General features: G+C 32.1%; 2 protein-coding genes across 2 annotated transcripts; both read left to right on the plus strand.

Moving 5' to 3' along the window:
- Positions 1 to 26,607: 26,607 nt before the first annotated feature.
- LOC140440749 (general odorant-binding protein 19a-like) lies at positions 26,608 to 57,032 on the plus strand. The gene is made up of 7 exons (XM_072531122.1): positions 26,608 to 26,762; positions 26,819 to 26,894; positions 32,720 to 32,772; positions 40,911 to 40,946; positions 53,393 to 53,504; positions 56,823 to 56,893; positions 56,949 to 57,032. Exons 1-7 carry the CDS (start codon positions 26,634 to 26,636, stop codon positions 56,964 to 56,966), a joined length of 495 nt encoding a protein of 164 aa, XP_072387223.1. The 5' UTR covers positions 26,608 to 26,633; the 3' UTR covers positions 56,967 to 57,032.
- Positions 43,542 to 46,259, plus strand: LOC140440916 (uncharacterized). Its single transcript, XM_072531276.1, has 4 exons — positions 43,542 to 43,649; positions 43,717 to 43,830; positions 43,932 to 44,213; positions 44,286 to 46,259. The coding sequence occupies exons 1-4, from the start codon at positions 43,542 to 43,544 to the stop codon at positions 46,257 to 46,259; spliced, it is 2,478 nt and encodes an 825-aa protein (XP_072387377.1).
- Positions 57,033 to 72,089: the final 15,057 nt, after the last annotated feature.

The following is a 72,089-nucleotide window of genomic DNA, read 5'->3' on the forward strand; positions in this document are numbered from 1 at the left end:
AAGGTTTTCCAAGGACAAACAACTCTGAGAATTTTACAATGGAACGGAAGGTCCGTTGCATCCAATAAAAATAGTTTAGTTCATTTTTTAACAGCTGAAAACATTGATATAGCGTTGTTAAGTGAAACATGGTTCAAACCAAATCAAAACTATATATTTAAAGGTTATAATATAATCCGCCAGGATAGATACGATGGATATGCCGGTGTAGCAATTTTGATTAAAACTTCTATCTCATTCTGTCAAGTGAATATTACTAAAAATTTCAATGATAAAATTTTAGTTTGTGGCATCTCCGTTAAATTTAACAATTTAAAATTAAATTTCTTGTCTGTGTATAGGCCTCCTAAAGTCCATACTTCTAAAGATGATTGGAAAAATATCTTCTCTCGAGTTACATCACCTTGTATAATTGGAGGGGATATGAATGCTCATAACTCTTTATGGGGCTCACTGCACAATGATGCTGCAGGTCATCAAATCGTCAGCAGTGTCGAGGACCTAGATCTTATTATTTTGAATAATGGGGAACCCACATATCTTTCCAAATATGGTACTCAGAAATCTATGATTGACATTTCTCTCTGTACAGCTAATCTAGCCAGTAAAGTTTCCTGGTCCGTATCTTCAGATACCTTAGGGTCAAATCATTTTGCTATAACCATGAACCTTTCCACAACTAACACATCACATGAAACAATTTATCCAAAAAGCAAATGGAATATCAATAAAGCCAATTGGTCACTTTATACATCCTTAATAGAAAACATGTTTGTCAACTATAGTATCTCTTTAAACACTTACGAAAATTATAATTTTCTTATTAATTGTATTAATGAATCTGCTTCAAAATCTATCCCTCAATATAAAATTCTTAAACTCAAATCAACATAAAATTTATTTGGGTCAAAGCACATATTGGTCTCAAACACAATGAATATGTAGATCACTTGGCTAAAATGAGTGTAACAACTGGCTCTACGTTGAAATATATGCTTAACACATCAGATGTTACTACGATTTTCAAAAAAAATCAGCAACTTAGATGGAAAGAGCAATGGAAACATTACTGTTCTACAAACTCTAAAAGGTATACCTCTTTACAACCAACTCTACCTTAAACAACCTGGTTTCAGAATTTCAAAGCTCCTCGTAAATATATTACTACTATAAATCGAATACGCTTTGGACATGCATGCTACCCATGCCATTTATTTAAAATTAAAGTCATCGATGATGATAGTTGCAAACATTGCGGCAAGCTAGGTGACCTCGATCACATCTTCTTTGAATGTCCTAAATTTATTCAGCATTCAAACTCCCTGTATACAAAATTAACTAAATGCAATACATACGCTCCATATAATATACAGTCTTTGTTAGCCATAGGTTCTGTAACAATATATAATTTAATTATAGAATTTTTGTCAGACACATGCATAGCTTTATAAATCTGGTACTCGTTCATGAAAATTTTCATGAGCGTGTATAGGATTAGACTTGTACCCTTTGTTTATCCTATATGTAACAATACCTTATCCGTGGTCCAGTATTGTTTGTCTGTTAAAATAAATGTCTTGACGGACCCCTAGACGAGAAGCGAGTGTCCTTGTATTTTCCTTCGACGTGTTCTTCTATTAATTATTCGTCTATTTCGTTTTAGGGATATCGCTGTGCATTTGTCTGAGAGAAATAATCTGTACTTATCTGTCTATACTTTTTTAAGGAATATATTATAACCTTTCGAGACTGGCTGAATGACGAAAGTCAATGCCACAAAAAAAAAAAAAAAAAAAAAAAAAAAAAAAAAAAAAAAAACACAGATGATTGAGCATTTCTCCATCTATTTTTATTCCTATATTTTCCCACCCTAGCATTTTAAAGACGTATTCGAGGACCGTTATAAATAATTTAGATGTGAGAGTGTCGCCCTGTTTCACACCTCGCTTGATATGAATTTCTCTGGTGGTATAATGTAGTTTTACACGCATTGTGGCGTTTTGGTATAATGTTTGTACTAGCTTTGTGAGCCGGTAATCTATTCTACTATTGTTCAGAGCAGTTATAATGCTGTCTAATTCCACAGTGTCGAAAGCTTTGTGAAAGTCTACGAAGATAAGTACCAGTGGTCTGTTATATTCTAGCAAATTTTCTATTAAGGTTTTGTTTTTACTGTTTGCAGGTGATCGTTTATTCCGAATTTTGAGCGGAAGCCGGCTTGTTCTCGGGGCTGGTAGAAATCTAAGTTTTTTTTTAGCCTTGTTGTAACTACTCGGGTAAATATTTTATAGATGTGGTTCAATAAGCTAATTGGCCTATAGTTTTCTAGGTGCGCCTTGTCTCCTTTCTTGTGTAGTAAAATTGTTACTGCATTGTTCCATCCTTTGGGTATGCAACAATCTGTTACACAAAGGTTAAACAACATTTTTATTTGGTTGAGAAGGGCACGTCCGCCCATCTTTATAGCTTCTATTACGACCCCATCTTCTCTTTGCTTTGTTGTTTTTCATATTTTTCATTGCGTCCTGAATTTCGCTTAGTGTGATCTCTAGCATGAGCTCTAAACCCTGGTTGATAATTTTGCTTGATGCGGCGGATTCCAAGTTCTTTTGGTCTTCTCTTTGGCTTGTGTATAGTTCTTGATAGAAATCTTCAACTATGTGTAGTAGTTCTTCTCTATTTGATGTGGGGACTCCTTCTTTGTTCTTTAGTTTGTGTATTTCGCATTTTCCATTGTTTATATGTATATATATATATATATATATATATATATATATAAATATATGTGTATATATCTATATACATATATAGCAAAAGCTGGTTGGAGTATCGACCGAAACATAAACAAATAATTTTGTAGTGAATTAACAGGTATACGGTATGTTGTATATTTATAAATAAAACTCCTTTTTTCTTTACATCTCTATATTTCGCTAATTGTTTGTTAGTAAGATATAAATTATTGAACTTCTGAACAGAATACAGAGTATTTTAACATTTTCATGTTCAAAAATATTAACTGGTTTTGTACTTTATTAAAAATATGCAGCATGGCAAAATGTTTTACTGTTTATACATAAAATTAATTTAACTTATTTACTACAACTACAAGCTATTCAGAGCGATACTGGAAATATTTATATTCCAGTATGCATCAATAAATTACCCATATAAATTACCATCATTTTTGTACTCATTTTGTCGAGTAAGGACGATAACAAAATTAAAATACGTAGACGGTTGCGTTTGGATTTAATTTGAGTCTCTTATCATTCTCAAACACTTGTTTCTTGGTCTACCCGTTATCAGAGAGACCTGTAAAAAGACTCAAACCAAATCAAAACGCATTTAAAAACATATCCAATATAGTAACACCAAAAGATATATCCGACTTCCTCTCTCTTGGTCCAAAATTTGCAATACCATCAGTTCTTAGTGACTTAAGGCTAGATATCTTTCTTGCTGGCATGAAAAATATTATTAATGATATCTCAAGTACATCACAAGATCTTATTAGGACCAAAGCCACAAATATAGTAACAAACTTTGTGCATCATTCTAAAAATAACAAACCATTGCACCTAAATATTATGTATAATAAAACTAAAACTTTTCTTCACTTTTATCCTGAACTGCTTATTTTGGAGTATGATAAAGGTAGCTGTACTGTTGCTCTCAACAAGGATGACTATATTAAACCAACGACAGCAAGACAAACTTCATTCAATAACTTAATAAAGCGATTAAAATTTGAAAAACAGCTTACTGATCAACACGCAATAGAACTTACTATCTACAATTCTTCTTTCTTTCAAACCTATGCTGTCTACCAAAAATCCATACAAAAAATTTCCTCTACCTCCCATAACTAGTTCAATAAACTCTGTTACTTATAATTTATCCAAATTTCTATGTAACATTTTACAAAATGCCTTTTTAGATATGACAGATTTTAATGTTAGAGATACGTTTACATTTGTGAATATGATCAGAGGTACAAAATTACCTGATAATTATGTAATAATCTCTCTAGATGCAATTTCACTATTCAGTAATATTCCGGAAGACTTATATTTAATTATACGTCTAAAATGGGAACTAATAACACCCAACACAATCTTAACTAAAGAAAATTTTTTGACATTGCTAAAATTCATTTTTAAAAATACCTACTTTTCATTCAACCATTTTATCGGCAAATCTTTGGAACTCCCATGGGTAGTCCGATAAGTAATATATTGCCACTCATTGTTTTAGATCATCTTATAAAAAACACCATAATCAACCTCCCATTTATTCAAACCTTCCTATACAAATTTATCGATGACATTATCTGTGCTGTAATAAACAATCAGGTCGACACCATATTAAATGCGTTTAACTCTTTTAATGACAAAATACAATTTACTGTTAAATGAGAAACTAACAATAGCGTACCTTTCTTGAACACTAAAGTAATCCGCACGGAAGACAATCAGTTATAAAACTAGATTGGTATCACAAACGTACTGCATCAGGCAGATTTCTAAACTTTTTTTGTTAACCACCCAAAAAACCAGAAATACAGTACAGTTCTTGCTGTGAAAAATAGAGTACTCAATATATGCGACGATAAGTTTTTAAGTAATAGTCAAAGCAAATTACTTGAGATATTTATTAACAACGGTTATCCGAAGACACTCCTTAAACAATTAATTTACAACTTCCACTATTATGATGGACCATTGTATAAAGATGCTAAACAAAATTTTACCTATAAAAGATTGCTCTTTGTTAATCTAACAAATAAGATTAAAGCCCTTTTTAAACCATACAATAACATCAGAATTGGTAGATACGGCGATATTAATAACAAAAGTTTATTTTCTCGAGTCAAAGATAAGACACCAGTACTGTATACCACCAATATAATCTATAAAATACCGTGTTTAGGCTGCGAAGTTAGCTATATTGGACAAACAAGCCAATGGTTAAAACAACGTATTACCCAGCACAAAAGTGACTGCCATAACGGTAAAAACACATGCGCTGTTGTCGAACACTCCATCACCACATAAATTACATAAATCCATAAATTACAAAGCGGATACGAATCAGCTAAGCAGCATCTACAACAATATGCTGCAATTCATTTAAGTCAAAATAAACTCGTCTATTCCACTATACACTTTTTGTTGTTTTATGTATATTTTTAAATAATTTAAAAAATTGTCACTCTAATAATTGTTAAAGTGTAAAACAAATGTTTGTCTTGTCTTTTTTTTGTGAACAGTTCTACTTCTGTATGTAAATTTATGTAATTTTATCTTAATGTTACTTATCTTTTTGTTTTATTAAATTTTTAAAGCACTTCTGATGAGCCAACAATCAGTTGGCGAAATATTAAGTGACTAGCAAATAGAATTGTTTAAATTTCAGACCGATAGAACCTGACACATACTAAAGAAAATTATTTTAAATAATATACGGTCGATACCAAAACAAAAGAATTTATATATATATATATATATATATATATATATATATATATATATATATATATATATATATATATATATACGTATATATATATATATATATATATATATATATATATATATATATATATATATATATATATGGATAGTTCTTCTTCTAATTCTTAGACCTTTTCATCTATAGCCATCGATTGGATCTTGTATGCGGCTAGTAGTAACTGTGTTTATTTGTTCGTATCTATTTTTTCCTGACTTTGTGGTACCGCACATGTAGGAATTGTATTCCTCGGCCTCGGGACACTAATAACACAGCTGCTGACCTGTGTCATGTCCTCAGTTAATCCGCGGGTACTTATACATACCTGTCCTTCATATCTACAGGACGTTCCCTATCAGCCATTGGGACGCGCCGTGTCGGGGTTGAGGACTTCCCCGCCCAGTCTGTCTTGCACAAAGTACTGAAAGACCCCTACTTAGTTCAGCGTCCCTCCTCTACACCTGCGGCTCCACTCTACAGCTGAGACCGGCACGGTCTTTCAGTGCCTTTATAATTTTAAAAGCACGTGCAATTTTCCTCGTACTAATTTGCGGATTCTCAGTGATATTAAGGATTACATTTAAACCACTTCCTTTATTTACAATAGTTTTAGTTCGATCAGATTTTTCGTAATTTACTTGGTCAGTCCGTTAAAACTATTACAATTAGCTTTAAACAGCTTCTGTTCTCGGTTATCGCATATCTAGGAATTGCTCATGATAAATTCTTGTTGTTAGTAGCACATTTTTGTTATACTCTCCTGGTACAATCAATCCATTTCTCCTTAAACATGTTAGTAATATTAACAAAGCACAGGAACTATAAAAATAGTACAACGTTAAATTTTTAGCCAGTGTAGTGTCATAGCCAACTAGGTAGAATATTGTGTTTTTATTTATATTTTAGACGAAACGACTCTAGTAGTACGAAGTACTAAAGTATTTGGCCAACCTGATTAAATTTCACCTTATTTTTGTTGCAATTAATGTTTGGCTCAAAAAATCACCAATAACTCACAAATTAATGCAGTTAGGTATATAGAATGATTAATAATATAAAATAATATTTCATTACAATTCTAAAATACAGTGTGTTCCATTTAACAATTAAAAAAAACGGATGTGGCAGTCCAGTGGCACTGCCGGTGGAAGTTACACTTCTATACACGCATTCGCCGTTACAAATTTATTTGGGAGTCAATCTGCACAATCATTACATAATGTAATGCTATAGTTAAGACATAGCAGAAAGAAAAACAGAATTAATAACAACTTACTAACGATTATTAAACAACTTTTGACCTGTAATAGGAGTATAGCAAATAAAGGATTGAATTAACATTTTGATGACAATATAATATTTTTATTTTCATAAATATATGTATGAAAGGAGTAGAATGCAAAATTTTTTTACACATACTCTGCAGTAAAATTCATTATTTATTTTGTTATTAATATAATAATACAATACAAATTAAAAAGCAATATTCATAAGTATTTAAAAATGACAATAATATACATAAAAAAATACACTACAATACAGTGCAACATAATTCAATATAATAATACAATACAAATTAAAACGCAATATTCATAAGTGTTTAAAAATGACAATAATATACATAACTTTTCTACTTACGCATATATGTTTAATTTACCATGTAATAATATTAATAAAAAAAACCTCCCCGACTGGGAATCGAACTACGGTCTCCCGCGTGACAGGCGAGGATACTGACTACTATACTACCAAGGACATGATACAAACGTATTTCAAAATTGACAGTTCTGGATCATACAGTGATTTATTAAGATTATTATTTTGAAATACAAAAAACTAATATAACTATGAACATTTAATAAATAATACAAAACATATCACATAAAGAATAATATTAATAAATATTTTATTATATATATACATATATATATATATATATATATATATATATATATATATACATATATATATTATATGTATATACATCTTTATATAATATATATATAATATTAAATTATATATACAAAAGGAACATTTTTATATTCGAGAGAGGAAGGGAGAGAAAATATATCTTCTGTCTCTGTCTTACTCATTATCTTACCTATGTAATGATTTCACAGATTCACTCCCATACAAATTTTCAACGTGGAGCGCGCGTATAGAAGTATAACTTCAAAAATTTCTAATTTAAAAAAACATAAATATAGTTTTTGATGTCAAATCTCTACAATTCTACAGGATGTAAAATTCGCTACGAAAATAATAAAAAATAATATAAATTATCTTTTAAACTACTTTGTATAACTCTATTTAAACATTTTATTGAAAAACACCAGAATATCGAGAAGAATTCAAAAATATAAAAATATACAGGGGGTTCCGTTAAAAAAAAGATAAGTTTGTTCCAGCCCATCCACATGGGTGGCCCTGTATATTTAAAAACATTTTGAGACTATGGTCCTTAGTTATGTTCCAACTTTTACCTATATAAATATTTTTTTCCTACCTCTTACAACAAATGAGTAATTGGACTTCTTCCCAATCATGCCGCACACTGTATATTTTAAAAAAATTATATTACTTTCATTATAACTGTTGAACGTTAGTTTTTAAACGGGTGTATTTTGAGATCACTACTGATAATATGTTTCATTGTTAATGATTATATAGACATAAGAAGTCACCTAAAATGTGTCCTCTCAATATTTGTCCGAAAAGGACAATATGATTTGGCGAAGGATCGAAACTAGGGAAGTGAGTGGGCAATCAAAAGCGTATTTGTTTTACACTTCCCTTGGTTCAGCAAAAGACCATCTCAAATATTGACCCCACACTAAAAGATTAACAGAATCAACAATCATCATCTCTTTAGACTTTCAGACAAATGCTGTCTTAAGTCTTTATTTTTATCGAATTTTCCCAAGTTACAAGGGCGTCGTAATAGTACAGTTCAACTTTCTGTTATTTCACATTACGCTTTTTTATGCCAGTAAAATAATATATCACACTGACTTTTCAACTCTAGAAGCGTGACCGTTCCAATTTTGACCCATTTCGAAATTCATCTCTGTGCAGTAAATATGTATTCTATACTCACTATAGCATTAAATTTTTATGATATTTTGTGAATTATCTGGTACAGTACATACACAAAAACTATATATCTACTATGATGATAACTAATTTTTTGTTTTTTTACGAAAATACCTTAAAGCGCGGATGGGTCATTTTTGACCCAGCTATATATTAGTATAAATTATTTACAATTGATACATACTAATTTATATTGAAATTTAGGGGTTTACTACTTATAACTAATGGCAATAGAATGAGAATGTCGAAATTCATAATACCGTCTGAATGGAGGGGATACCATACTTACGTTCGCCAGATCGTCCATCGCATCTCGATCTCACGTCATTCCGTTCAGTCGAGTTTGAACTAGTGAAGTGATAGTACGTCGTTTTTTACTTTAATTGACTACATATACAGTGTCGTGACCATGAATAATCGGCATTAGACTCATCAACAACTTGTTGATGCAATGAATGAGATTTTAGAAAGCGAATCTGAAGGCGAAGTATTATACTCTTCATCTGATGAAGAGTGGCAACAACCAGCCCAAGTTGATTCTACGTCCGATCACGACACGGAACCGATAGTGCCTAAGTCTAAGAGTAACGTTGTTAAAGGTATGTTATATGTTCTTATGTGATAAGATGATGATACTATTTCATACTTTTATGTATTTTGTCGTTCTGATATATAATGTATTTTTTTTTTCAGTGAATAACGACAGCCTATCCGCAGAAAGCAGAGGACGTGGTCGACGAAGCAAAAGTGGAAGTAGACGTGGCCGTAGTCAACCACCGCACCGGTCAAAGCAGAAGGAAGTAATTATAATCTTCTTTCTCAAATTCCTGTTGGCTCAGACATTATAGCTCCTGATAGTATACTTTGGAATATCAAGGCAGTGTATAATGCATCTGCTGGTAAAATAGCACATAAAAACCTGTTCAAAGATATTTCCGGGCCTACACTAGATGCCAAACGTCGTGTCGATGAAACGTGTAACAATGCTTGGCAACTTCTTATTGACGATAAAATTTTAAAACCTATCACCGACTGTACTATTCAAGAAACACGCCGAGTTCATTCAAACACTTGGTCTCTAACAATAGAAGAGTTAGAAGAATTTATAGCTATAATATGTGTACGGGGAGCCATGGGTGCTAAAGGTATATATTTGGATTCGCTGTGGTCCGAGAAGTGGGGCAATGCTTTTGTAAAAGAGGAAATGTCACGTGACAAATTTCGAGAAATAATGAAATATTTAAGATTCGATATCAGGTCTACACGATCGCAAAACTGAAAGACGACAAGTTTGCATTAGTGTCGAAAATTTGGTACAATTTCATTACAAATTCACAGAGCACGTTTCAGGACCATACATCACTGTCAACGAGCAACTGTTTCCATATTTAGGGAAAGACGAACCGAGACCAAATAACGAGCGCCTCGGTGATTATATGGTAAAAAAATTGATGCAACCATATTTAAAAAAAAAGGAAGAAATGTTACGTGTAACAATTTCTTCACGTCACTATCACTGACTGAATTTTTTAAAGCGAATAGTACTAGTCTCCTTGGTACTATTAATACAGCTCGACGTGAAATTCCGGCTTGTGTAAAGTACGCGAAAGAAAATTTATACAGTACAATACTTCTAACGACAGGTGATCTCATTAAGCGTTTATCAGGCCAAATGCAACAAAAAAATGTGGTCATGTTTAGTACAATGCACTCAGATGTACAAATTGCATCCACCGAGAAAAAGAAACCTGATACTATTAAATTTTATAACTAGACAAAATATGGTGTTGATGTAGTGGACCAAATGGCACGCAAGTATTTAGTGAAAGCATCGTCTAGGCGTTGGCCACTTCACACATTTACAATTTACTGGACTTAGCTTGAATAAATGCCTGGATCTTATATAAATCATTGAATAAATCGCAGAAATTATATTCTAAAGCTAGGAAAAGAACTCTCAGAAAATTACGCAGGGACTAGAGCTGCTATCAAACGAACTGCTATTCTAGATGAAATCGATGAACCTCAAAAAAAGCAAACACCTTGTGAAATTAAATCAGAGTGCTCTGGAAACAAATCATTTGTAAAATGCCACGTGTGTAAAAAACAGTAAAAAATGCACTTCCACACAATATTTTGTATGTTCATTATGTAGTTAAGAGCACTATCTAGTATTGTTTTATATGAGATTTTCACTTTGTTTATTACTATTATTAATTATCAAATAAATACATATATGATATTTTGTTTTCAAGTTTCCTTTTACATTTTCGACTTAGATCATACGGGTCAAAAATGACCCGTTTGCGCTTATAGAACTGGCAGAAACGTCAGCGCTTCTAGTGTTATCTCAAAAAATCTTATCTTATTCAACTTCTATTGCCTTAGATCCAAGTAAACCTTTGTATGACAATACCCTAAATGATATGTACATGAACTACTTTAGCAATAGGTCTCGCATACCAAAATCTTACTACGAAAGAATTCGAATGTACTATTCTGGATTAAATATTTAATTTCCAAAAGTTTTCTCAGTAAACTCCCCAGACAACTGGTCTTCATGTGCTATTGGGGAGTCGAAAATCAATGTATTAATAAGCTTAGATATATAGGAGTAAACAAATCCAATAATCTTTAAAGTAGAGCTGAACCAAAGCAGTACAAAACTGGTTTTGACTATTTACCGATACATCAAAAACAGGGCGTTGGTACAGCCATTATTACATCAGACGGTCCTTTAAAATTTGACCATCTTACTTATTTTACTATATACTTATCAGAACTTTTTGCGGTGTTCAAAGCCTTAAGTACCATACATCATTATCAAAAAACATCTCCTATATTGTCATTCTTTACGACTGCCTCACCGCAATTAAAGTCAGGAAAAATCTCTACTCGAAACATTCCATGGTGAAAATGATAAAATTTTAAGTTTAAAAAGCCAAAGAAAAACTGAGAATGGTAAACTTCTTGTGAATACCTTCTTACATTGGTATCGAAGGCAGTGAATTAGCAAATGTAAGTGCTCAGTGCACCTGAATACGAAACTCAGGTTGGTCAATGCCCTTATTTTTCTCATTGCTACATACGCAGCTGAAACATGGACTCTTAAAAAAATCGATAGAAATAGGATCGAAGCCTCTGAAATGTGGGTCTGTAGAAGAATATCCTACGCATGTCCTGGACAGATAATAAAACCAACTTGTCAAATTTTTAAAGAGCTTCATATAAAAGACAGGCTATTAAAAAAAAGAATCCGAGCATACGTAATTTACTTCGGCCACATAACTGGCAGAACAAGGACCATGAAACTATCGGTAGTAGAAGGAAAAGTAGAAGGCCGGAGACCAAAAGAATGATTTCCAACACGAAGGGCAGACGAAATGAAGACACTGGTGGGAAAATCCCTATAAGCCGTCTGTATGACACAGGATTGCAGCCAATGGAGGCAGCAAGCTAATAATATTTATAGTGTCACCACACCCTGATAAGGGCTCACGGAATGAGGAGGATAAGATTTAGATTTAGAATAAAGTACTGTTAATCGCATGTAAATATTCGATAATCGCTATATTCGTTATGTCGCTAATACTCTTCGGGGGATGCGGCTTTTTGTTTAATAAAAACGAAACAGATGCAAGCAATTTTGACAGGACTGTCAAGAAATAGAAAAATATAATAAAATCTAAAACATCAACAAACAGCATAATGATAACTGTGAGTAAAAAATATGAATCAAGCTATATATCAGACCAAACTTTTTTGATTTAAAAATTAGACACAATAACTGCACTATAGATAATTTCCGCAGCCCCAAATACCAACCTAATGAAAACGGAATCAGTTCGAAGACTATGTGCCGATGAGTCAGTTTGATAGAATTTACGGGCCTTCTTAACTGATGACGCGTCCGATGTCTTTCGACGCTTTGCGTTCTCGACGTCAAGACGTCGGGTCACTGAGTAGCCAGCGATCTCTTTTTAGGGGTTAGTTAAGTCCTTTGTTCCCCCATAAAGACAAATGAGGGGATTTGCACTTATTTCTGGAGACGTTACGTGTTCGGAGTAGCGATTCGATATTTCTCCGGCTGGTCCTTTTTTTGTAGAGGCTTTTGTCAACTGTACAGGTGCCGCTAGAAAAAGAAGAAAAGTTTAAATTGGTACTAAAATAGAAGTAAGGAGATTATTTGAAGGTTTTTAGCTGGACCTTTTCTCCTTTTTTAGATGTAAGATACATCTTATTGTATATTTATTTGTAAGTCGTGGTAATTTACTAGGTAACAGTTGAAATATTTTTTGTTGATAATTACGAATTAGATGGAACACATAATTAACAACTCTACATAGAAACTTGTGTCTAAATATCTATTTATTCAATTCTTGCCATAAAAATTGTTTTATCCTTGCATGAAGTAAATATACAAATTCATACATTAATATATAATATTGTACAGGGTGTCTAAAAACTCTCCCCACAAACTAAGACCGAAGATTCCTCAGATAATTTTAAGACAATTTAACCCAAATCATCTGATCCGACAATGCTTCCTAAGGGAGCTGGAGCTCTTTGAATATGCCGCATTGTAAGAAGTGTTTTTTTTTCTAATACCTCCAGAACGCTTCTATTTAGAAAAACGAAAACTGGTATGATTATTTATCCATTAGAGTTGAATCGATTTAATTAATCGCTAATTTGTAGTACCCGAATAGGCCTCCGTTTTGGGTAGGTCAATGGTTATTTTAACGCATAACTTTTTTGTTTTTAACTTTTGATCATTCGTGATACTAGATTATTTTTTGTCCTAGTTAGCTTTAAAACGTCAAAAAAAATATAAACTACGTTTTTCGTTGTCAAATTGTTGTCAGTTCGTACTAACAATTTAGTTTATTGCGAAATGGGGTGTAACGCTTGAGCAACAACGTAGATACGCTGAAAAATTTACCAATTAAGAGAAACAAGTTCAGTGTTCCCAAAAAATTATGAAACAGCGCGACATAATGAGGTAACAGCAACAAATGACAATGTTATTTTAATGAAAGTTAAGGAATATTTTGAAATTAGCTTTTGAAGACTATCTGCCTGCCATGTATCCCACATTTTCAAAATCTTTCACAGGAAATATCTTACACAAAAAAAAAAATGTATATCCTTTTTATTTAACAAAGAAACAAGCACTGCTACAAGGAGATTTTGCTGCTAGTAAATAACTCGCTATATGGTTAAATATAGGGTTAAAAAATCAGAAAAATCAAAATAATGATTTTTTCAGATACATTTTGTTTTGCGACGAAGCTACACTCCCAAAAAATATAATTTTTAATGTACATAATGCACATTGTTATTCGTACGTTGGTAACAGTCCCCACGTTATTTAAGAATTTAAGCATCAGCATAGATTTAGCATAAACGTCGTCTGAATAGGTGTGGTTGACGATTATCTACTTGGACCCGTGACCTGCTCTATTAAATGGTGCAGATTATTTACATTTCTTGCAAAATATTTTACCTGATTTGTTAAATGATGTGCCTTTAAATATTTGGCAAAACTTATAGTTTTTAGATGAAGGCTGTTTAGCCAACTTTAGCAGGAATATACAAGAATTCCTTGATAATAATTAAGAAAGTCACTGGATTAGAAGCGGCGGTGCAGTTCCTTCGCCAGCAAGGTTGTCGGATTTGAATCCTTGTGATTAGTGTATTTAGAGAATATATAAAAGCATTTATTTATTCCATTACGATACAAAATCGTGCACAATTATGACTAACGATATAAGATGCTTGCGACGAATTTATGTATAGAAACTAACGGTCATCACATTGAAAATCTTTTGTTACTATCTACCTTTGACACTTGTTACTCGTAGTTTCGTTTCATCATAATAAATACTTTGTTTATAAAAACTTTTAAATAAAATTTTGTTTCAAATTGCTTTTTTGCTTCTTTTCCAAACTTTTTTTTAATCAGAGAATAATCAGAGGCACTTATGACAAAATGTGGGATTTAAAAACAAACAAAAAAATTTACATGAAAATATTTTTAGTTAAGCGAAAACTGAAAAAAAACTTTGACTTACCTATGGGCTCTTTATGGGTAGACACCAAACTGGAACACCTACGTTAAGTTCAAATTAGATTCAGAGAAGGAGTCAAAACCCCCTTGGATAGTCATAAAACCCTTTCTAGACTTGAGTTTAACAAAGACTAGTAATCGAATTAATGCTTCCTCTATGGTTAATCAATTTTACAGTAAGATTGATGAGTACTATAATTACCAACATATTTATACTGATGCCTCCAAATCGAAAAAAGGAGTGAGATGTGCCCTCATACACAACGACTACACTGTTTCATATAAAATAGGGCAAATTTAAATTTATATAAAATAGGGCAAAATATTCAAATTTTAGGGCAGTATATACAGGAGAACTATTTGCAAACTACAAAGCATTAGAATATGCTCTGAACGCCAACTTAGACAGATGCCTAATAATGACAGATTCATTAAGTTTCATAAGTATCTTAGGCACGATTTACCCAACTCATCCATTGTTGCGATTGATGAAGAATCATTTGTACCAACTTTAGCAAAAGAATGCGATTGTAAAATTTATGTGGATTTTGTCACATATAGGTATACACGGTAATGAAAAAGTAGATGCTTCCGCCAAATCTTCAGTTAACAACGAAAACTTGACAGAACCTACCTCTAAGAAAGATTTTCGTCACTGGATTAACTCGACATTGAAAGAATGGTGGCTTCAAGAATGGAATCAATCTCAACAAAAACTACAAGACATAAAAACAACAATTACAAGATGGAAGAATATGTGTAGCAACAGGAAAGACCAAACTATAATAAAGAGATTGAGATTATTACATACACGCCTAACACATGAATACCATATTACTGGAAGTGTTCATCCAATGTGCGGTAAGTGTTTCAACAGTTTAAGTGTCCAACATTGCTTATTCGAATGCCCTGCATATTCAAATAAGAAGAAAAAGTGTAACCTACCGACAACGCTACGTGAGTGTCTAGAAGAAAACTGTGTCTATTTGTCAGTTTTAAGTTTTCTAAAATCAATAGGAATATACAACCAAACATAAATATCAGTGCGTGGAGTTTTTTCAAGTTGGGTGTTTTAAATAGAAAAAAAAATAAATAAAATATGACAAAAAGATGTTACCTTTATTCTTAATTAATAAACTAATTACTATCGGTGTCTTCGGATGAAAATTCGTCGTCACCTTCATTGACGTCATATAAACATTAATAATAATCAGTGGTTCTAACTGCTGTTCTACATTAAAATCTAGTTCCCACATCTTTTATATGATGCCATCTACATGGTTGATAGAATTTATCCAGGAATCCGATGTAACATTATCCAGTGATTCGCTGAAAAGTAATTTACGCCATTTAATTTATATGTGGTAGTTTTTCTTGCAACTTTACCCTTTACTTGTACCCATACTAGCTCAATGGGGTTTAGCTCGCTAGAGAAGACTCGCTAAGACTTAATAATTTCATATACCACATACTTTTGTTGTATGGGATGACTTTTTACTAGCGTTAGTGACTCAGCTTTGACCATGTCGTCAGTAAATATAATATTTTTTTTGTCGTAACCATTCTTGAATATTAGCTTTTCGCATAGCACTAGGTGGTATGTTTTCATATTTTCTGCTATGGTAGGACGCATTATCTAGGACAATAACTGCCATTTTAGCTAATGTTGGCAAAACCCTTTTTAGCCACTCTTCAAAAAGTTTGGAATTCATGTCTTTACGCTAGTAGCCATTTTTTTGGATTTAAACAGAAGCAGTCCGTGTTAAGATCGGTGGTGAAATTATTAACAACATTAGATACGCCGATGACACCGCAATAATGGCAGAGAGTCTAGAAGATCTTTAAACTCTGTTGAATGCTGTAAACAACGAATGCACTGAAAAGAGCTTAACAATCAACGCAAAAAAAAAACAAAATGGATGGTGGTCGGAAAAATTAATATCGAAGACTCAGTACTAAGATTAGATAACAAAATCCTGGAAAGGGTGGAACATTCTAGATATCTGGGTAGCTGGATTGACTGCAGGGTTGAAAGTGACGAGGAAATTTCGACTAGAATAGAACTCGCACGGAAAAACTTTATTAACTGGCCTTCTGTATTATGCAGTAGAAGTCTGTCGTTGACCACACGTCTAAGAGTACTGAAGTGCTACGTCTGGTCTAGTTTGTTCTATGGATGTGAAACCTGGACAACAAAAATAAAAAATCGTAACAAATTAGAAGCGTTTGAGTTATGGTGTTACCGTCGCATGCTCAGAATCCCCTGGACAGCACACATATCTAACGAACGCGTGCTAGAGATGCACACAGAGCGAGAATTGATCAACATCATCAAAATGAGAAAGGTCCAATACTTCGGTCATATAATGAGAGGACCTAAATATCGCTTACTCCGGTTAATCACTCAGGGCAAAATCGAAGGAAAATGTTGGGTCGGAAGAAAACAACTGTCCTGGCTGCGTAACATTAGACAATTGACAGGTCGAACGGTCGAGGAACTGTTTCATCTAGCTGCCGACCGAGAATCATTTCATCAGCTTGTCAATATGACGATAGCCAACGCTTGAATACATGCACGGCACACAAAGAAGAAGAAGTCGGTTTTCCACAAATTCATTTTTAGATAGGATATGTAAAACAATAAGTCGTTTGCCTTTCCCAAAAGTATGTTTCAATCCTGTAAAAAGGACTTCAACATATGCTTGTCGAGCACTGGTAGTATGATTTTCCTGCATATAATGTCTAATGGATCGCAAGTATCGTCACCTCCATAATATAATTTAATTTTTTTCCTTTAAAACACTATTTCGACATCTTTTCTTAAACCTAAAACAAGAATAAGTCCAGATAAAAGGTTTATTATTAGAGAGATTAGAAAAACAAAAAAATTGGAATATCTCGGACATTTTACACGTGGAGAGAAATACACCTTGCTCCAACTAATCATGCAGGGAAAGATCCAAGGAAAGAGAAGCATAGGGAGGCGTAGAATGTCATGGCTGCGCAACCTGAGAGAGTGGTACGGATGTACATCAAATGAACTTTTCAGAGCAGCCGTCTCAAAAGTTCGAATAGCTATGATGATTGCCGACCTCCGCCGCGGAGATGGCACTTGAAGAAGAAGATTAGAGAGATAATTATACTTTATTGATACTTTGTACCAAAAGGCCATCGACCGAAGTCTTTCAGCCAGTTTATTATTGTTTATATGAGATTTAATATTAGTTAGTTGGTATTAAAATTGTGCTCATCGAATATTAATTAATTTCAAAACTTTTTTCAAAGAAGTTTTCTTTTAATTTTTAATGTTCAGGTTTTCTAAAATTTTTTGCACAATTTTCTGAACCGTTGGGAGCTCATTTAGTAAAAAAAACTGTGAATAATTCGTCGAATCATGCTGTTATGTTCATCGGTAATTTCATCAAGCACTTTTTATATCTTTGGTAAGGTTTTGACGGTTTAAATTCACCAATATTTTGGCGATGTTCTTTTAAAATATTATAAACAGATAATGTTTTAATACCTAAAATTATTTTTATTATTATTATTAATAATAACATAAGAATATTAACAATTTACCTGTAGCTTGAGCAGTGAGTTTAATCCAAATAACCCTGACGTTCTACATATAGGACGCTAATTTCAATAATTTCTGAACGCGGCGCTGGATTAAATTTGATAACGCCATCTATCACAAATTGTTACTCAAGGACGAATTGTCCTCTTATCGTTTAGTTAAAAAACGTAAAATATGGCTGAGTATGGAATCAGATTTGCAAGGTAAGAAATGAATATTATACTTTTGGTAAAATGTACTTTTTTATGATATTATGTATACATAAGTGTTCATTTATCCAAATGGTGAATTAATTTTATCCAAAATGTTTGCCACATAGCTGCCAGATCGTAATAAATTTGACCGTCCTACGTGTAGGCCGTCAGGATTATGCGCTATTATGGCACGAAAATCATAAATTTTAATAAATATAGGCTTTTTTTGTTTATTTTACTTAGTATTTAGCCCAAAAAAATTTGTTGATAGTGTTATGAACATACCACTTTTATTTCTTTAGGGGTTCTTCCTTACATGAGGCTTTGGAAATGTTAGAAGAAGATGAGTTACCCCATTCTTAAGCTGATATAGTTCTGTTACCTCCGGAAGATGCCGCTGAAACAGATGAGGATTCTGATGAAGAAGAAAACGTGTCTCCGGATAATTTGCCTTCAAATATGTTGAGAACTGTAGCTGAAATCCATGTGCCTCGTTCGGTTGACTCCGACTCGGATGGTAATATTCCAGTATCAACTTTGGTCAAACCTTACAAAGTTTTGAAAACTCCACGACAATACCAGTGGTCTGAAATAGCAAACGTCTCAGAGAAAGCAGAAATACTTGATGATTTGTCAAAGGATAATGAGATCTCAATACTGATACGGAAAATACTCTCATAGACTGGTTCAATCAATTGTGTTGATGAAGACATTATTGATTTACTGGTTGTCGAATCCAATAGATACGCAAGTATGAAAAATAAGAAAAGTAAGCCTATATGTATCCAAGAAATTTACGCTCAGTACCCAAGGAAAAAGATGTCTTGGGAAAAGGATAGAGATATTTGTAATTCCCTAGTTTCTGGGGCACTTTCTAGGGGTAGTTTTGATTTTATAATGAGTGTTCTGCATATTGCCGATAATAATAATTTGAACCATTCTGACAAATTCAGTAAAGTTAGACCTCTCTTTGGGTTACTAAATCAATTTTTTTTAACACATGCAGTTTTAGAAGAGAACCATAGCTTTAATGAAGCCATGGTTCCCTATTTCGGGCGTCACGACTACAAAGAGTTTATAAAGGATAAACCGATAAGATGGGGATATATACTTTGGGTTGGGTGTAGCAAAAATGGGTACGTGACGTGGTTTGAACCATATCAGGGAGCATCAATACACGTATGACCTAAATACAAGTACTCCAGTCACTGTGGAGGAAAAGAGGTCAATACCTCTAAATTTTTTATAACTGAATAGATTTTGCTAAAAATTTGGAATTAGGCTTATCTTACCTCCCTCTTCAAAAGTTATATATGCGCTAGGTGAGCTTTTTTATTTTTAAGGGGTGAAATCACCACTTATTGAAAATAATGAAAAAAATTTATATTAAAGCATTTTATGGATTTAAATCGTGTTAAATTAAGTAATTGAAATATTGTCAATTATAATAATGGATATTGTGTACATTCTCAACCCTTAAATAATCTTAAAAACCACCCCTTTTAATAAAAATAATTGTAAAAAATCGTTTAACAGGTTCAAACGCTTTTGTAGTGCATTTATATAATCTACAATGTAATTCTCTGCTTATATAAAATAATTTTGGTTGATTGCAACACTTCAACCCTTAAAAACTACTCCCTATGTCTAAATATATAAAAAATCTTTTTAAACAACTTCAAAAGTTTTTAATGTACATTTATATTCAAAAATTCCTTTCTTATCAATAAAATATTTTTTGATTGGTTGCTTATTTTCAACCTATAAAAATCACCTCTATGCTCACGAAACAAATTCCCCTTTGGTAAATGTCTAAATAAAAAAATTAAGTATACTCATGATGTTTTTATTGTAAAAAATTATGCATGAAAATACTTTACATTAGAAACCATACAAAATATATTTAAAAAACTAAAAATTATTTACAATATATCAAATTATTCATTGTCTGAAACGTCATTCTCGTCGTGTTCTAACTCCACCTCTTCGTTGCAGGACAGTTTTGACAATTGTCGCCAGAGCATGTTCTACACGCAGCATAGACCTAGTCTACGACAGCCACACGCTGAGCCGCAACCCTTTTTGCAACTGCAAAAAATCATTTTCCATAGTTCTTTTGGTGCAGGTGAACTTTTCATTTTTATTGGTTGTAAAATATCATCACTCTTGAACCATCCCCAATCCGTTATATCAATCTCTTTGTTTTCAAGGCATATCTGAGTTTGTAAATAAACTCTTTTGATATGCTCATCCAGGGCACTTACAGTTGGTACAAGAGATGATAATTTAACTGCACCATTTTTAGTTGTGGCTTTAATAAAGGATTTGTATCGCATTTGTTCAAGTAATGATGAATAATCTTCAAACTTATTCATTTTGCTCATGTGGGTGTCTTTGGCAAGGCCATACAGCAAAATTGTACAGTATCTCCCAGCTTCTAAAATGTCTTCGAGATCTGAAGTACTCCTGTCATTGGCACTCATTGACGGCTTGCCCACGCAACTTCAAAGGAGTGTCGCTTCTCTGTGTTCATTAGTTCTCTGAAGCAGATGTTCAGTTTAGAGTTGCTTATAATATATATATATATATATATATATATATATATATATATATATATATATATATATATATATATATATATATATATATATATATATATAATCTACTTGAAAAAAGAATTTATATATACAGAAAATAAGTTGATGCTCCAAAATATAAATAACATGCTCCAATTTTTTTTAGAATAACTCCGTTAATTTTTAAGCTACAGTGCCCATTAAAAAGATATTTTAAAGGTAATTTCAAAAGCTACAAGACTAAGTAGATTAAAATATGTTTAAATTCTTTCTTTTTAAATAGTAAAGGGCCAAAGTGCTGATTACAGGTGTGTCAGCCGCTCTATCTCAAACTTCAATTGGCTATATCTCTATTATTTTTCGAGCTAACAAAAATAAAAAAAAACAAAATTTTTGTTAAGAAATAAACTACATTTTGGTATAGAACCATTTTTCACGTATCTCTTATAGTTTTAGATTTATTTTGAAAAAATATAAATTTTTAAATAATTAAAAAAAAGATTTTTTCATTTAAACATGATTTTTTCAAAAAATACTCATTTTAAACAGGCCAAACTTTTAAAACTTACAAATAACACTAAAAAAAAATAAATTTGAGAAGATATACGTTTAATTTCTATTCTGATCGAAATAGTGTTACTTATACTGCTCGTTTTTTTTTTTAAACGCTAGAGTAATTCAAATTCTTTCCTTCGTATTTCGCTTTGTTTTAATGGAAATGGCTTTTACCATACCTCATTTTAAAGGTATTTTCTAGCTCTTTAAAAAGTGTTGTATGAGTTTTTATCAAAAAAGATGTCCATTTTCCGATATTTGATGTTAAATGCATCGAGTATAGTATCCCAAAAATAAAAAGTCATATTCAAACAATTATAAATCGCTTAGCATTGTACTTATAAAACTTAGTAAAAAAACAATCTCTTTGTTTTTTTATAAGCTTTATTTTTGTTCATTATAGATTTTTCAATAAAACGCTTTGTTTTTGAGTTATTCGTACAAAATCATTGGAAAACATGTTTTATTTTTGCGAAAAGTTTACTTTTTCAAGTGCGTATAACTCAAAAAGTATTGATTTAGCGAAAAAAAATTATATGACATTTTTTGTTTATAATTTAATTCTCTATTAATTCCTGGAGTTATTTTAAGTGTAAAAAGTTCAACCCTCTAGATGGGGTGCCAACCACCCCAGGGGTAGAAGCACACATCGGCACCATATAACTTATGTTTTTTGAGTAATTTACTACCCACTGTAAAAAATTCAGATAAATCGGTGCAGTTATAAAAAATTTAAAGGGAAAATGCCACAGTAACTGGACTAAAGGATTTCGGTGTCGGTGTAGGTGTGGTACTTAGTTATGTGGATATTCTTAAATCAAGGTGGGAGCTAAAAAAATTTTATTTATTTATTAATAATTTTTTCAGTACAATGCCTTTATTTGAAATGCTGGCGGAAAAAAATATCAGAGGAACGGGAAACATAAGAAGTAACAGAATACCAAAAAATCCTCAGAAATCTGCAAAGGAGTTACAAAAAGATAAAAGAGGTTCGTACGATGCTAAGTTTGATGCAAATAAGAAATTGACAATCGTCAGCAGGCACAATAATAGTGTTGTATCGCTGTGCTCGAACGCAGTGGGTGCGAATCCTATTCATCAAGTAAAACGATACTCACGATAAGAAAAAAAAACATACTTGTTTTTCAACCATTTATGGTAAAATTATATAATCAAAATATGGGCGGCGTAGGTCGATGCGATTAAAACGAAGTTTATATAGAACTGGTATTAGACGAAAAAAGTGGTACTCTATTTGTTTACTCACTGTATCGATTTGGCTATACAGAATGCTTGGCAACTACACAGTTGGAACACAAATGGTAATGCTTTCTCCTGACGTCCTAGATGTAGGATGGTAATTTATTTTTGTGTACGTTGCCATCTTTTGAAATAATATTTCAGTAATGTACTCAGCTGTTCCAAATAAAAGATATTAATAACAAAATATTGCAGTTTTAATACAATTTCATATGTCAGGGTTATCTGGGTTAATAACACCTTCGCAGCTCTTCCCTGCATTTAAATCCTCAGATGCTTTTTATACATTTTTATTCAACAGTAAATTTTGTTTTATTTGCCCTTTTTCTTGGAGGCAAAAGAGTATTTCCATTCATATTTAAAACAAACGATAATCTAACACAAACTGATTTTATTTAATACGGTGCGTTGTGTACACGGCTTCTCCCCAACTTTACTTTTTGTTGTTTAATTATTAATCTATAACATAGCCCAAGGATTTATGACCAAAGCCAAAAAAAATAACAAATAGCAATTTTAATACAAATCATATATTTATTTTAGAACACACGAATTGCCTCATAATTATTTTATTTAATTATAGTAATTGAATCTGAAGTTATAATTACAACCATTATTTACTTTGTTGCAAACCTGTTTCAAGTCCCTGTTTTATCCCTTTGTTATTCAGATCCCGTAAGCAAATGTTCGTTTATATGTTAATAATGAAAATTCCAATATCGGTTCCATTACACAAGAGATAACAAGACTTGGAGAGTCTATTATTGACTTTGACAAATACGTACTCCAGGGTGTTGACCGTGCTACATAGGGATGTAAAACATCTTGAAAGCACCGTGACTCTAATACATAATAGATAACGGGACATTTCCCCGGACAATGGCTAGTGCTACTGGACGATTTGCGGGAGAGAATTATAACGCCGTTTTCGGAATATGTGTGCGGGTAGGAGTAAGGGCAATTGCTACTTCGTGCCTAAGGGCAGTATTTTCTCTATATGTTCCGTCAATAGTTCAATAGTGCATTACGGTAACTTATTGATTTAAGCTTCAATTTACTTAGGCACAATGTAGGGACAAATAACTATTTTTCAATTTTAAATTGTATTGTTGTTTGTTTGTGTTTTTATGACTGCGGATACTAAATCCATTCGCCAATCTTACAATTTTTACTAATTTTTTTATTAGTCATTGTTCCGTATACAATCTTATCCTAGATCTATTACTAATATTGATCTCTAATATATAGTCTTTTGTTGAGTAATTTGATTTTAGTTTTTTCTCGGTAAAGTGCTTTTTTAGTTATTTATATATAAAATAGTTGATGAGGTCCTCAGAGTTCCACAGCAAACTCTTCTGCAGCTATCTACTAAATTCAATAGCTACTTTACTATGGACTGTCCAAGTTCCTCATTTTTTCTCTTTTTTTGATTCAATATTTATTTCTTAAATTTTTTATTTTATTTATTTTTTATTTATTTTTTTTTAATTTTCTTCTATTGTTTTTTTTATATTTTTTAACAAATAACAGAGAAATACTTATTCTTTATTTACAATTACAATTTAAGTTTAATACCTAAAACATGTTTATACAATAATCCATATAAAAACTCATTGTTTTCTAATGTTAATAAGTAATTTAAATTAATGGGATGGTGGACATTGGTCAAAGAATCCATCGAATTTAAAAAATTATTTACCTTATTAGATAAGAGAACAGTCCAAAATTTTATGTTTTATATCTGACCACAACTACATTGTGGACTACTACCTAGTTTCATGTTAAACATATAATATGACGGTGTCAGACAGTGGTTAAATCTCATTCTGCGTATAGTTCTTGTCATATCCTTTGTCGACTCCATTTTAGAAAACCAAGATTTATCCGTAATCTGGTTTTTGATTGCCCTGTAATAGTTTTCTGTATTAGGTATTCCTGTTAAAGATAATACTCCTTGTGCCACCGCATTTTTTGCCAATTCATCTACTATTTCATTTCCAGTTATTCCACAGTGGCTTTTAATCCATGCCAACTTAACAGTTTTGCCTTGTTGCTAAAGTTATTTTATTTATTATATACAATTCAATGTAATTTACTTTTAATTTAGGATTTATGGCACTAATTTCACTTAAAGAACTTTTGCTGTCACTGTAAATTATAAACTTTAAATGATTAAATTGGATAAATATTTTAGTGCTTCTACTATCGCTATTAATTCAGCTGTGTATATACTCATGATGGAATTGAGTTTAAAAATTTTACTATTTTTATTATTGTTATCCCACTATGCAAAACTTGTTTCAAAACTATATCGAAACAAAATACATAACTAAAGAGAATCTAACAATTGGTGAACAATGGGAAATGTGTAAAAATTACATTAAAGACGCAGCAAATAACATTCTAAGGCCGCAAAGACCACCACCACGCAATGAGTGGTTCGATGCTGAGTGCTAGGACATTATAAGAAGAAAGAACAATGCATATAAACTGATGCAGCAAATAAGAACCCGAGAAAAAGAACAAAAATATAATCTCAGAGGAGAAGAGAAATACATCCATCGGAGAAAAAAGCGAACTTATGAAAATAGAATATTGGAAGAACTTAAGACATTAAAAAAGGAAAATTAAACAAGAAAATTCTATAAAAATCTAAATGAAGCAATAAAAGAATTTAAACCAAGGATCGGACTATGTAAGGATAAGGAGGGGCATATACTCAATACAAAAAAAAAAAAGAAGTATGTTGCAGTTTGTTGCAATACAGCTGCAGTTTGTTCGTAATATATATTGTTTATTATACGGCAATCTTTGCTGTCTACACCAATTGAATTTAATATTTTCATCAGTTCATCATGTTTTATTCTATCGAACGCTTTCTGGTAATCAACAAAACATACATATATATCACAAGTCACGTCTCTACATCTTTGAAAGAGAACTTGTATTGCGAAAAGTGCCTCTCGAGTACCCAATGCATCCCTGAAGCCGAATTGTGTGTTTGTCATGTCATCATAATTGATCATAATCAAACTGGTGACCTGTGTGTTCGACAACAGCGCATGTGTTATTTCTTCTGTTGCTGTCACTTTTGTGATGTGTGTTCTACTGTTTCACCTACTGACCGGTTTGTCCAATATTATATCTCTGGGAACCTAAACACTGCAGTTGATATATATGACATTACTTTTTACATCACTTGTGTCCGATCTTTCAAGAATATGTATTTGCATTTAGGGTTGCTGGATTTGTTAACTTTTATATTTGTCTAGTCCTTAAACAGGAAAGTAAGTTTAAGCAAGTTAAGTAAGTTGGTTTGTTAATTTTTAAATGTAATAAACCAACTTTCTTGATAAATAATCGTTAAAAGAAAAACAAAAAAATAAATATGAAACAACGAAAAATACGGTTACTTAAGTTTCAGGCAAAGAAGATTATTTTAAAATAAAAGGCAATTGAGAAATAAAACCATTATTCTTTATTAAAAGTAAATATACAAAACAAAGATCTTGAATAAATTAGTTACATAAAAGATCATTGAAATACGTGTTTCCAGGGTTTCTCCTACGAAAAACCGTATATTAGAACTGTTATTACTTACAAACTCTTGGGTGATAATTAAAATCTTTTAATTTTCGTTATTAAGCAGTAATTATCAAAATAATTACCTCATATTATTGTTTACAAACTTAATAATATGCTGGTCTTCCTTTACAATTTGTTAATTAAGTACACAGACATTAACAATTAATAGTTACCGATGCCGTCTTTGGGGCGTTTACCTAGACTGAAAAATGGTTAAAGAAACCTCGATTGAAGATATTCATTCATTCTTTATAAATTTTTGTAACTCATTGATAAAAATGTGTAAAATGAAATGTGTGTGGGTTATAGTAGCGTGCTTTATTATTATGACTACAGGGGTAAGTTGGAAACGTGTATTGAAAATAGGTTCAATTTAAAAAATCAATATTTTTAGTTAAATGAGAAACAAATGCAAGCTGCTGTAAAGGTCGTTACAAATGTATGTACTCAAAAAACAAAAGCAACTTTAGGTAAGTATTTAACAAAAATATTAAGTAAATATTCTACTGCTATGATTGATTCCTTGTGTTTATATTTTACAATGTTGTTTGTTTTTAGTTATGTCTTTTAATATACTTAATAATATATAGGGCCATTTCCAAAATTTGTTCTTGTCCCTTTAAACTATCTCATACACCCAATCATTTTTTGGCCTGCAGCTGGTATTATCACGCTGTAACTGGACTTAACGCAAAAATGGTGGATTTCTATAACTCTATTGCTGATTGTGAATTGAACTCAATAGCGATAGAGAAAAAATGGACGTGGAACAAACTGTATTCAGAAATTAAAGGGGGACAACAGATAATGTCTTCATCTTAAGAAATGTAATAAAAAACAACAAACGAAAAATGAAAAAATTTATGTCTTACATTTATAGATTTAAAAGGGGCATTTGATGAAATAGATAGAAGGAGACTATGGAAATCCAAGGAAAACGAGACGTCCAGGGGAAAATAATAAGCGTAATTAAGAGCACTTATTACAAAGCCACTGGCAGAGTACAAATCAACGGAGCAAGATCAAATAAATTCAATAATAATAAAGCAAGAAGACAACCTTAGCTAAGTACTATCCATCTTAGTAATAAAATAAAATTCTGAAATATACTAAAAGGGCCACAAGCCACCTGCAAACTACGGTGGGATATTTAAACTTATTACCGGTAAGACTGGACAGACTTCTATATGCAGATGACAATGTACTAATTTCAGACACGAGACACAATATTCAGGGTTGATAAATATATGGGTGAGAGAACTAGAAAAACAAATAATGGAAATAGACATAAAAAAAACAAAAGGTATGATAGTTAAGCAAAAGAAAGTTGATGTGAGACACCATTTTCCACTTTACTGTAAGATATACCAAATTAAGATAGTATCAACGTTTGAATATTTAGGATTAGTAATATCAGAAGAAGGAACAATTGATCAGGAGATAGCAAACAAAACAAAATTTACTACGCATTGAACAACACGATTTTTGAAAAACAATAAATAGAAAGAGAAGTGTAGCTCAAAGGTTATAATGCAGTAATAATACCAACACTGTTGTATGCAAGCGAGAGGTGGGACAATAACACCAAAATGGAACGCAGCGAAAATGAAACAACTAGAAAGAAAAGCTAAAATGAATTATATCAGAAATAATTACATAAAAAGCGAATTGAAGCAGGATCCGATAGGATCTAAAATTCAAAGAAGAAAATTAAACTTGTTTCAACCTATTATTGGATGGACAGAGCAGACTAGTAAGAAGAGAAATGGAGTCCAAGAGATAGCAGATGAAAGAGAAAAAAGGGATGATCCAGGATTGGATTATTGGAACAATCACTGAAAATGGCAAAGAAAATGGAAAATTATTTCATCAAATAAAAGAACTAACTAGGGATCAGAAGGAATGAAAGTGGTGGGTACATGAAATATGAAAATATTACTCCGATGCCCAAACTGGGCATTAAGAAGTTACTAAGAAAGAAGAAGAATTAAATATCATTTTGTTTCCTAACTTCAGTTCTGCAGTTTGGATGTAGAAATAATTTTATTTAATAATAAGGACTTATGATTCCCGGTTGGTAATCCAGTTACATTGGCATAATTCAATACTTTCAAGTATGTTTTCTTCAATATAAGCCCAACCGCTCTTTTGTTTTGCGGTTAGTTACGCAAGTATTATCAAAGTTCACTGAAGTTGAACTGAGTAGTCCGAAAACGTTCTGAACTGTATCCATTTAAAATTTTTTGATTTATTTTTTTAATTAAATAATCACTTCCAACAGAAGTTTTTAACTTTGATGTTTGGTTTTTTTAAAAAATATGGCTTACCGCCAACTCTAGGAAATTATCCTATTTTAAGTTTAAATTTAAAATTTTAAAACTACATATATATGCTGACAAACAAAACTACAAACGGAAAAGAGATGCCTGAAAGACAGAAAAAAGCTGCTTGTTCGTGTCGTATGAAATGTTTTATAAGAAAAGGGAGATGAGATTTTTAATTATTATTGGGATGATAGAAAGAATATACTGTAAAAAGGCAGTTCATTGTATCCTGTGTAAAAACAAAGCCTACAGCTAGAAAAAGATTCTGATCAGGAGACAAATCAAAAGTAAGAAAAAACACTTTGGTATATACATTAACAGCAGATGGTATAAAAATTGTAGTGGGTAAGGGCATGTTTGTGAATACATTAGCCATATTGCAGTTAATAGTGAAGACAAGAGAGTAATATAAGACACATAGTTATCACAAGAGAGATAAGTATACACTTAGTAATACAACTCAGCAGCATGTAATCGATTCCGTTGTATTAGATATTTCCTCATTTCCTAAATATAAAAGCCACTACAGTCAAGAAAGGTCAAAGAAAGTATATTTAGGACCTCAGTTGTCAGTGCAGCAAATGTATACGTTCTATAAAGATATTGCTTTGAACACTTTCATTTAGAGGATGTAGCAAAACTATGGTTGTATAAGGATATTTTAAATGAAAAATTTAATCTCACTTTTAAACCACCAGAAGTGGTTGATTATGATATATATGATATATGTGATTTATTTTTAGCACAGTTAAACACAGCGGTACACAACACTGATACAGAATGTATACACAATGAAAGATATTTACATCTGCAAGATGCAGAACGTAGGTACAATCTCAAATCCTCAGACACAAAAAAATTAAGAAAATTGCAAGCATAAAATACTCACAGATGATCTTCAAAAATGTTTACCTACACCTTTGTTGACCAATTCGCTTACTTTATATAAAAGAAAGCTGTGTAATTAAATATTTTTTGATTCCTCAAATAATTCCGCTTGGTGTATGATGTGGGACGAATCAAAATGTAAGAGAGATGGGAATGAGTTATAATTGGCTTTGGCAAGATGGGCTGATCTTAACTTACTGGGATCTAATATAGAGCATACAACGCTTTGTTCCGATAATTGCTTTGACCAAAATAAGAACAGCAGCATCGTAACGTATGGTCCTAAAGTTTTGGGAAAAATTTCACCTGGTCTGATTGAGAAGCAAAATGCATTTAACAAAGAAGGCCATGGAATTGAAATGTCATCAGTTATTGACATTTAATAAACAAAGCAGAATATTTTGGTTTGTGCTCTGCAAAATGTCTTATAAAATTGATATTCATTGAGGTGTTTATAATATGGTTGGGCGAATGTCGAAACGAGATAGTGTTAATATTTATCGAGATCAAAACATAAGCAAATCGACAATTTATCGCACAATCAGAGAATGTGAAGAAGCGATACCATGTGTTAACTTGCGTAAAAGTGGCCGACCGCGGATTTTGAACCATATAAGAGAGGCAAGACTGATTGAAGCAGCTAAGAACAAAATTGGGGTCTCACAGCGAAAACTGGCCAGAAGATTTCATGTTGGAAAGACTACAGTATACAGGATCCTATCGAGTAACAATATTATCTACCTGAAAAGAAGGAAAGTTGCTGCGCTTTAAGGCGAGTGCATTTCGTCAACAAGTTGATCGTGATGGACGATGAAAAATATTTTACTTTGTCCAACTCTGAGATGAAGGGTAACGATGGGTTTTACACGAACGATTACGAAAATGTACCTGATAAAATAAAATTCAAAAGTAAGAAAAAATTTGAGGACAAAATTTTGGTATGGTGTGCAATTTCTGAGGCTGGCTTTATCTCACAGCCCTACATTGGTGTTGTTCGAGGCGAAGCCTTAAATGCAAATATTTATGTTCAAAGATGTCTCTCTAAATTGCTTCAGTTTGTAAACACACATCATGCAAATGATCAGATAGTCTTTTGGCCAGATCTTGCTTCAGGTCATCACGCGAGGATCACAAGAACTGGTACGAAACTAACAACATTACCTTTGTACCGAAAGCAGACAATCCCCCCAACCTAGCTCAGGCTCATCCAATTGAAGAGATCTGGGCAATATTAAGTCGGAAAGTCTATATTAACGGATGGGAAGCACAAAATCAGGAACAGTTAAGACGCCGCATATATACAAAAATTAGAGAAATTGACGCCGAGGTCGTCCAAAGGATGATGCAACGTGTCAGGGGAATTATTAGGCAAATCGAAAATAATGGTCCCTTGTCTGTCATTTGAATTTTGATTTATAATAAGGATAGTTAAGTTAAATTGTTGAATAATTTAATAAAAATATAAGATTATTGCGGTCAGAGTTATATGCTTTTGAAATTTTTCCGAAAACTTTAGGACCATACGTTAATGGGCTTTTATTTCATTCTAAATAATTATCCACAGCTTAAAACTATTGCTCAAAAATTTCTTTTAATAGGACATAGTCACATGGAAGCTGACATCATTTATGCACAAATAAAAAAAAACGAAAAAAAAAACTCTACAATGACAGTTGTAACTTTGTGGGATAGGCAGCAACTTATCTCTGACTATTCCTCAAAATTTAAAGTAATAAACTCGTAATAAACTCCGTTGCTATTGTCTAAAGTAGTTTACTTGCAGTATAGAAAAGACCAGTTAATAATACTGTACTACAAAACATCATTTCAAGCAACGAATTTCGAGGAAGTAGATTTGAGAAGAAACCCAAGAAGCGAACTTACCTTACCGACGAATCTGGACCAAATAAATCAAAGGCTAGTACCTATTTTAACAGCAAAATATAATGATCTCATGGATTTATTGCCATTTGTAACATTGGAGTTTCACGAATGCTATCGAAGCTTACCACATACTCCAAATCGGAACGATTATCTAGAAGGAGATGCTGATTTATTTAAACTTATACATACTTTAAAATTTTTAGTTCATGTTTATTTGAGTTGAGGTATTACCTTTGTTTAATCTGAATAAATTAAGATTAGTATATCTATCTTCGTTTCATTTATTATTAATAAGGACAGGTGACTTAAGATAAAAATATTTTTGGGAAAAAAACTTAAAAGCATAGTTTCCGAACTTCATTTTTTTTTAATTAGAATATTGCAAAAATTTCAAATTGGTCGATCATAATACTCTACCTGTACTACTAATGGCTAAAAAAACGTGGTTATTCATTATTTATTTATATCCGTAATAATTCTAAATATTCACCGAAAACCGTTAATTCGTTTTCCTGTAAAATCAATAAATTGGACTTGGACAGTATGCTTCCAATATACAGATATATGTAATATAATATATATATATATATATATATATATATATATATATATATATATATATATATATATATATATATATAATATATATATATATATATATATATATATATATATAAATATATATATACATATTATATATATATATATATATATATATATATATATATATATATATATATATTCCTTTATTTGATTGGATGATTCCTTAAGGGTGGTGGTGTTTTACAAGATTATCTTTGGCAATAAAGCCTTTCCTGCTATTGCCTTGTGAAAAATTTTGAGAACATCTAGATTATGGTCGAAAAGTCGGTATTCAACAAAATCGAATGATCGGATAGTTAAAAATGTAAACGTTACTATCAATTGTGGCATAATCTTATTAACAAAATATTTAACTAGGCTTACTACAAAAAAAAACAGTTTCACAACCTTTTTGATAAAAGTTCTAGTAACGAAAAATAATATTTTTATTGACACAAGTGCAATATGTAGTATTATTCATATTGTACATGTACATAGTACTAGCACTAGTAAGAAAAAATATTATTTCTACTGATATACAATAACAATACTGTATTATTTTGAAGCTATTATGGATCTGAAAAGATCTGACAAAAAAACTACTTTTTTTATTACAGAGGACATCGAGAAAATGCACCATGGAGATTGGGAAATCGATCATTCTGCCATGGTAAATATTAAAATTACATATTTTATACTTACAGATAGATTTATGTAAAAGAGTTATAATAAATTTTATGTTATTTGTTACATACATTTATGCCAGATTGAGTCAAAAGTGGAAATATTTAAATGATACTAAAACACTAAAACTATACTTTAAATTTAAAATAATATGGGTAAATTTTAAACCTCTATATTCTATAGAGATCGTTAAATGTTGGTGTTTCGCAACTTTTATAAACTATTATATTAAATATTAAATGGGAAGGATGTCTTATTATGAATGCACCGAAATTGCAAATCAACGGGGAAGGACACATCACCTTTTCTTAAGAATTAAGCAACATTGAGAGAAACTGCCAGTCTATTTACTTTACTTCTATCTATTTTTGCCGAAGAAGTAATTTACGGTCTTAGTAAAATACATAACATATGAAGTCATAACAAAACAACTATTAAATGCAAGCTCAGAAGTGGCAACCGCTAACAGAAAAAGGAAAATCCAAAATAAGTGTAGTATCGCAAAACATGCTGAAACAAAGAAAAGATCATCTCAGACAAAAAAAGGGACACTGCAGAATTTAAGGAGAGTAATAGAAAAACAGATCAAAAAAGACATTAAAAAACATCAAAAAGACCGTGTAGAACAAGTCATAGAGAAAAACCGAAGTCTCAAATGCATCTAACTGAATCTAGAAAAGAAAAACGTAATAACCGTTAAAAATGAACAAGGACAACAAGAAAAAAGTAAATGTAATATAGCAAACTCAATTAAAAAGTTCTTCCCCGATCTGTATCGTTCTAGAAACGATCCCCCTAACTCCTCAAAGCAGAACTTGAAAAGGCAGATAACAAATGTCAACTCAGAAGTGATGCCTGAAATAAGCCACGAAAAAATAAAAAGATCAGTAAAAGAAATAAAAACGAATAAAGCTCCTGGAAGCGATGGAATCCCAGCAGAAATGCTAAAGGAAGGCGAAGAAGAAGCCAACACATACCAGAAAAATACGATTTAATAAATATGTTTATTCAAAGGCAACATAGCCGAATAATGGAATACTGCTAAATCAATACTAATACACAAAAAAAGGACACCACAGACCTGAAAAATTATCGACCAATTTCACTTCTTTTACAACTTTACAAAACCTTTACAAAGAGTATTACAAACAGGTTAACAAATAAATTTGGCAGATATCAATCAGTAGAACAAGCCGGATTTAGAAAAGGGTACAGCACCTCTGACTATCTATATACTTTGAAAATTCTAATAGAAAAGACTAACGAATACAATCTCCCATTGTATCTGGCTTTTATAGATTATGAAAAAGCTTTTGATAACGTAGAACTGTGGGCAATAAAAGAAGTATTAGTCAACAACCGGATCAACTCCAGGTACAGAATATTAATACATAATATTTATGAACAAGCTGAAATGATAGTGACGTTAGGTAATGGAATCGAAACAACACCAGTAAAAATCAATGCACTGAATACGATGATCAAGGAGCTATACACAGAATCCATAAAAAAAACTGAAAAAGGGTTTTAGTAAAACTAAACTAATGTCAAACAAAGATGACAAAACTATGATAAACATCCAAGGGATAGAGATAAAACACGTAGATGAATATATATATCTAAGCAAATAAAATCAGACTACCGAAATAAGCAGACGTGTAAAAATGGGATGGGTAGCATTTGGAAGACTCTCATACGTACTTAAAAATATAAATATACCTCAAAGACTGCGAAGTGAAGTGTTTAATTCCTGTATCCTACCTGTACTTACATATGAAGCTTAAACCTGGACATTCACTAAAATAAACATGAAGAAGATCAGAAAAACTCAGAGAACTATGGAACGACAGGTACTAGGTATCTTACTCAAAGACCATAAAACCAATAAAGACATTTGTAATACAACAAAAGTTAAAGATGCTGTTGAATAGGCAGCTAAACTGAAATGGAAATGAGCTGGATATAACGAACGTCTTAAGGATGGTCGATGGAATAAAGAAATCGGAAATTGGCGGTCATATGAAGCCAAAAGACCACGATAAAGACCGCAAATACGCTGCAGCGACGATATTAAAAGAACTTTATGACCATTGTGGAATAGATATGGCGGTTTTTGACAAAACACCGGTTTTCGGTTATACCGGTTTTTTTTGCTTACGGTTTAACCTGGCGGTTATAACCGGTCAAAAAAACCGGTTTTTCCAAAAACCGGTTTTCGGTTTTTTTATACCAATAGGTTACAAGTTTGCACTTTTAGTTTGCTTCTGTATTTATAAAATAAAATAAAATTTGAATTATGGCTTTGTTTGGAATAATTACTTGAGAATAATAATTATGATTGGGATCCAAAATAATATCTAACCTAATCCTAATCACCGTAAAAACCTAATAACCGGTTTTTACTTTAAAAATAAAAAACCGGTTATAACCGGGACAAAAAAACAACCGATAAAACCGGTTATTGCGAAGTAAAAAAACCGGTTTTCGGTCAAAACCGGTAGGTTTTTCCCATCCCTATTGTGGAAACGTCTTACAAAACAACAGAAATGAATGATTTCATCATATTCACCGTATATTATAAAGCGTATATAAGAAAAAAAGAAAATACAGAAATGCAAACAAAAAAAATATAATTAAATAAAGAAACTAGTAGAAATGTAGATTAAGGAAGATAAGGAACGCTGGATGGACGAAAATTTCAAAGAAATAGAAGAATTTAATATAAAATACGACACACATGACCTACATAAAAAACAAAGAAATTACAAGTAATACACGGAAAAGAATACCACAAGTTATAAGAAACTTCAATGGAGATTTCCAATAATCACAAGAAGAAAAACAACAAACTTGCGAGACATACATCAAGAACTGATTTACAGAAAATAGGAAAGAAATAAATGAAACATTACCAACTGATGAAAATATTCAAATTCTAATATCAGAGGTAAAACAGGTTAATAAAAACTCAAACAGTGTTAAAGCGCCAGGTCCTAATGAAACTCCATTTAATATATTAAAAATCATGAATGACGAAAATATTGAGTGTTTAACTAAATTATTTAATAAAATATACAACGACGGTCTAATTCCTGAAGAATGATTAAAATCTATCTGTATACTTTTACCCAAGAAAATGATCCTAAATCTTGCTATGAATACCGAATAATTAGCCTCATGAACCACACTTTAAAAATACTACTTAAAATTGTCCAAGAGGTTTGGTGGAGCCATGAGCAAAATAATTAAGGCCAAAGATATATCTTGTAATACAAAAAGAAGAGTATAAAAAACTATAATTAGAATATCAATGCTATACGCTGGCGAGACATGGACTATGAACAAAAACATACAAAACAGATTGGAAGCATGGGAAAGAAAGATACTTGGCAGAATGTTTGGTGGAAAAACAGTAGAGGGAGAATGGAGTAGACGAACTACTGCAGAAGTGTACCATTTGTATGTTAACCATACAATAACAAAAGTGGTGAAAAAACGTAGATTAGAATGGCTCGGTCATCTAGAAAGAAAGCAAGGTAATGGACTAGTCAAGAATATTGCTTGGAGATTACCTGAGGGCAAAAAAGAGAGCAAAACCGAGAAAGAAATGGAGAGATATAGTGATGGAAAAAGTCAGAGAAATGGGAATCAGAGATTAGAAGCTGATAGCTAAGAACAGAAAATGATGGAAATTATCCATCCAGCAATGGGCCTAAAAGGCTTGTTAACGCTGTACATACATAGATACTTCATTTAAAGGTATAATGGGAACAAGAGAGGTATTGTGCGCAGTAACGGTACTATTACAAAAATACAGGAAATATAATAAAAACATATTCATATGTTACACAGATTTTCAAATAGCGTTTGGCAGAGTTTAACGTGGTTAACTGATACGTGCATTGAAACACATACACCTAGATCCCAAGGATATTAATTTAATTAAAAATCTATACTGCAATCAAACAGCAGTCGTAAGGGTACAAGATGGTGAGACAAACCAAGTAGAAATTTAAAGGGGAGTCAGTCAGAGATGTGTGCTGTCGCCACAATTATTTAATTTGTAATAATAATAACGGATTTATTACGGCTGTCGCCGCTTCTCCGCCCCCAATTTCCATCTTTTTCTGTCATATGCAGTTGCCTCTTCTAGGTCTCTTGCCGCCATTGCTTCATCAATATCGTTGCGCCAACTTCTCCGTGGTCGTCCTATCTTTCTTCTTTCAGGAGGGATCCATTCCAGTACTCTCCTAGGCCATCTGTACTCTGGCATTCTTTTAACATGTCCGAACCAGATTAATTGTTTTCTTTCTATGTCATCATTGATATTTCTCTCCATTTTCATTTCGTTTCTTATTTGTTCGTTTCTAACTCTCTCCAGTTTTGATCTACCGCAGCTTCGTCTCAGATAATCCATTTTTGTCGTCATAAGTTTGTTTCTATTAGCTTTGGTGACGTCCCATACTTCCGAACCGTAAAGTGTAATACTTTGGACTATACTACCGTAAATGTGTTTTTTGGTTTCTCGTCGAATTGTTTTTTGCCAGAAAAGAGAGTTTAAGGCACGGGTCGCTGCTCTGCCCTTGTTTATTCTTTCCCTGATTTCATCTGCGCTATTTCCCTTCTTGTTGAAAATGACCCCCAAATATTTGCAGGATTGCGCGCCTTTGATTTTGTCGTCTTCCAAGACTAGGTCACATATTTCATCTGTTCCCATTGAGAGATATTCACATTTTGTCATATTCATGTTTAGACCTGCCACCTCATATTCTTCTTGCAGTTTTCTTACCATATAGCTAAGATCGTAGCTGTCTTCGGCAATTACTACCTGGTCATCCGCAAAGAAAAGTGTATATAGCTTGTTTTCTTTCACCGTTATTCCCATGTTTCTACATTTTTTTACCCATTTCACTAAGGATCTGTCCAAATAGATTTTAAATAAGGTGGGTGACAGACAGCAGCCTTGTCTTAGTCCTTTTGTTGTTTGAAAAGGAGAGGTGATTTCTTGTCCCATTTTAATTCTTGCAAAGTTTTGTTAGTAATATTTTTGAGTGGCGTTAATAAGAATTGGGTTTATTTTCAAGTTACCCATTTCTACCCATAGTTAGGAGATCGGTACACTGTCATATGCTTTTTCCAAATCTATTAAAGCTATATGAGTTTCTCTATTTCTCTGCACTCGTTTTTCCATTGCAATTTTTAATGTGAAAATATTATCCATAGTGGAGCGTCCGGCCCTAAATCCCGCTTGTTCTTCGGGTTGTTTTCAATATCATTTTCTATCAGGTTTCGTAGTACTTTTGAGTATAGTCGGCCTATAGTAGCAATCACTGCGATCCCTCTATAGTTTTTAGGATCCATCTTTGTGCCTTTCTTGTGTATTGAAGAGATATACGATTGTCTCCATTCTTCTGGAACTTCTTCTCCGTTTAAGCATCTTTCGAATAATTTTCGGATCATCTCAAACAGTTTTGATGATCCATACCTAATCAACTCTGGATGTATTCCGCCTGGGCCTGGAGATTTTTTTAATTTAATTCCCTTAACTGCTTCATTCACTTGTTCTATTGATATTTCGATTCTTCCTTCTACTTCCACTTGTTCATTTGTCTGTTTAAACCTTTCTCTTCTCTCTGTTAATAAGTTCTCAAAATGCTCTACCCATGTGTTCTCTGGTATTCTATTTATTATGACTTGGTTTTTTGTCGTTGTTCTCATCGTTTTTATAGTTCTCCAGGCTTCAGAGCTCTTTGTCCCTCCTATATGGTTGTCTAGGTAATGGCATTTTTGTTCCCATGTACTATTTTTCTTTTTAGCCACTTCTCGTTTGACTTCTTTATTCAAGTTTTTATATTGTTGTTTTGTATGTTCGTCTCCCTGCTGTAATAACTGTAGATATACTTCCTTTTTTCTTTTTATCTTTTCTTCCACTTCTTTATCCCACCAATATGGTTTATCTACTCTTCGTACCTGTGGCCCTAAGGCTTCTAGCGCTGCGTCTTTCATGCAGTTTTTTATATATTCGTATTCATCCGTCGTTGATCTGTGTGATTCCTGTAGTTTTTGTGTTAGTCTCCAGGAGTAAAGTAACTGTGTGCTCTCGTTATCTAGATTATCTAAGGTGTACGTAGTTCTCTCTATTTTTTCTCTGTGTTCTTTGTTGATGTCTGTGTGGTTCCTGTCTACGAATGGTGTATATATTTTTCCTATTATCAGGCAGTGGTCCGAGCCGCACTCTGCTCCTCTATTCACCTTTACGTCCTGTACTCTTAACTTAGTTTGTTGTCTTGTTATGAAATAATCTATTATCGATTTTAGACCTCTTGTGTGCTGATACCAGGTGTATTTATGTATGTTCTTGTGGGCGAAAAAACCATTCAAAATCTTTAACTCATATTGTTGGCATATATTTATGAGTCTTTCTCCGTTGTTGTTAACAGTTTCTTCTCCATGCATGCCTACCACTTTACTTTGAACTTGTTTTCCTACTCTGGCATTCAGGTCTCCTCCGCATATAATCTCATGGCTGTTAGAAATTTCGTTCAGGATTTTTCTAAAGTCTTCTTCAAAAGCTTCCTTTTCTTGCACTGAGTAGTCATCATTTACGGCATATACCCCCAGAATTGTTATTTGTGTTTCTCTTAGGAGAACCGTCACTTTAATAAAACGTTCGTTGTATTTAATTTGTACTTCGAACTAATATTTCAGGAGAAATTATGGGAAAGAACTAATTGTGTAAGGATTGAAGGGAGCATCCTTAATAACATAACATTTGCAGACGATACCGCAATCATGACAGAAAAAATTGAGGATTTACAAACTGTTAAAAAATTATTAACAGTAAAAGCAAAAAGATGGAACCAAAAATAAATATAGATAAAACCAAATATGTAGTGATCTCAAAAACCCCTATTGGCAACATATATCTGACATTGGAGGGTAAACCATTAGAGAGGGTTGACAAGTATAAATACCTCAGAACCTTTATAAACGCACAGTTAGATCAAGATGAGTAGATGAAGACCAAAATTCAAATAGCTCGAAAAGGATTTCAAACATACAAATAAATATCCACAAGGAAACTAAGTTCCTGTAGCTGGCTGTATACCTTGTATAACAAAAATTTTTTTTATTTAAAATCCTTTATACCTTTTATAAAGGATTTTAAATAAAAAATTTTTTTATACAAATCAATGTCTACAAATAAGAAATTGAGTATGATTATCGGATTGAGGTTGGTCGAGTGTTATGTATGGTTGCAACTGCTGTATGGGGTAGAAGCTGGGACTCTGGAAGCCCAATCCGTAAAAAAAATAGAGGCATTCGAAATGTGGCTATATAAGCGTATTCTAAGAATTCCTTGTATTGCAAAGGTCTCAAACAAAGAAGTGAAAAGATATATTGGAGATAGTAGGAAGCTTATAAACACAACTAAAATAAAAAAAAACATCTTATCTAAGCCACATACTTTGAAACGATAAAAAGACTCTCTTCTACACATCATCTTGCAAAGAAGAGTAGAGGGAATAAAAGGCTTGGAAAAAAAGAAAAAATCTTGGTTGAGGAATATCAGAGATTGGACTAATTTCAGTGTTGAATAAATATTTTACGTTGCAAAAAAAATGATGGTACAATAAGGAGAAAAATTTTAAACCTTTTTTTATTGTTTATACCTATTTATTTTATCCTAATTAGAATTTTGGTAGTTACGAACGCAAAATTTAATTGTCAGTAGTAATATCCCTAGGACATTGATAACAGACGGGATAATTTTATGACAATCGAAAGCTCGTTCCTTGGTAACAGCACGAAGCCGAAGGCTGAGTGCTATTACCAAGCAACGAGCTTGAGAAATTTGTCATGAAATTATGAGGCATTCATCAATGTCCGAAGGATATTCGGCGGATAATTTTTCGAAAAAAAAAATGAATATTATTAAAAAATGAATGCAATTATCAGTCTAATGTTGACATAATTGGGTGAAATTGTTCCACATGACACAAAATGACGAAATTTGAATGGTTGTTAGAACAGTCGAAAAATTATCAAAATAATAAAATATAGTTTTATTTTTGTGTAGAAATAACAAAATTAATTCTTTCTGATTTTTAATTTGCTTTTTAGTGCTACATGCAGTGTGCTTTTAATATGTATAAATTGGTAAGTATTTTAAAAAATTTTATTACTTTGAACATAGACCTGAACAAAATTATATATCGTTTTAAATTATTACCTTTCTATTCTGATTGGTATAATTAATTTATGTAGGTGCTTCAAGCTCTTTTAGAACTTGAATATTATATTTTTTGGAATACGTTAAATTTTATATTTAGAATTACATATTTTTGTAACACAAAAAAATGATAGAGCTAATTAAAACGAACAAATCAGATAATTCGTGCCCTACTAAATTCTTGAACGATGTGTAGTATTAAAGTAGTATAAAAGACGTATTTTAGAAATACTGAGATAAACACAGTAATCTCAAAGTATCAGAAGTATCAAAAATATTCTATTGCAATACATAATTGCTTTTCAATAGAAAACTAGGGCACACGTATTGAATACTCTAAACGTCTTGTTTTAAAATACTTTTGCTGCACTTTAAGCTAACCTTCTAGATTCAGCAGTTTTATAAACATACTTGGCTTAGTAACGAGTTGATCTGTAATAGAATCTTAATGTTATAAAAAGGTAAGCAAAAAGGCATCGGGTCACTTAATAATCGTAATTCATTCATAATCGATATTCGTAATTTAAGATGTAAAGACGTTGTCAATTAAATAAATATTGTCATCAAGTATAAGTTATCCAGTTGTAAATAGTACTAAATAAATACGATGCATTCCAACTTAATAAATTTATCAGTTCTCCTCTCACTAGTCAAGATGTAGTTGAGTAAGAAAGATCGCCAATTCATTTAGGCAATAATATGGTGGCGATACGAGATACCACATATATCCATATGCAGATACGGAAAAAACTATCGTTAGTATTTACGATTAACGATCACAAAATTAGCGAGATACATTACAAGAGATACTAGCATGTTTTCGCTTAAGTCGACTTTACACTTCATGATTTGTCATGTGATTTGTCATATAATTTGGTCATAGAGTGGAATTTACATGTTTACACTGTGTGATTTGTCATATGATTTTGTCATAAGCACTGTCATGCGGCTCGTTATAGCTTGTCACAGGAGAACCTATTCCGCATGATAAAATCATATGATTTTCGGTAATAATACCGTCCTATAATACCAACATATTTAAATGTCACGTCTTATTATTATGTCAATTAAGCGGCATTTCCTTACCGAGAGACAACATCCTTTATTTATTTATTTATTTTTTATTTTATTATTTATTTAGTTTATTTTATTCTTATTTTAGTGTTGTATAGTCTTCTTAGTCATAATTTTAGTTTAGTTTCTTTATTAATTATTTTTAATTTGGTATAATATAAACACTAAATTTGATATGCCCCGTCCAATTTTTCTTCGCAAGAGCCACCTGCGAGCCCAAAGGCGTCTGATCTTTTTTGTCTTACTATTAGCTGTACGCAGTTGTTGTTCGTGTATTATTATTAAAAATTGGGAAGCCATTGCAAGCAAAGATTTATTTTCCAACCTAATAGCTATTACCTATACTGTGTCTTATACATCTATAAGACACAGCCATAAACAAAAAGAAAAATGAATAAAACCTCATTGTCACTCATATCATAAGTCATAACTTATTATTCAGTTTAAACACGATTTTTTAAAACATCATAGAAACGAGGAATCATATAAACAAATCTCATATGATATTGTCATATGATAAAATTATGTAGTGTAAAGTCGACTTTATTATAATCTATTTCTAATGAGTGTAGAGTAATAAAATCTCATGAAGTATTCAAAAGCGCTACAGGGTAATCCGTCAATAAATTCCGTCCGCATTGCAAAATTCTGTCGTTTCATAAAGAGCAGGTAGGTATCACCCTGTTTTAAGGGATTAGTCCATTGTTATCGACAGATAAACACTGAGCCAGAGGCGCGCTAGTGGGTTAATTGACAAAAGAATATCGCACCCTTATTCAAAAAGAGAAATAACTCAAAATTTGCGTTTATTGAGTTTTCATCATAAAGTGAAATAACTATGCAAGGAGAATGTCTAGTGCAACCTTTGGCGCCTTACGATGAAAAATGAAGGAGATAGATGACAGTGTTTCTCTTTTTGACTAACAGGCGGGAACAAGTTGATACCGATAAAGTGATCAAATTTAGTAATGAGTCGGCGTTAGGAGAGGTAAGAGCTGTGCAGTGAGTTAAAAAGGTGAAGTAACACGAAATCATTTGGTGTTATACTATCAGGTAATTATTTAATATACGTTTATTTTTTCCAAAAGTGCATTAATTTAGAGTTGTTTCACTTTATTAGAAAGGTTGACATCGTTTTTCCTGTAACATTGTGACTTATTACAGTTTAGTATAAATTACATCAGAGGATTATAAAAAACATTTTAAGTTAATGCATTCTTTGATTAAAATATTTAACCAAATCATGAGTGATTAAGTATTGCTTCAGTATTATATTATTTAGATATCAGAAAAATAGTAATTTTTTGTGTTACTTCTGTTTATTAATTATTGTCCAATTATTTTATAATTTAAACTTGAAAACTAATTATTGTTAGTAAGTGGTTATTTAATATTTTTTATTATATAAAACATCATTTTAAGCGGTATCTTTATTTTTAGACTTTAAGATGTCTTCGAGAGCACGAAAAATACTCGGCTTAGTTGTTGAAAATACTGTGCTGAATTCTAAATATATGTCATCGGATTATAATTCAACTGAGAAATCTAATCATGCGGTGAGTATTTAAAATTTTTACATAATATTTAACTGAGCATTGCCTCTAATTCCTCTTTTGATTTTAGTTATTAAGTGAAAATAGTTTCGCTGTTGAGATCCAGAAGAATGTTAACATGGAGGTTAAAATGGCACCGGAACCAGTGGATAGTAACGATAACTCAGTTGAAGTAGCTGTAATAGTAAGTACTTAAAGCTTGTAAACTGAATCACAAATTTACTGTTTAATTAGTATTTTAATACCATAACCATAAATTATAATAATTATGCTGTTTAATTACAGAAATCTCAGTTTGCAAACATACAACCCTTAGTACCTTATGATGATACTGACGGTAGTTTATCTGACAATGAAGATATTGTTACTGGATGCTTAACTACGGAGGAAGGACATCGTCTTATTCAGTCTTCATCAAATAGTTCATCATCGTCAGCTTCATCTTTGGATTCATCCGATAGTTTATCTTCGGGCTCGTCCAATTGTTCTCCATTACCAGCAAAAGTAAACTTACTAACCCATATTAATCAAAACGTGACTGTTGATCAACTGGACAGTGATGGCGTTGTAAGTTATTATTTATGACTATTGATAGTTATTATAGATAATTTATACTATTAAATTATATTGATCTTTTAGGTAGTAAATCGTCGTCCCAGGGAGTTACAAAAGGTTCAAGATTATTATATTTCTCCTTTATGTACTGATGAAAGTGATGTTGACTTAAGCGATACAGATCCAACATTCATTAACATTGAATCTAAAAGAAAGAGAAACTACTTTTTTGAAAATTTGAGATCTTCTTCCACCAGTTCGGCAGATTCCTATCGTTCTTCTGGTAATTATATTCCAAAAAAGGGACGCAAACGGACTAAAAATCCTTCCCAATGGAAACAGAATAAACTTAAGCGCAGGCGTAATACAGGAAAATCATATGTATCCATGTCGCAAACAAAAAAGACTATTCCAGCCAGGTGTCTTAAAGAACCATGTACAGAAAAATGTAGACTTAAATGCACTACAAATATTAATATAGAGTGTAGGTACGACCTTTTTAAGAAGTTTTGGGATTTAGGTGATTTAAGTAAACAAAGAGCATACATAAGTGCCAGTATGATTGACATTCAGCCTAAATACAAATATAGCAATGCTCAGAGACCCAGACACAACAATAAAGCATTTCATTTCATTGTGAATAATACGACGATTAGAGTTTGTAAAACTTTTTACAAGGCTACATTGGACATCTCCGATAGGATGATATTTACGGTACAGAATAAAATGAACAACAACGATTTTTCGCAAACTGATTTTAGAGGCAGACATGACAGTCATAGAAAAATTAGTCCAGAATTACGAGCTGCAATCATTGAGCACATTCAATCTATCCCTAAAATTGAATCACACTACCTTCGAGCTTCTACAACAAAGGAATATATTGATGGCAGCAAAAATATCAAAGATTTGTTCAATGATTTTAAGCTAAAACAAGAAAATGACAATAGAGACGCAGGTACTTATAGTAAATATTATAAAATATTTACAACGGAATTTAATCTCTCCTTTTTTCAACCAAAAAAGGATCAATGTGATCTATGCACCTCGTATAATAATTCTAATGCTGACCAAAAGAAGAACCTGGAAGAAAAATACCAAACGCATATAAAAGAGAAAAACTATAGTAGGATTGAAAAGTTTAATGATCGCAGAGAAATAAATAAAAATATCAAAGTAGTTGTGTTTGATTTAGAAGCGGTGTTGCAATGCCCAAGAGGTAACTCTTCTTCCTTTTACTATAAGTCTAAGCTTAATTGCTACAACTTAACTTTAACCGAATTAACACCACAGGATTTTAAGGTAGCCTACAAAAATGTACACTGCTATTTTTGGTCGGAGAGTGAGGCTAAACGTGGGGCTATAGAAATCGGATCATGTGTATGGGCATATCTAAAAGCTATAACTGATGAAGACGATGATGAAAAGGAAGTAATTTTCTATTCGGACAATTGTTGTGGCCAGAATAAAAATAAATATTTAACATCTCTTTATCTTCATGCTGTGCAAACATTGACAATAAAAAGCATAACACATAAATATTTAATAAGAGGACACACGCAGAATGAGGCTGATAGTGTCCATAGCCTAATTGAAAAGGAAATTAAAAAAAATTTAAAATCTGGACCGATATACACACCAGACCAATATATTGCTTTAATTAAAAATGCCAAAAAGTCTCCACCTTCGATAATTGTTCATGAACTAAATTTTGAATCATTTCACGATTTAAAATTATTGCAAGAAGAATGGGGATATAATTATTCAACTAATACACAGGGACATAATGTTAATTGGAACGAAATTAAAATTTTGAAAATCGCTAAAGAAAATCCTTTTTCCATGTATTATAAAACATCATACAAAGATGAAAATTACCGGGAAGTAAATGTTAGAAATAAACGGAAGAAAATGAAACTAATTACAGAAATAGAACTTAAAGCAGCCTATTGTGATAAACAAAAAATAAGTGACAATAAGAAAAAAGACTTACAAGAACTAATTTCAAAAGGATTAGTTCCTTCATTTTATGCTGGGTTTTATAATTCTATATTTTAAGTTTTTTTTTTAAATATATTGATTATAACGATTATGAGTATAATCAAACTTAGGTATTAATTGTTTAATAAGAATGTGTTATTTAATTTTGTATATCCCAATGTAAAATGTTTTCTCTAATAATTATAGATAAAACAAAAAACACGACTTTTTATTTACAACAATCGTATTATATTTGTGAACAAAGATTAATATTTCAGTGGTTTATTTTTTTAGTATAAGCCAATACCGCAATAAGTCTAAATAGTTCACCTACATGATACGTGACTTTAATATAAAACTGCATTATTTATAATTGTTTCGACTTTGTCTAAATTATGATATTATATTTTTCATCAAAGAGTAAAATAAATATGAACTTTTTTTATAAAATTAATTTATACGTATTACAGTTTAAAAATATAATAATATGGAACCACAATATAATAATGCATTAGTTACACTACCCACTCCTACTTTTGGAATGACTATAAAACCATTTTTATATATTTTTTTTTGCAAATTAAGTTGTCTATAAAATATTATCAAACTTTAAATGCGTTTTCCCACCAAATTGAAATTTTGAGTTATTTCTTTTTCTGAATAAAGGTGCGATATGCATTCTTAAAAATCATATTAAAGGAAATAAAAATGTAATACAGCATAACAGTGTTATTAAAAAAATATAAAATGTAACAATAAAATATATACGAACCGAAATCGGGAAATACTCACAAACACACACGAATGAACTTTACATATTGAAACACTTGTGGGGAGTTTAAATCAATTTATTCACAAAAACTACAAAAACTTTACTGGATACGTTATTACAATTCTACATCACTATAGTCTTCATCCGAAGAACTGTCATCATCCCCTGGTGTTATAATTATAGGGTCAACCACCTGATCGACCAAGTTGTCCAGTTCCCACATTTTATCTTCCTTCACTATCACTTTCCAGTAATAGTGCCTTTCGATTGTGCTTTTCCCAGGAAAAAATCATACTTTTTAAAGTTTTCCATAAAAGTTTTCTGGATATCAAAGGAATATCGTTATCTTGGCTTATCTCCATTAGTATTTTGTCAAGGGTGGGTATTTCCTTTTTAAAATAAAACGAATGAACTTTTCTTCGAATGTCACGTTTGGTGTCTTCACCTAAGATTTTTATTGGTCTTCCTGATTTTCTCTTGCATGGACTTAACTGGCCTGATATCTTTCTTTCTCGCAATAATTTAAAAATCGTGGACTGTCCAATTCCAGTCATTCGGGCACATCGCTCAACACTTTCTTGCACAGACAAACTAGGGTGATCGTGTTTTATGCAATCATATACATTTAAAATTATAACTTTTTCACTAACAGATAGCGGAGAATTTTTTACACCTCTTTTCTTTGGAGTAAATGTCGCCATTTTATAACTTTTTCACTATTTCTATATCACAATATTACTGTACGTTTAATTGGTGTAGTAACAATTACTAACTCGAATGTCGAATGATAATAATAAAATAAAAGAGGGATTATAATGAAAGTGTAAGTAAAACCTCATTACGCGTTATTTGTCTTCATGTTGATTTATTTTAGCTCTTAGTAATATTAGGAGGTGCGTCATACCCTTATCAGTTTCTTCTAATGCTTTTATTCGTTCAGTAAGGAAGTGAATTTGTTTTTATAAATAAAAATGTAATTAGCTTTAATGACCATATAATGGAATACGAGTTTGAAGAATAAGTTAATCGAAAAATTAAATAAAATTGGTTATCACAAAATATCCAAAATATGATATTTTGAGGTACATCAATTTTTGACGACGAAGTTGACATCCGTCCATTTGCCTACGCCCATGACGACACCGAAATTCAGGCAAATTTTATGACACTTCATGATTTATTACTCTACACTCATTTGAAACCAATTATAGAGGTAGATCAAAATGTATGTTTCCTTCTATAATTACGATTGAAGCTCGAATGTTTCCGATCGAATTTAACACCGTCTAAAATAACATGGTCTGCGTTGCCAGGTGTACGATAATTACCGTTCTATATGATAATTTTAACTTTGTCTGCAACATAAGATAGTACATGTTCATTAAAATATACGATAATTTCAGTTGATGCTATGATCATCCTCCATGAGATATTAACTGGAGTATCTCGTGTAACATATATAAACGTTGAAATGAAAACAAACATTTCTCGGGCGCTAAACATCAATATCTTAAGTCGACGCAAACAAAATAAAATAAAAATTATTGGATGAATTGGAATGGGAACTTGTTTACCTATTTTTGGAATAGGTTTTACCTAAATTTGTGGAATTAAATACATTTTTCGAAAGCGATAAAGCAGTTATAACAAATTTGCACCGTGAAATTACTACAATGTATAAAATATCTATTGCTTACTTGCATGGACCCTCAATATGTAAGACAAACTAATGTTAACACAATTGATCCTCAATTTACTACAATTGTCAACATTAACAACATGTATCTAGGAATTAGGGTGAGACAAAATATGAATGATTTGATATGAAGGATTTTTACGAAAGATGCAAGCGTTTCTTGATTACAGGTTGTATTACATAATATGGTGTATATTACTATATAAAAGTTTCTTATATCTCAAAATATACAGGGTGTTTCATTAAAAAAAGATAAGTTTGTTCCACCACATCAATACGGACGGCCCTATATATTTGAAAACATTTTTTTAGTATGATCCTATCGATGTTTGGGCTTTAATCTAAATAATTTTTGTCGTATCTCTTACAACAAATCAGTAATTGGACTACTGTCACACCCTGTATATATATTAAATATTATATATATATATATATATATATACATATATATATATATATATATATATATATATATATATATATGTATATATATATATATAATATTTAATATATATATATATATATATATATATAAATATATATATATATATATAAATATATATATATATATATATATATATATATATATATATATATATATATATATATATATATATATATATATATCTTTAAGGAATATGACCGTTTAATTTAATATAAAAAAAAGTGCACTCGTAAGTGAATGGAATGTTTTTGGTCAACTTGGAGATAAAAAAGACAAGAGTTGTTCTACTTTATCTATTTATTGAAGACGTTTCGCCCACTGTTCAATGAGCATCATCAGATCATCTAAATGGGTGTTATTAGCGATACATCTAATATGAAAAACAATTAAGTAAATGATCTTACCTTTAAAAGATCTGTAGCATTAAAATGTTATTATTGCGAAGAAACATCAAAAATTAATCTACTAAATACATTAGCAAAAACAAAGAAACATAGAACGCCGGAAGATTCATATATATATATATTTATATATATATATATATATATATATATATATATATATATATATATATATATATATATATATATATGTATTTAGTAGATTAATTTTTGATGGTTTCTTCGCAATAATAACATTTTAATGCTACAGATCTTTTAAAGGTAAGATCATTTACTTAATTGTTTTTCATATTAGATGTATCGCTAATAACACTCTTTTAGATGATCTGATGATGCTCATTGAACAGTGGGCGAAACGTCTTCAATAAATAGATAAAGTAGCACAACTCTTGTCTTTTTTATCTCCAAGTTGACCAAAAACATCCCATTCACTTACGAGTGCACTTTTATATATATATATATATATATATATATATATATATAGATCCGTCTTCTCTTGTTTTAGATACCGTCTCTTGAGAGATTGCAGCTCTGAACAAGTCGACGGAACTGCAATTATACCAGTTTCTCAGAATGTTGAGCCAGGAGATGCGTCTTCTTTCAATACTTCGTTTTCCCTGCATTATGATTTGTAGCAACACATATTTATCCCCTCTCATAATGTGGCCGAGATATTGTAACTTTCTTATCTTAATCATATTCATGATTTCCATTTCATTTGTCATCTTTCTGAGGACCTCAACATTTGTTATTCGGTCTACCCAACTTATTTTTAATATTCTTCGGTAGGTCCGCATCTCGAATGCTTTAAGTCGATCGCTCACCTCTTTCTTTAAGGTCCAGGCCTCCACCCCATACAGCAGCACCGAAAACACATATGAACGTAAGATTTTTATTTTGAGTTGCAAACTAAGATCTCTACTACATAATACTTTTCTCATCTTATTAAATGTTGCTCTAGCTTGTCCAATTCTCATTTTTATTTCTTCTGTATACTCGTTATTTTCATTAATAATTGTACCAAGATATCTGTATTTTTTTACTTTTTTTATTGAAACCCCTCTTATATTTAAAATGTCTTGTTGTGTTTTGTAAATTGTCATAAATTTTGTTTTATTAGCATTAAGCGTTAGTCCGCTTTCCTCACTAACATTTACTACATTATCTAAAGGTGTCTGTCGACCTTGTATATTCTCTGCAATTAGTATAGTATCATAGGCATATCTGATATTGTTGATGGGTCTGCCGTTGACTTTTATTGCAATTGTTACATTTTCGAGTTATTTTTTAATTATTTCTTCCGAATATAAATTGAATAATAAGGGGGAGAGTATGCAACCTTGTATTACGCCTCTTTTTAATCTCTACTTCTTCCGAAAGTTCTTTGCCTACTCTAACTTTTGCTGTTTGGTTAAAGTAGAGATGAGTTATTATTCTTAAGTCTTTTTTTGTCAATGTGTTTATCGTTAAGTAACTGTATAAGACGGTTGTGACGGACCTTATCGAACGCCTTGTTGTAATTAATAAAACAAACATAGAGTGGTTGGTTTACATCCATAAATCTTTGCATAAGGACGTTAAATCCAAATAATGCCGCTCGTGTATCCATGGCATTCCTAAATCCAAATTGGGTTTCAGTGATGTCTTGTTCCACTTTTCTGAGAATTCTTAAATGGGTAATTTTTAAGAATATTTTTAGTGTGTGACTAATTAGACTAATTATACGGTGGTTATTATATTCCCTTGCATTAAGTTTTTTTGGTAATGTAATAAATGTTGATTTGAGCCAATCTCTCGGAATAATACCCGTATTATATATAGTATTATATAAGTCTACTAATACATTGAACTGATCTTCTGATATTAATTTAATTATTTCAGTTAGAATTGTGTCAGGCCCGGCAGTTTTATTAGATTTTGCCAGATTTATTGCATGTATTATTATTTCATCCTTAGTTATATTTGGACCTATATCATGTTTCTCGCAATCTTGTTGTGTCCTGTCATCCTCAAACAATTCTTGGACGTATTCTCTCCATCTGTTTAGTTTGCCTTTGATATCAGATATTATTTTACCATTCGTATCAACTAGGGTGTTGGGTGTTGTTGGACCGTCTTATACCTGCTAATTCTTTAATTTTTTTGTGCAATTCAAAACTGTCATAATTTCTCTGGAGTTCTTTTACATCTAAACATTTGTCGTTGTACCACTTCTCTTTATCTGCCCGTATTTTTATCCTGAACTCCTTGTGTGTGGCTTTGTATTCGTATACATTTTTGTTTTTGTATGATCTTCTTTGGTCCATTAGTTGCCGGATCTTATCTGTCATCCATGAAGTCTTAGTTTCATCGATTTTGTGACTACTCAGCGTATCTTTAATTGGCATCAATAATGTGTTCTTAAATGTTTCCCATCTTTCGTTGGAATTTTCGTTATCATTGATTATTGTTTTGCTTAACCCCTCGTTAATTTTCAACGTTAGTTCCCTTTTATATTCGGTTGTTTTAGCAGAGTGCTTGTTTGTCGTGTCTTTTGTTGATTTTTTATTTTCTTTAAGTGGATTTTGAATTTAACGATTACTGGATTGTGGTCTGATGACACATCTGTTCCTGGATATGTCTTTCCGATTTGATGGAGTTACGGTATCTCTTATTGATAAGGATATGATCTATCTGGTTTCTGATAATTTTTTCTTTGCTATCCATAGGTGATTTCCATGTATATAATCTACGTGATGGTAACTGAAAGAATTAATTTGTTGCTATCATTTTAAACTCCTGACAGAATTCCGTCAGTCTTTCCTCTCTTTCGTTTCTTATTCCTAGTCCGAATTCATCAATAATGTCTTGGAATTTACCTTTTCCTAATTTGACAATAAAATCTCCCATTGTTATTGTTATATCTTTATTATTAGTGTTGTTTAGTGCTTTTTTAATGTCATTGTAGATCTTTTATTTTATTTTCATATTTATCTGCAGTGGGGGCGTATACCTGTAAGATAATAAGAGTTCCATGCGCTCTTTGAGCTGTGATCATTACCACTCTCTTCGATATAGGAAAAAAACAAGTTACAGCCTGGCAAAAACTGCAATCAACCACTATCGCGATGCCATCTTCATTTCCTGAGTAGTATATTTTGGCACTGTCGAGTTTGATTTCGCCAGATCTAGGCCATCTGGTCTCGCTTAGTCCCATTATATTGATTTTAAATCGCCTTATCTCATGTATTACATTGTGGATCTTCCCTGCTTGATATGTAGTTTTCACATTCCAGGTACCTATTTGCAGTTCGTTTATATTTTTGTGCCTGATGCGCAGTTTTCACATGTTGGCGACCTGGGAGGCCCCGCGGTCTAAGTGAGAATTGCCTCACTTGTCGGATCTTGGTGTTCGATATCCATGATCAGTAATTGTGAAATTGTCATTTAATAGCCATGAAAATTGACAAGAGATATATATTTAAAGATCTTTAATGTAGTGGTTTCTCGTTGCCTTCTACATCCTTATGCCGTTGACTACTTCTTTGATTCATCCGCCTTCGGAGTTGATTTCTCAACTCCAGGACAAAAAAGTGCCCTATTACTTTCCAGCTCATCCGCCCGTAGCCGTTGGTCAGTAAGTGAGATATTGCTTATACCGGCAATTACTTGGTTTCTATCTGCATTGGATAGATGTATATAGATGCATATAGATAGATGTTGCCCATCTTCTACCACGTGGAGGTTGCAGATTTAGATTTTTCTTTCATTGGGATTAAGACCTTTTGGCATTTCCTAATCCCTCTAGAGCTCTGCTAAAATTTTTTTTATATATTATTACTCTTGATATTTATAGTATTTATTATTCTTATTTATTTTTATACGCAAAATCAGGCCATTTATACTTTTATATTTTAGATGCACAAAAACAACACACTTAACTATGCTTCAGCTATGCAACAACTTAATCAATTACCAGACACTTATTTTGAATCTGCAAAATTATGTATGGAGCAATGTAAAGATGCAGGTAAATATGAATAGGTACTTCTTTTAATGTACTTTAAAGCTACTTAGCAGGTTATTATTTTTATAAATATAGTCCGTGTTTTAATTAAAAACTAGTGATTTTGCCCGTCACCATGTGACAGGCATCCAATAAATTGCCATATACTTGGGCTATAATTGTTATAAACAAATAAGATATTATTTTTAAAAAGTTACTAAGTTTGTGCCTAATAAATGTCGTAGGACAACTTTTTTTTATTTTTAACTTGTGTCAAATCTCTAGTTATACGAATATGAAAAAATAATATTTAAAATAAATATCGTTACAATCTTATAAATATTATAACTAGACTTCGGCAAATATGCAAATAAAAATGTAGAAAATATGCGCATAAATATGCACGTGTTTACCCGAAAATATGCAAATATTTTACAAAATATGCATACAAATAAATAAAAAAATCGTAAAATAGTAACAATTTTATTTAAAAAAAAAAGTGTACATAACTAAATATTTCCTACTATTCATTAAGATTTACATTTATTTTAAGTAACTACATCATTTTTAAGTATGAATAAACTTATTTAGAATTATGGTAACAATAAATGACCAAGTGGTGTTCAAAATTTTCTAACAAAAACTTGTGGCTTCTGTCTGAGTACATATATTTATATATGGAAAAACTTCGTTCAACATCAACTGATGTAACGGGAGCATTTTTCAAACTAACCAAAACATTTGGTTCTAAATTAATTGTTTCCGAAATATTTCCAGCTAGAACACTGACTACTTCAGAAAGAATATGGTAACCTTTATTTTTTTCCATAGTAGCTTCAAATTTTTTTAAAATATCTTTTCCAATATTACCTCTAACGTTCCGACAACATGACGCAAATTCTTTTATTAATGCTGTACTTTCGAACAATGACAGTTTTGGTGATTCTAACTGAGTAATTGTTTTTTGAACAAAACTAAAATTTGATTTTATAAATGAAAGTTCTTGTTGAAGCAAGTTACTCTGAAAAGTTTGTTTAGAATCCAAAAGAGATTGGGAACTTTCATCTGTTATCGTATCAATTATGTTCTTTATTTTAACAAAATGATCTGCATAAAAATTAGCTGCTTCTAACCATGTTCCCCATCGCGTTAAAATAGGTTGTAATGGAAGAGGAATGTTAGGTAGCATTTCTTTATAAAGTTGAATTCTTATAGGAGATTTAAGAAATACTTTTTTGACACTGGATATCATGGTATTTACAAGAGGAAACTTTTTTCGTATTTCCTCTGCAACTCTGTTTAATCCATGCGCTACACAAGTAACATGTATTAAATCTGGGAAAAATATTTTTAAATTTTGTCCTGCTTTCACCATATAAGGAGCAGCATCCGATAAAATAAGCAGTAATTTATTAGAAGGAATAGTTGTCGGAAGAAAAAAAAGTTGCTAATGTTTCTTGTATAAAACGCGAAATTGTTAAAGCATTTGTTTTCTCAAATTGCTGGCATGAAATAAGATGAGATTTTGGTAAGGTATCTTCTTTAAGAACACCAACCAATAAATGAGCAATATACTTTCCTGAGGAATCAGTGATTTCGTCTACAGATATGTAAAAATAATTATCTGCAATTTCTTCCTTAATATTAATTAACACCGACGAGTATAGCCCGTTCACATTATTTCTTCTTAGAGACCGATCACTTGGAACATTAAGTTTGCAATATTTTTTTAGAAACGAACTAAAATTTACATTTGCTAATTTTGAAAGCGGTATGTTTGAAGACACTAATGCGCGACACAAGTCTTCATTAAAAGTTTCTTGCTCATCTAATTTTTTTGAAGTAGATTGGAAACATTTAGCCATTGAAGTTTTCCTCCTATTTTTCCTTTTTTTGCAATGTGTGAAGCAGTTCTCACATGTTGGTCTATCTGAAATTTCTTCTCACATGCTATCTATAAATAAAAATAAAAATCTTTATTTTAACCCAACCTTTAAAATATAAAAATATACAAGGTGTTTTTGGTTAATCAAATAACTGGTTTGGAAAAAAAACACCCGCTAAGTGTTTTAAATGCAGTATTAATCCACAAATTAGTTTTTGTTACTAACCATTAGTACATCATATAACTTATTTTAAAATTCAACAAGTTTTTTTTTTGTTAATTCAATTACAATAAAAATAATTGTGTTTTAGAATAGCTGACTTCATAAAAAAAAGTAAAGGTGAAAAATTTTTCTAAATACACACCATTGTATTGTACCATGGATAATTTTTTCTCACTAAAGGAAGCTATTTTTCATTTAAAAACAACCTACGAGTACTAAATTTCAAGTAAATACGTTTATTGGTTTTAAAGTTATTGTTGTTATTAACTAAAAGAATTTATTTTTTTTTAATTTTAACACCCTGTATCTCGAAAAGTAAATAAGTTTGACCCCTCATTAACTATATCGTTTTGTTCAATTTTTCGAGAAGTATCTACAGTCAAACGTTGTAAGTGTCATTTGGAAACACCCTGTATGTATGAAATATTAGATATTTAATAGAAAATATTAGATACTTACAATTTTGCCACAGACTGAACAGTAGATTTTTCCCATATCCATAGACAGCTCTTTATAAGGTTTAATCCAAGTTGAAGCACTGGTTGTTTTAGGCATTATAAAATCACAATCTTCCTTTTTGTTACGCACAACGAGTGTTTACGCTTTGAATATCAAAACAAAAATGATTTACAAATCTGAGCATTAAATTAGAAATGTTTAGGTACCTAATTCAATAAACTGGGAGATTTTGGAAAATCCCTAAATTAGGAACAAAACTATTAGCCGTTTACCTGCTGTTAAGATACAATAAATTGTAGATAGATTTGGGGATTAGATCATAAAATGCAAATGAGCGAACCCTTAGCGATTATCCAATAACTGAATGCCTCAGTGACCGAGACTTTCTAAGAATGTTGAGGGCTACTTAAATTGATACTTCTTCTGATTACTTCTTTGAAATTGTAAATGTTTTGTACCTGTAGAGATTACGTACTTAGATCATTTCTTGATTAAAATGACTACAAAATTTTATACAAGAATTGAAATAAATTGGTATGTTTAAAAATTTTCAAATACAGTACAAAAATCTGAACTTTTATGCACCTTTTGCAAACTTTTATACAAATATGCCAAAATATGAAATATTTGCATAAAATATGCACAATATGCAAAATATGCAATATGCATATTTGCCGAAGTCTAATTATAACATTGCTTATGACTATTTATTTTTAATTATATTTATAAGCTCGTTTAAAAAATATTGCATTAATGCATTTTGATTTTTTTTTAGCTAAGACCTTAAACGATAAATGTATTGCAGCTTATGAACTTGCCAAATGTATGTACTTTTGCAATCCTGAGGTAATTTGATAAAATACTACAAGTTTATACTTAATAACTTATATTTTTTTTACAGAAGTATTTCCTTCCCTAAACTTTACTGGATACGTGGTCACAGTGTTTAGTATAAATTAAAAAAAAAATAAATAGTTTGTAACAAGTAAGTGTTTCATTGACCCACTATTGCAAGAGTTTTCTTACTGTTGTAAAACTTTATATAAAATGTTATAAAATTGGAAAAAAATATTTTTACCTAACTGTGTTTTACAAAAAAAAAGTATGTGCTCTTTTGGAAAAAAGTATGCTTAAAACTTGAATTATTTTAACCCGCCGTTACACGCGTCTTCTATTGTGACGTGGTTGCACGCGTATGAGCGTCGCCCTCACCTACATCAATTCGACTTATTTCGAGGAAGAATGAATTTAAACATATATAAAACTAAAATGGGTTATACTCACATATCATAGAAAGTCTCATAAACCATTTTTTTTATTAATTTAACAAAACAAAAGTCATAAAATAATATAGATCAAAAGTATAAAAATGTCAAATACATAAAGCAAAAATAATATGATAATATACAAAAAAATAATCAATACACAAATGAAAAGTTTTAAAAATATTGCACAAATCTAAAAATAATGAATCCATCTACTCAGATTCTTCCTCCTCTATTTCCCAACAGGAATTACACAAAGTTTTTGTGTGTTCCTTACAAATTGGTCTTCTACAATTTGGCTTGTTCATTCGTAACATTTGATGTGGTCTAATCAGTTCTAAAGCCAGATTTTTTAGAAATTTATGTCGTGGTAATTCAATACTAGTATTTTCATAATAAATAATATGACAGTTTATGCCACAAATATTTAACAGACTGAAGAAAATTGTAAGTGGCCATCTACAACTTATTCTTGAAACTGAATATAAAGATTTTAATTTATCGACCACATCTACACCAGATTTGGTTTGGTTGTAATTAACACTTCAGTCTTTTTAGCATTACCTGTTTTATGGTCGATAATATCTTGATTGTGCAAAGTTGACAAAACTAAAACATTTTTGTTTTTCTTTGGTACGTAGGAGGTAAGTAAGCATTCTTTCCCAAAAGCAAAAATAGATGTATTTTCGTTCCTTTCTTTCGTAGCGAGAAAAATTGTTGGTATCTCACGCTTGTTTTTTCTTAGAGTACCCACTAATGTAGTCTGCATATTATTTAGAAGGTCTCTTGTTAGTGGAACTGAAGTGAAGAAATTGTCGCATGTAATATTACGACCTGTATTTGCAATAGGTTTTATCAAACGTTTTACAAGTGCTGCCGAACTATTATCTTGCTAAAATGGGCCAATTGGCTGGTTACCTACATACACCTCCAAGTTACAAGTGTACCACTTTTCCGCATCAGCCAGTGAATAAATTTTAATGCCATACTTCGCTGGCTTACTAGAAATATATTGCCTAAATGCACATTTCCCACGAAAGGCTTCCAGCATTTCATCCACTGTAGCATACCGTCCTATTTCATCATTAACCTTACATTTTTCCACAAAACAGTCAAATACTTCTCGTATCGGCGCCAGTTTGTCCGTTTTTCTACGCTCTTCTCTGTCGCTAAAATCATCAAATCTGAATCTTAGCAGAAGGCGAAACCGATCTTTCCCCATTGTTATTCTGAATATTACTTGCCCATCTGCAGCTCATAAGTCATCCGCACTTACATGAGCACTTTTCCAGGTCCCAGAGAAGTAAAGTAGTCCAAAAGTGCTTTAATTTCGTCTAAATTTGTGTATGTTGCGTCTCTTGGACGGGATTATGTTTTGTCGAATTTTGGAAATATATTTGTTTGTATATATAACAATTTTTTTAACAATGTCATCTTGAAAATATAAACTCCAACACTCAGATGGAATTTTCTTTTCTTTTGCGGAACCTTTTACTCCACGTTTTTTTTGTAAGGATATTCCTAACTAGAGTTTTAGAATAACGATTTTTGTGGTGGACATTCCAAACGGTTTGATTATCTTTACCTAAAATTAAACAACTTTATTGTAACAAGTCTATAATCAAGTATTTAAATAAGCTTCATACCTAAATACGTAGGACTGTGTGATACACTAACGAGGAGGCAAGGAATATAGTCCCCCTCGTCCTTAGAACTTGCCGACATTTCACTATCCGTATTATAATTTTGTATCTCTACCTCATCAATTTCACTTCCTTCATTATCATCGAGGTTTTCCAAACTTTCGCTGGTTTCTTCATTTTCAATTTCAGCAAGCCACTGAATAATTGACGATCTTTACGTGAATCCATTTTACTAAAAATGCAACTTAAAAAATTAACAAAGGGTTCCTAATAAGAGCGTCCATATATAAATTTGTAGGGGGGGGGGCAGACGTGTACTTTTGTCAAAATGTTTGTCTATATATGTAGGTATAATACGTATAAATATATAATATAATTTGTTATAATTGTATAATATAATTGTTCTTTCCCGAAAAGCTAGGGGGCCACGGCCTCCCCTTGCCCATGGGTATGGGCGCCTATGGTTCCTAACCTAACCTAAGTAATAATATTTTAATTAAACTTACCCAAATATTAAACAAAAAAGTTTCTTTGAGATAACACAAATGTGATTTCACCGTGATTGCACGCGCAGTGAGGAATACTCTCACCTGAAGAGGGATGCCATTTCTTTCAAGTATCAGAGCACACTGACACTGACCGCTTGAAATATTCTACAATTTTGTCATCCCCTCTCATGAACGATGATAGAGGCATTCCTCTGTGCTCAAGGTTATCGTATTAGCCAAGATAATTTTATTGGTTATAAATAAATATGGTAAGGTATTTTCTCATAGCTCGTGTAACGGCGGGTTAATCATCATAGACTACCAACAATCTATGGAAAATTTTAAGAAAAACTAAAACAATTAGTTTTGTATAAAAAATAAATTTACATTTTTCTTCAATGACAGCCCGTCGGGACCAATGAGAAAATTAATCCCTTTTAAATATAAATATAATTATAAATTTTATGTATCATATCTTGTATCTAAGTTTAATTGTTTTTTAGTTGTTGACGTATAAAAAGTGACAACTTTTGACACTCTGGACAGTTGACATCTAAACGGTTTACCAGAGAGCGAAACGGTTTGGACATTCTTCTTTCAACTGTTCACATGTTATCGGAAAGCTTTTCAATGAAAAAATACCAACAAATACTTGATTTTTGTCCATCCAGTCCAATATCCAAAAACTTCGTTCTCTGATTGAGCTGATAAATGTATTTATTGGTTATAGAAAAAATTAGGACACTCACAGATATTCAATTATACTGTCGCCCTCTACATCCGACATGTCGGATTCGCTTTCGCTATTCTCCCCTGTATTTGCGTGTTTATTTAATTGATCCATGTCAACTTGGAGGTTTTCCGCGGTCCAAATCTCGGTTCCCGTTCTCTCAATGATATGAGTGATATAATTGCTCCAATTCTGCTTTATGACGCATGCGAAACTCTCGTTTGTCAATTGGCTCACCTCCTATTTTTTAAAAGTGGTACCGTGGCCACCGTATATAGCCACCGTGGGAACACCAAGCATAATTTTATTAGAAAATGCAAAGTATTTTCGAAGTGAATGTTTCAAGGGATAGCTGAGAGAAAGGGGAATAGGGGCAAACTTTGTCAGCATCCGACATCCTCAGAGCACCTTCTGAACGATTTATTCAGGAAGTGACAAAATTTCTTCGTATTGCGACGAATGGACAACATCGACGATGGGATAGTAAAGTGGAGGAAATAGAAAACTATCTAAATACCATTCCGAGTACGGTAACTAAAGAGACCCCGGAGTACATTATGAAAGGGGTAATGCCGATAAGACCATAGGAAGATACAGAGCCAAGAGAATACCAACAGGTTTTGCAAACGGTGCAGAAAAGGCTGCGGAGAAGTAATGAGAAATATGTCAAAAGGCAGCATCGAAATAAAAAACGAAGACCAGCGACTTTCCAGAGGGGTGAGAAGGTACTTGCAAGGGCATTATGAGGATCAAACCTCACTAATGATATTTATGGGAAGTTAATGCCTACATATTTTTGAGGCTCCTTACACAGTGAATAATAAAAATGGAGTAAATAACAATGTTCTGAGGCATGTGAAATCGGGAAAGATCAGAGGAATTTACAGTATTTACAATGTATAAAAATATCACGACTAAAGGAAGAAAATAAACAGGGAGATTGGTTTGCCTCGAGAAAAATCAGTTGCATATGCGGAGAATTTTTATTTTATTGTAACTCAAAATTTATTTAAAAACAAAATAATTTTTGTCATGTAAAAGACCACGGGATTATAAATTTTCAATACGCTATATATATGAAGTTTTCGTAAATGTAATAATTTAGTTTTAAGAAGTACGTTCAAAAAAAAATTTGTTTTATATCGTGATTTACGTTCTAAGAATGAGTATTAATAATCGGTAGAAAGTTAGGTAAACATTGTTTAGAAAAGTATAACTCATTAGACCTGAACATTTAACAATGGGTCATGGAATTGTGCGGTTTTAGATAGACAATGTATCGGGTTTTTTTTTGCAGATAACAATAGTTAAAAAGTTTAAATGTTTATTTAGAGACAAGGATCATTGCTTAAATAAAAGGTAAATTTTCTAATTTAACTGTATTCTAGAATTTGGAAAACTCAAGCTGTGTACGATAACGTGGATTTTTAATAGTAAATAAAGTAGAGATTTTAGGAAAATGGTAGGAAGAATGAATGATGTTTTCGATTGGCGGTAAAAAACGTGGCAGGAAAATAGGAGTCGATGTGGATTCTGAACGAGAAGGTTAGGGGGAGTGTGTTTTTACCGAGATCAGAGAGTCCAGTTAAAAGATGTGTTACAAAGTGTGTTTGTTGGTGTAGTTATTTTTGGTAATAGCAGAATCGAGGGAGTTGAAAAGAAACGAATTAGAGAATTTCAAACTCCTCGTGCTTTCGAAGTTTCCAGTCTCTGCAAGTAAAGAACAGAATTATTATATAAAATTAGCACAAGGCACCAAGTCGAGGAGAAAAATCCTTAGGCCTAAAGATTGCTGGGTTTAATTTTGAACGAGTCGGAGATTTGATTCGTGAAGGGATTCTGATCGAGTGCTGTTTTGAAACATAGCTGTTGTTGAAGAATTGTGACCTGTGGTTGATGACACAGTCAATGAGAATTATTGGCGTCCGTCAGAAAACGTAGTAGAACTCTCAAGGTTGGTCAACTTATTTGTGACATGAGCATGTTTGTTTAAAGTGCATACCATATTTATTTTTGAAAGCCATATTAATTTGTTAGTATTGGAATATAAATAATTCATCCATACATTTCGAGAATTATAAAGTAATTGTTTTAAACATAAATTTCATCCATAAGAATAAGATAATTTTGAAAGTTAATTAATATCAGAATATTTGTACACAAGTAAAAGTTGTTTTCTTTGAGAAAGTATTATTAAAGCTAATTTCATAGTAAAGTAAATAGATTTGGTTCAAAAGGAGATAAACAATTGAAAATTTCTTTTTTATTTGCCATTAGATAAGAAAGCTATACACGATACAAGTTAGAAAGAAATATTTGTTTTTTTTTGGTATAATAAATTTATGATATTGTTTGTTTTATAATATTTGTCTTTTTTTATATTCATTTTCCTTGTTTATCCTGACTAAAGCACCCAACTAGGAAATGCTAGAAGCCACGAAATAAAGGTAATTAATATGACAAATTAGCCCTGAGTAATTAATCTCATGCATAATTTTGTGTATTTTTGATTTGCTTTGTAATAAATAATTAAAGTAATTAATTAATTAAGTTCATTAATTAAAACCAGCTTCATCGTACCGTAAGCTGGAAAGCAGATCATAATAATACATACGTAAATATATATATATATATATATATATATATATATATATATATATATAAATCTCATGTGACAGTGTCCAAGCTAATATTTAAAAACCGCTGAACCAATAACAATAACATTGCGTGTTTCAAATTTTGTTGAATAAAAAATTAAGAACCAGGTTTGCGACTGGCTCATATCGTGATTATTGAAGTGATTTTAGCAAAAAAACAGACTGCTATCGAAAATATCTGCTGAAAAAGCTGGGACACCTATATCCAGGAACTAAATTCAAATAAATCCGCGTTCTGGAAGCTATCAAAAATATTAAGAAAAGATAAAAAAACCTATCCCGTCACCACACGGGGAAAATGGAATCGTATACGCCGAAGCTGACAAATCAGAGGTATTCAAAGACGAAAGTGAAAGAGCATGTAGAAACAAATACCACCCCTACGAAGACTTTCACGGAAGAGGTCGAATACACAGTCAGAAGACTAAAAAGGAAAAAGGGAAGAATATGTTTGACACACATCTCCTCTGAAGAGATCAAAGGCTTAATAAAGATGTCAAATGCCAAAAAACTTCCAGGACCAGATAATATCACAAACAGAGGCCTAAAAAATCCAACAGCATGCCCAAATTAAGATACTTCGCGGATGGAAAGAAGCTGATAATGATAGCAAAACCGGGAAAAACGGCACTTTTCCACAAAACTATCGTACCAGCTTACTGTCATCTTTTAGCAAAATAGCAAAAAGAGTCATCCTAACCACACTTGATGAAGAATCTCAAGCTCTGGGATCTATTCCAGAGGCTCAGTTCGGATTTAGGACCGAACACTCCTGCGAACTGCAGGTTTTAAGGCTGAGAGAATTCATCACTAAAGGCTTTAACGAAAAATTGTACACAGCAACGGCGTTCCTCGACGTGAGTAAAGCTTTTGATTGAGTATAACATCAAGGTCTGCTCTATAAAATGAGCAACCTAGGTTACAGTGAGGCGATGACATGTCTCCTTGCATCATACCTGGCGAACAGAAGGTCCAGAGTTCGAATTAGACCAACCCTATCCAAGCTCAAAGCCCTGGAATCTGGTGTGCATCACCGTACTTATATACTATATTCACAGCTGACACTCCAACAGACCCCAGAACACTGGTTAGTCTGTACGCGAACGATACAGCAATAGAAGCTAGCACTAGAGATCCTAACCTAGCTGGCAAAGTGCTCTAAATAGATTTCGAAGATGATGCATAAAGTGGAAAATTGCCCTGAACCCCGAAAAGACACAAGCCGTCTTGTATAGATACTGAAAAAGTAGACCGGACAGGGACATCACCATAGCCAACATCCTTGTAGAATGAACAAACGAGGCTAAGCACCTCGGAGTGATACTAGACAGAAAGCTTACTTTCACAGAACATGTAAAGCAAGCAGTCTACAAAGCAAAAGCCCTAAGAAGTCAACTCTCCTCACTTATAGGCAGAAAGAGCAAACTTCGATTCAAAACAAAAATGAGAGTAGCTAACAGCATAATACTACCCTCATTAACATATGCATCTGCCGCATGGGGACACACATGCAAAAGTAACAGGAAGAAAATGGCGAGAAAAAAATCCTAAGGACTATGAACGAAAGAGCCTATATTATCTTCAACGGACTCAGAAACCACCCCAACAGGATTCTAAGAAAGTTTAGAAAGAAACAACAACTAACTGGATATAGGGAAGAAAAATAAAATGAAGAAATGAGATTATTTTAGACAGTGAGCACCAAAAAAATGAGGTATAATTGCTACAACCAATCAAGAGATGGTTGGCTGGATGAGTTTGGATAGTTAGCAATTCACTCACAGTCTGGCGAGACTAAAACGATAGTATATAAGACCAATATACACCGGTGTGTGTGAGGGCAATATACATCTGGGAATGCACATCCCAACACACGCACACATAGTATTAGTTTAGACCTAGTAAAAAAAAACAAAACCCAAAAAACATATACACGGAGTGCAGTATACACTTGGAAATGCACACTCCATAGTTAAGTTAGATTACAAAAAAAATCACTTACTGTAAACAAAACCAGTCTTCTTCAGAACACCGAAAGTCATCTGCTGTTTCGTATAAAAACTTTAAAAAAACCCAATTAAAAAGTATAAAAGGCCCGTCAGGCCTTTTTTATTATCCGTCAGGCATAGGCCCCTCAGGCAAATCGAATGCTGATCCTATCGCGAATTCCGAGCACCGAGGTCATGTGCGGCATACATGGGCTCGGTGGCCGTACCCTACTCGGATGCTCAGCCGGCAAGGAGAACAAAATTTATTTTGCCAATTCGGCGGCTGAGTGTACGTACGAGCACACACTCTTTTTCTGACAGAGAGTCATTAGCCCAGGCTTTTGGGTCTCTGTTCGAAATATACACTTTTTCTTTTTAGGGACACCAGTCCCGATGACAAGTTACAGTAACTTCTATAAAGTCAGTAAAGTAAATAGGGAGAAAAGCCGACATGTGTGCTACCCCTACAGTTAGGTGGTTTAATCACAGTCAATAAAAACAGAGGGCACCCAAAGTAACTTTCAGATCATAAGCCTTCTCATGTTAGTCACACGTTGAAGAGGGGTGGAGGAAAAGCCTGGGGGTTAGATAGGTACCACGTCAATAGCGAAGTGTGACCGGTTTGATCTTCGGACATGTGGATCTCACTTTATAATGGTATACACATGTTTCTTAGGGGCAGGGTTGATCACATGTGTGTGTGTGTATTTACGACTTAAAATAAAGTATTATATAGATATAAAAATCAATAATATTTAAACAAATTAGTAAGAAGTAAAAAATAGTGAGAAAATGAATCGTTTTATATGACAATATATTGTAATAATTTACTTATTTTACATTCCTTTATTATTTTTACTGTATTTATGTAATAGAGATAAAAAGGCAAAAATAAAATTACCATAATCCGCTTATCGTATCTCTAACGTTACCGATGCTAGTCAATCACTCTTCGTTCATTTAAAAAGTACCCCATTTTCAGGATTGCATTTCCGCTCAAAGATCGGAATGATAAAACGCCTTAAAAGAAGCCAAACAGAATTACGACTGTAAAACCAACGTCTAACTTATTCTAGTCTGTTAAGGACGCATCACGCTAAATCCTTAACTGTCTCAACGCGTTTCGGAACGCTGTTACGCTTTAAGGACGAAGGACAAGGATTACAGACGTCAAGCAACGAGATAGGCCTCGCCTCTAACGACCCTTATGAACTCTCGAGATATTACGAGCTCTTAAAGTATATGCATGAATTAATGTTTGTAGTTTACAAAGACAAACAACGTTGCCTTTAACTTGTATATGAGTATACAACAAAATTCTGGCAACAACTTATGATCTTATGTCAGTTTAAAGACATAAGTTGTATCTCTAACTTAGTCAAATCACGAGTAATATTATGTAATGGATATTTCTTGATATTTAAAGAGTAATATAAAATAACAAATGGAGTCTTACTCAAACATTCGAATAGTAAACACGTTGTTATCATTTCGTTGTAATTGATTTTTAATATTAATGAGTTTTTAACTATCATATTAGAACAAATTTTTGGGAAAAAACTGGTGAAGTGTTAAAATAGTACATCACACATCATTTGTGAGTATTTAATTTATATCATAATATTATTAACATCTACAAAAAATCAATATCTTTCCATTCACCTGTTGTGAGTGCTTATCTACCAACTGGTTGTTTTTTTTTTCTCAAATTATCGTCTGTGGTTTTTTATAGCCAGAGGCGGACTTAGTTTAAATGTTTTGGAAGAAACTCCGAAAGAAAGCAAAAAATGGATAATCTTACTCAAAATTCTTCAAATGTCAATATTACTTCAAATAATGTTAATAGCACGGCTAAATCATACTCAGCAGCGTTAGTTAAAAATTCCACTCAATTACCAAATAGAGAGCAAGCGATAGTTTTCCCATCGATAGAAGGTTGCAAAATTCAAGACTATCTCTTACAGATTGGACCAATAGTTAACTTACAAAATATAATATATTGTTCAAGTATATCTAACAATCTAGTTTCCATATATTTGAGAGATAAAAAAAATTGTCGACGATCTTCTTAAAACTAATGAAGCCATCACAATTAACAACACTCGTCTAGTTGCTCGGCGACTAATTACCCTATCAGAAAGATTGCTAGTATCTAATGTAAGCCCCACAATTCCTAATGAAGATATTACACGACATTTACAAAACTTAGGTTTAACACTGTTATCGCCAATGACTCGACTGAGAATTGGAGCTACTGATCCGGCATACAGCCACATATTAAGTTTAAGAAGACAAATCTACATTTCTCCTCCTGTAAATACTAACATTCCTGAATTTATTGAAATAGAACGAGATGGAGTAGTAAGCAGGTTATTTTTAACATTAGACAGCCATAATTGTTTCAAATGCAAGCAGGACATAATGCTTCACAATGTACTGTTTCTGTTTCACCAACTTTGAATTTAATACCTACAGTAAGCAATACTCAATCAGGTAGCATATTTCTTGTTCTAACTTCACAAACTCCTATTGCTGGAATCAATACAACTTCTTCTTCCAACAGCTCACAATCCGCCAACGCACACAGCTCGCAAATAAATCAAAACTTACTCCCATATATGTTTGAGTCATCTTCGACCCAAAATCCAGAACTGTCAAATCCATCCCTCTCTCAACCTATCAATAACCCTATGAATTCTGAGATAATCGAAAACGCCTTGGTTGACAATACAAAGTCTGATCCTTCCTTAACACAAAATATTTCACATAAACGTACTGCTTCTGCTGTTTTATCTCCTACTTCTGAGGATGTCCAATTTGCAATTCCAACTTTAAAACAGAAAGAAAAGAGCAAAACAGAAAAAAAACCGGAACAAAACATAAAGTTTTTAAACATATATAGATAAACACTCTCCTTCCTTTTGTCTTAACAGTCAGCAAATTGAAAGTCTACTTGAAAATTGCTATGGATGCTCTGATGTACTAACGATTGAGAATGATTATACTTCAGACACCGTAGCTGCTATTAATATGTTGGAAGAAATACGTCCCCACTTAGAAGACAGAACAACGAAATATCGCTGCACAAAATTGAGGAAAAAATTGGCTGTACAACTTTATTTAGCCATTTTGGATACTGAAACTGAAAGTGATACATCCACTTGTTAACCCTAATGTTTTTTTTCTTTCGCTTAATCAATATATAATAATTTATGTATAATAAAATTTTACAGTGGAATATAAATAGCTTTCAAACTCGTTTACCTATGTTACAACTATTAATCAATCAATACACACCACAAATTAGTTGTTTTTAAGAAACTAATTTTAAATATTCCACGTGCATGAATCTTAAGTCCTTCAATTCATATTTTAAAAACAGAGATAATGCAAAACACGCATCAGGTGGAGTTGCAATATATGTAAAGGAACAAATAATATCCAAAGAAATTCCTTTAATCATACATCTCGAAGCTGCAGCTGTAGAAATTGGCACTACACAAAAGATCAACATATTATTGTAATATACTAAAAATATACTCCTATATACCTCCAAATTATAACCTAGAAGAACAAGATCTTGTAAACTTAATAAATCAGGTTCCTAATCCGAAATTTATTTTGGGAGATCTAAATGGACACAATACTAACTGGGGTTCTTTTAAAACTACATACACTGGAAAAAATATTGAAAAGATCATAAACACATTAAACCTTGCAATAATAAATGATTTTAGCAGCACACACTTAAATTTATCGACAGGGACATTTTCTTCTATAGATATCTCACTCTGTACGCCAACTCTTCAATTAAATCACAATAGGTATGTAGAAAAAGATTTATATGGGAGTGATCACTTCCTAATTTTAATAGAAAAACACTCGATGAAACCTACGTCAGTTACACCTAATCCGAAATGGAGGCTAGATAAAGCTGAATGGCGCAGTTTTCAAGAAATTATCCGTAACGAATCATCAAAAATTTGCTTAGAAAATTCAATAGACGAAATAATTCTACAGTTCAATAAACTCATAACCGAAGCAGCTTTAGAAGCGATAGGTAAAACAAAATTTATTAAAAGAGATAAAGTAACTCCCTGGTGAAATGAAGATTGTAAAGAAGCTATTAAGGAAAGTAAGAAAGCTCTTCAAAAGTACAAACGGTACAAAAGCCTAGAAAACTTAATTAATCTTAAAAAAGGTAGGGCAAGAGCCAAACTGATTACCACAAGATCTAAAATACAATTCTGGATAAAATATGTAGAAACGATTAATAATTACACATTCTTAACAAACATATGGAGCAAAATGAAAAATATAACAGGCACTAGCTCATATGAAGGAATCGATTTATTAGAAGTAGGAAATGAAAAATGAATGAAATGAAAAAATAGCGGAAACATTCTATTCATATATAGAATCATCATCATAGCGGAATCCATAACTATTCCCATCTTAAAATCTAATGCCACAAAACAAATTAGATTCTTATCGTCCAGTGTCTCTAACTTATGTAATGTGTAATCTTTTAGAAAAAATTATAAATGAACGTTTATTGTTTTGTCTGGAAGAAAATAACCAACTGATTAATGAACAATCTGGATTTCGTCCTTTAAGATCGACTACCGACAATTTAGTAGATATAGAATCACATATTAATAACGCATTCTACAACAACCAAAAACTTTTTATGCGCAATTTATATTGCAATTTATTTTGATTTGCACAAAGCATTTGATATGGCTTGGCATCACAAGATAACTTCAACACTGGAATCATGGGGCTATCAAGGAAATATACTTGCTTTTATTAAAAATTTTCTCCTAAATAGAATTTTCAAGGTAAAAGTAAACGGACTTCTATCTAATGTGAAATATCAAACAAATGGTACAACCCAAGGCTCGGTAATCAGCCCGACGCTGTTCCTTATAGCTATCAATGGTATAATCAAATCAGTGAACAAACTCATTCAAGCAAGATTGTAAAGGAGTGGTTTTAAATTTGCTTCATCTAAAACTCGCTGCATCATAAGAGACCAAAGAGACCAAAACAGTAAAAGAAATACCTACTTTAAAACTTGGGGGTCAGACACTTGAATATGTAAATACAATTAAATATCTAGGCCTAATATTTGATCAAGCTCTAACCTGGAAGGACCACATCAAATATATATCAGATATATGTCAAACAAGACTAAACCTCTTGAAATGTCTTTCTGGTACGAACTGGGGAGCAGTTGGTAGAACTCTACTCATACTATGTAAAAATTTGATCCGCTCTAAGACCGATTATGGATGCCACGCTTACATGTTTGCTTCAACAACAACTCTAAAAGTTTTAGACACCATTCAAAATAACGCTCTTAGAATAATAAACGATGCATTTAGAACAACCCCTATCTTAAGTCTTTAGGCCAAACTCGGTGAACTACCATTAGATTTAAGAAGACAGGAATTAATGCTCTCATATGCATCGAAGTGGTACTCTTTACAATATCACCAAACCATTCGCTGCTGGAATATCCAGCACGCAAAAACCCACATTCTCTTTTACGAAAGATGCAGACGAATCATAAATGAATTAAACATTAAAGTCCCCGAAATCTATCCTAGCAAGATGCCAACTGCCCTCCTTGGCTAATGTCTTCTCCTCACATAAATTTGGATCTATTATCAGAAAATAAGAAATAAAGCAATCGTCATCTAATTAATTCTAAACATCAAACCTTAATTTCTCAATTTTCTTCCTTCAAACAGTTATTTACAGATGGATCTAAAACAGAACGTTGTGTAGCATCTGCCTTTGTAACAAAGGTTGAAATAAAGAAATATAAACTAGCGGAGACTAATACTATTTTAACAGGAGAACTCTTTGCAATACATAAAGCCATATGTCATGTTACAAAATGTCCTGAAACTAACTTCTTAATAATTACTGACTCACTAAGTTCTCTAGAAATGATCTCAAAAATTTATTCTTTCCATCCTGTGGCCAAACTCATTAGACAAGACTTGCATAACCTAAACCACAGAAACATTGCTTTCCTATGGGTGCTATCTCACGTTGAAATCACGGGAAACGATCTGGCGGATAAATAAGCACGAGAAGCCTTAGAGGACACAATTATTAAATTCTATCAAAAAACTCCAGCAACAGATCTCAAATCATATTTCCACAGCAAAATAGTCAACATATGGAATAGCTGATGGTGTAAAAAACAGGCAAAATTACTTGAGATAAAACCAATATTTCAACCATGGTCTGATAGTTCCACCAATTGTTTTTCTCAGGTTATCATCACACGACTGCGGCTTAGTTACAGTCGCCTTACGCATGGACATCTGATGACAAGGGATTCACAACCGGAGTGTTATGCTTGCGAGACCCCGCTAACAATAAAACACCTTCTAGTGGAATGCCCGTTACACAGTGCGGAAAGATGTAAATTCGGAATCCCGGAGAATTTGGGAGAACTATTCTTAAAGTGCGGTGCCAAAGTGATTATGCAATATCTAAAAGCAATAAACTATTTATACAAAATTTAATTGTTACCCTGTTCAATTGTTGTTAAAACTTTTTCTTTTTTCGCTAATAGCCTTACAGGCTGATGCGAGTTTGGAAATAAAAAAAAATAACGAATTATCTTTAAAACAAAGATTTTGAAGGAAAAATAATTGGAAACCATTAAAAACATTATCAGACCACAAAGATGACATAAAGTGCAAAAGCCAAGCGTAAGAAAGTATTTAGGGAAATTTATTAAATCTAACAAAACTAATAGAGAGATCTGAGTCGACTTTTTAAAATAAAATTGCATTTTTACAGTCGAATGAAAAAATATCCAAATTTCTTCAAATATTGGTAATGGTTTTATATTCTGTAGAAAAGTATTTTTATTGTTGTTTAGTTCCATTATTAATTTCGATTAATAAAAGCAACAACCTCTCTAAAGCTTTTTATATTATTTAAGGCGACTACAGACACACATGCAAGCTTGTCCAGCATGCTTGTTTAATGTTTTTGTATAAGCACGTGAAAGTGTCTGTAGAGAAATATGGTGTAAGCTTTGTGATTATACAAGCGGCTTGAGGATTGAAATGATCTTAATTACGCATGTGTGTACCCAAGATTTTCAAGCTTGAACAAGTTGGCATCCCGTGTGTTGATTTGTGAGGTAGCATTTGAGTAATTTTCGTCATGACTAGTGATCTCAATAAGGTTAACCGTAAATTATAGGAAGAGTTTATTTAAGATCATCAAAATCAGCCATG

The sequence above is a fragment of the Diabrotica undecimpunctata genome, chromosome 5 (genome assembly GCF_040954645.1).
Source record: "Diabrotica undecimpunctata isolate CICGRU chromosome 5, icDiaUnde3, whole genome shotgun sequence".
NCBI classification, from domain to species: domain Eukaryota; kingdom Metazoa; phylum Arthropoda; class Insecta; order Coleoptera; family Chrysomelidae; genus Diabrotica; species Diabrotica undecimpunctata.

Coding starts and splice junctions, on each gene's coding strand:
- LOC140440749 (XM_072531122.1), top strand. CDS start 26,634: ATGGTTAAAGAAACCTCGATTGAAGATATTCATTCATTCTTTATAAAT. Junction 26,895..32,719: donor AAAAACAAAAGCAACTTTAG/GTAAGTATTTAA, acceptor TTTTTATTACAG/AGGACATCGAGAAAATGCAC. Junction 40,947..53,392: donor CTTTTAATATGTATAAATTG/GTAAGTATTTTA, acceptor TTTATATTTTAG/ATGCACAAAAACAACACACT.
- LOC140440916 (XM_072531276.1), top strand. CDS start 43,542: ATGTCTTCGAGAGCACGAAAAATACTCGGCTTAGTTGTTGAAAATACT. Junction 43,650..43,716: donor CTGAGAAATCTAATCATGCG/GTGAGTATTTAA, acceptor TTTTGATTTTAG/TTATTAAGTGAAAATAGTTT. Junction 43,831..43,931: donor CAGTTGAAGTAGCTGTAATA/GTAAGTACTTAA, acceptor GTTTAATTACAG/AAATCTCAGTTTGCAAACAT.